This window comes from Charadrius vociferus, unplaced genomic scaffold (assembly GCF_000708025.1).
Source record: "Charadrius vociferus isolate BGI_N301 unplaced genomic scaffold, ASM70802v2 scaffold88, whole genome shotgun sequence".
NCBI classification, from domain to species: Eukaryota; Metazoa; Chordata; class Aves; order Charadriiformes; family Charadriidae; genus Charadrius; species Charadrius vociferus.
Genome location: NW_009649619.1, coordinates 105728 through 169460, shown reverse-complemented (window position 1 = coordinate 169460; position 63733 = coordinate 105728). Strand labels below are relative to the sequence as shown.

General features: G+C 38.1%; 1 protein-coding gene across 1 annotated transcript; it reads right to left on the bottom strand.

Annotated features, from left to right (window-relative positions):
* Positions 1–3746: 3746 nt before the first annotated feature.
* On the bottom strand, positions 3747–53222 carry CFAP99 (cilia and flagella associated protein 99; the record flags this gene model as incomplete). The annotated part of the gene is made up of 13 exons (XM_009890541.1): positions 3747–4140; positions 6429–6591; positions 14985–15190; positions 20056–20207; positions 21400–21541; positions 23288–23492; positions 25866–25954; positions 33093–33158; positions 35334–35414; positions 40029–40203; positions 42376–42488; positions 50105–50199; positions 53078–53222. Coding segments are annotated over 13 exons (1800 nt in total), but the record flags the coding sequence as incomplete, so codon positions are not given.
* Positions 53223–63733: the final 10511 nt, after the last annotated feature.

Here is a 63733-nt window from a genome sequence, read left to right as displayed (position 1 = left end):
GCCCGGAGGCGCGGCGGGGGACTGCGAGCCCCTTTGACGGTTTGCCTCGGCCCCAGGGTTAGTTCGGCTCTGACAGACCCTGAAAGGGACGGCCGAGGCAGGATTGTGCTTTTGCTGTCCTCTGCAGTGGTGGTGTACCAGGGTGTGTGTGTGAGGTCTGGGGGTGGGTCTGTCTGTCTGTCTGTCCGTCCTCCCCCCTCCCCCGGCAGCCTTCTGGAAATGTGTCCAACGCACTAAGCAAAATTCATCAGAGCCATCCACGTGGGAAATCATTACCTGCTGCCTCGGACATAGTCCAGATCCCCTATGTAGCTGGTTACAAACGTGTGCCAAGGTGTTGCGATGCCCTCACCTCACTGCCAAAAAGGGCTTTTCCCAGCTGCTTTGCCTTAACACAAGGATCATCTGGCCTTTCCTGGGTCTCACTGCTCTGCTCGCCTGTTTGTAGATAAACTCGTAGCTTTTCCTGGTGAGTTTTCTTGCCTTCTCTTCCCCTGGGTGAGCAGCACTCGAGATTTGTTCTAGGTATTTGGTTTTGCTTGCCATTCCAACCTATCCATCTCTGTGTCTTAGGTTTCATTTAAATAATAAAATTCCTGTGCTGTCTAGGGCTGGTCAGATTACCCGGGCACGCAGTCACCATGCGTGGGCTTTGCCTTGTCACCAGCAGCGACTGCGTTACACGAGGGGTGAACACCCCGTGTCTGACCGCAGGGCTGAAAACCCTCCCTCTTGTCTTCCTCAGCTCATCTGGGCCTCCTTACACCTTAGTTGCTGTCATGGTTTAGGCCAAACCAGCCATTGCACAAGCAACAGATGCTCCTCACTACCTCTCCTCAAAGAGAGACGCAGAGGAGGGAAAAGGAGACTTACGAGTTTAGAGGAAACTAAATTACTTTAAGAAAATATTAATAATGAAAAGGAAATAATGAAATATATACAAAACCATATCAAGCTCCCAGGATGACAATCACGTCACTGGTTAGCACTGGCGAAGTCCCAGACTGGACTCAGTCATGGATGGAAACTGGTTTCTGGATTGGGATCAAAGGCAGACAAACAGACAGAGTCCTTCTCAGACACTGGCCACTGAAGAAAGAGAGCTGACCCTTCCATCCCTCAGCTTTTATATTGAGCATGAGGCAGATGGGATGGAATACCCTCGTTGGTCAGTTTTGGGTCACCTGTCCTGTTTGCTCCTCCCCACAGGTGGGACCCCTCTACGCTTTTCCTCTTCTGACCCCCCAACGGAGCAAGGAACAAAGCGAGCTGACCTTTGTTGTTGTAGCAATAAGTATAAGCAAGAGCCTTTCTGCATACCATTCCTTGGCATCACCTATAAACACAGGTCTTATCACTCTGAGAATGAACAGTGTCTGTACAATATACTGTTAATTTCAGTAGTTAGAAGAGGCCCAGCTAAAAAGTAAAGTTACTGAACAAAACTGGTCCTGTTTTACCTCAAACCAGGACAGTTGCACGTGAAGGCTTTTGTGGTCTCACCATTCACACTGAAATAAGAGACCTCTGGAATGTGCAACTTTAAGTACTAAAAGGGTTTCTTAATGAGTCTATCCCTAAGATCAGACAGGTGAAACCTCTGATTTTATAAGTCTGGTTTGTTAGATAATTTAAGAGTCAGCCTTGTTCACTTACCCTTGTCTTCTTGGCTGCAAATGCTGTAACAAATGTCTAAATGAATGAATCATAAATTATTCATCCACCTGTGTTTCCACAGAGCGTGGAGTGCAGAGGCATCGCTGACTCAATTATCTGTGTGTGGATTAACCAGGCTGTGGATGGTATGTGCCACAGACGCTAGCTAAGGCAGCAGTGTGAATGCAGCTGTATCGCTTCAAAGCTCACCTGGATCCAATTGCATTACAGCTGCCTTGGTAATAGAACACTAACGAGTCCTACCAGATCTTTGCTGCTTCTGCATCGGATCACCTCAGGTTTCTATGCACCGCATTGGTGGAACAGGAATACTACAGAAAGGGGCAGAGTGGTTCCAAAGAGGATTTGCTGCCTCCAATGTGAAGTTACCTACGTTTGTCAGAAGGAATGAAGTATTTTTAGTGTTATTCTCTGTATTCTGTTGCAAGACCTGCCATTACTGAAAAATTAATAGGCTATACTGATATGAAAATATCCATATAGGAATACTTTGATATTTCTCCTGAGAGCCTTACATTCTTTTACATTTCTCAAAATGTTGTTTCTGAAGATGAGTTCATTGGTCAGATCCTAAAGTAGCAATAGGGCTATTTGTGACTTCTGAAGGTAAAAATTCCATGGCTGGATTATTGAAATTGCTCTATTCCTCAGTCCTTTCATTTGAGACCAGGGAAAATACAGAGAAGGAAATAGTTATGAATCAGCTTGATTGCAATTTAGTAAGAATTCTGAAAACTGGGTGCAACATCACAGGAGAACAAGCATGCAGTGTGATAGGTTTTTGAAATTTCCATATTACTTACGTAAAAACTCCTGTCTAGCTATTTACTTAATGATGATTTTTTTTAATGGTTGTTGTTTTTTTTAATTTTCAAAATGCCAGATACATCAAAAAGGTTAAGAGGTACTATTCAGCCATGCAATATCCCAGACCATGACTGTCAGCTCTGTTAATTGTGGGCTTCTGGAAAGCCCAGGTGTTACAGTCACCACCTGGCTTTGTTGTTCTGGAATACAATGCAACAGAATGCTGAACAACCACAAAGGCAGATAAAACTCCCAGCCACCACGGGTCTGTCATTTTAAGCTATTACAATCCCCTACTAGACCTAGTGTCATAGTTCCCTCTTTTTAGTTCTGCTATCGTTCCTTGTTTTCACTCTCCTATGTTCCTTAACTCTTCCTACTGAGCGTGAGCCCTACATTACTTTCGTGGACTACCGTAGCATTTGCTTTGAATGAAAAATAAAGCGCGTTTTATCAGCTTGTGGAAGTGATCTTCACAGCTAGGTGGCAACAAAAGAATTCCATTAGGCTTCCTTCAGTAAAAAGTGAGAAATGTAATGCGAGAGCAGTAAAAACAGCTGCCTGACTCTAATGTCAGCGACAGTCTCCTTCAATTTAAATATTTGCAATAGCCATAATTAAACACTTAGTAACTGGCATGGAGTTAAAATAGAAATACATTACATAGCCTTAGTGCTGTGCAGATTTTAATTCAGATTTATATCCTCCTTGGCTTTGTGCCTAGAATAAGTCTTGTGATTTAAAGGCTGTTTTACACAGTATAGAAATTGTCATACAGGACAAATTATCTTCTACGTGAGTAACAGAATTTTGACTTTTTCTGGAAGCAGCTCCCTAAAGAGATCAAACAATTTTATGTTCTGCTTCCACTGTTTAAAGACTTAAGAGATTCACATCTGCGAATAGAGGGATCATCTGTGTGGGTCACTGAATCTAGTTTCTGGCTCCTGAAGTCTATCACATCATCTAAACCTCCTAAACATGTTTTTTTCCTTTATCCTCTAAAACTGGTGTTGAAACTGGTGATCCTCTTACACACAGTTACTATCATGTAAGATGACGTGTTAGGAACTTGGGCTGACCATGCCTTCTGAAAAGATGCATATGTAAACAAATGTTGTGTGGTTTTTGCCCTCATTTTTATTCTTTTGGACGATGAGCATAGCAAACCATGGCATAGTATACAATGAGAACAGAAATACAGATCTCAACATTCTTACCCAGATATTTGCCATTCTGCTGTAGGAGCTTCGATGGTAAGTTTTCAGTTTCTTAAAGATTTGATTCCAACAGAAAAAAAAAAGTATCAGTATAGCATAAAAATGAAATTCTATTACAAAAAATTAACACATTTTTATTCTATATGCCTGTATTATCCAAATTTTTCTAATCACACTGTAAAGGTGAAATAAAGGTTAAAATTCAACCTTGTAGTAAATAGGCACACTGGGAGATTTCCAGCAGGCCTGAATTTGTTCCAAGTGTATTTTATTGTACTTCAGAGCGCAGTATACAGACTGTGGCTCCACTTCTTGCTGCCTCATAGGCAGCCATCTTCTGAGCTGTTTCTCTCGCCATGAAGCCATGCTGAAGGATCTTGAACTGTCGTTCCCGACTCTCTTCCAGTTCTTTCCAATGGTTCCACTGCAAAGAATCCTGCAGAAAAGACACACAGATGATCAGACTCCAAAGACTAGAGTGGTTCTCTTCAGAGGATACACTGAACTTCTATTTGATAATCTGGCTGGCTGGCAACACAGTTTATTTCCTAATATGATTGGGAAACTTGTCAACATCAAACTGGGTGTGATGAATAGAGGTAACTTGAGCGAGTTGCCCAGTTTAAGATGAATTAAACACAGCTGCAACACTGCACAAAATGTTACAGCAAGATAAAACTACATCTGGATGGTTTGCTCCAATGCTTCTACCTTATGTTGTTTCTTTGCCAACAGTTTATTCTTGAAGCCATAAATGAAGACTTGCACAAATCCTATCAGATTCTACTGGTTTGCTCATTCACAAGTGAGCATGCCCAAAAAAGCTCAGAACAAACAGAAAACTGCTACTTTTTAACCTGATTCTTTGCTTAAAATGGTAGAATTTTTTTTTTTTTTTCATTAATGGTAGTTTTTCTTATGGTTAGTTTTCCAAAATGCAATATAAATTCTGTTTTATTAAGAATGTAATAGTAATTTATAAACAAATGTTACCTTGACTTACATTAGCACAAACCCATTGGGCCTGAAGGACCATCTCAAATGTAACTGAAGCCACAATCTGGGCTTAGAACTTTAGCACAAGGGGTTAGTGTCACATTTTTTTGAGGAACCTAAAAGGTAGCAGTACAAACTGAATGCCAGACACCTATTGCATTATAACTAAGGGAGGAATTTTCTCCTTCAGTCACACTTAACACCATTTTCAGCAATATGCAGTTCAGCTAGAATAAAGATGCTGCTGCACATATCTGACTGGAATTGAGCCACTTCCCTGTGGTAGCATTTGGATAGGGTCATGCAGAACTCAACAGCACTGGTGGAAGATATACCAAAACAGCTAAATAATTTATAGTAACCTTGATTTTTTTCCATTGCTTTTTTCTATTTTTGTTTACAGATGTCTTAACATTTGAGCAGAACATAAAAAAAGCACTGTGACATCTTAAGAGCCTTACTGTGTAAAGCTAAGCTCAAGAGAAAGACAAAATCTAACATCAAAGCAACTTTCAAGCCCTGGCTTTTTTGCTCATTCATATGACACCAGAGGACTCGTACAGACTCACATCAGGTAGTCAAAAGTTCCAGCTGTGAATTTGTAATTTCTTTTTGTTTATTTTAAAAATATCTCACGTTTGTAATTATATGGCTGCTTTCCTTTGAAGTCTGTATTTATTGCTTCTACTTTACTCTGGACGCCATTCAGCAAAGTGTTTCAGCACGTGTTCAAAACTTTAGTTCAGAAAGCCATCCTGATTTAGGAAATGCTTTCTTCAAATAGGTCTTCAATGGTTTATTTGCTAAAAGGGATGGGCCTAGTTGTCTATATAAGCACCTGCATGTTTTGCTTGGCTGAAATGGGGATCCTGAAGGCAGCAAACATTGATACTCTGAAAAAATGCAGTATTTTGGTTTTTAAACTATACACACTTGAAGAATACAGTTTTCTCCTTCATTGAATTCAGCTTCATCTAACTCTCTCACAAAATAGGTAGAGAGTTATTATTTTAACAGATTGAGAGATCTAGTTCTAATTTTACATTGGGCTAGTACAGCTTTTAAAAAGTGATCCCATCATGACTGTTCACTGCAGCGTTCCGTATGCTGTGGTACATGTACTGTTACTGGTATATGAACCACTTCTAAATGTTAGGCATGCATGAGGCAGTGGCAGAGGCGGCAGCAGCAGCAGGAGCAGCAGTTCCTCACCGCTTGTCTTTAGACACTTGCCAAGGAAACACAACCAGTGTGAACCAGCATAAAGTGTACAGGACTACTGCTGCTTCCATCTGATGTGGGACTGGGCTGAGGAGAAGTGAGGTAAAAACCATAGGAATGATAAACTGGAACATGTCTTGGGTGAGAGAGGATGTAAGCATCCCAGTTTGACATAATGGGATGTGTGTGATAGGAAGCTGAGAAAGACAAGAGTTAGGGACAGGGGATAAGATGCCGTTTCGATGGGATGAGAATGTGTGGTAATAAAATTGGGAAGTGTGTCATATGGATGAGCCCTGCTCTGAGGTAGCGGAATGTGTGACAAGAAGGGGAGGTCAAGGCCAGGGTTTGGAGAAATTGTGCCTGTGCAGGAAGCAGGGAGTTGCTATTGCCAGCCATGTATGGCACCATCTGCCTCTGCCCCCCACCAGTGCTGGCAGTTGAGCAAAGGTCTGTGAACAGCAGGTCTATTGCAGAGCTTTTCTCCTTTTGTAACGACTCCCAGACCTTCCTTGATGCGATGCTGGTTTTCTGGGGGATGATCTTTAAGAGTCCTGCTTGCTTTTTACGCTCCATTGCTTTTTCTACAATCTTTTTCTGCAGGTTTAAAATGCGTTCATCTTTCATAGGCCTTTCACCAGACTGGGACTTTCTTTTCTTTTCTTCTTGCCTGCAAAATCAAAAAGAAGCAAGGAGAAGGTAAAATATTATCAATCCACAGAATAAATCAATCTGAGCATATATTACTTTGATAATAATGAATTTTCTCTTGCTTCTGGGAACCAGCTAGACTCAAAAAAGGTTTAAATCATATAGCTCAATGAATGTGGTATTAACAACTTGCTTCTTGGTGTTTACAGAAGAGCATTACTAAACAATATCGAAAAATTTCTTCCTACAGGCTGCCTTGATGACAATATCTGAAGTATTTCAAGCCTGACATGACATTCTTCAGAGATAACACATGCAAAACCTGTGATAATATTGCAGCTTTTTGCTTGTGAGAACTATGGAGTTTTCCTCATAGGATCATTAGTATTCCTCTCGATTGCTGTATACCTTGGCAAATAGAAGATATTCTTTTATGTGTAATCTTAATGCCCAGATTCAGATAGTATGAAATGGTGATGTATTAATTAAGGTTAGTGGGTCTAGGTGAGCATAAATTGATAGCGTCATGGGCAGCATAAAAGTAAGGCATAAGAGAGAGGTTATTGGATGATCTTCCTTTTTTTCCCTTCTATTGTAGCTACTTTTCTGTCCTCTGGACAGAGAACGTTTTATCTGGTTTTGCTTACTTTCACCCAACTGGCACAATTTACAACTTCTTCGTGTAGGTTACACCGCCTTGCATAGTGGTTCACTTAACATCCAACTTTCTCTTTTATTCAACGTTGCCCTTGAATTTGGCTCAGTATGATCAAGCTGTAGTGTTAATATTATGTCATGAGCAGCTGTGATTCTCCAGCCAAATTCAGAGCTAAAGTAAGTGTCAGATATACCCAAGAATATACATAATTCTGTAATATATTACCAGGTTAGATCTGATGCCTTCTGTCTGCGGGAAGGATAGCTTTGTAAAGGTCCTTCTATATTGCGGTAGTACGACATGACAATTGCTTTTATTGGAAACCAGATTAAGACTCCAAATGACAAAGAGCAGAGTGCACAGGGGCATTGTTCAGCCGGAACTGTAACTGTTATTCTGTCAGTGGCAGCACTAATTTCACAAGCAGGTTGCCCCTTGGAAATGGTTTATGACAGAATTCTTCCCTTATCTCTTGGGTCTTATACCACAGTGTTTTCCGTGTAAGGCACAGTCTACTCACGGAGCTGGAGTAAGGGGAAGAAGGAAGAAGTTCCTTCTGATGCTAAAGCCACCAATTTGCCTTAAAGAGTGTCAAGATTCCAGGGATCCAAACACTTCTTTTGTCTTGGGAGAGATGGCTTTTGTCTGCCTTGTTAACTTCATCTTTGCTAATAGGAAACTCCGTAACAGTAGGTATTCTTCAGAGCAGCCATTCCGGACTAGAGTCCCCAAAATCTTCAGGAACTGGTTGAAAGGGAGATTTGACCTGTGTCACATTCTGAAATGTGACTGTGAACTCCAAATAAGGGGCACAGTTTAGCTTGGCTTCTCATTTCCAGTTGCTTTCCTGAGATACTTCCCGAACCTCTCTGCTGCTTGTGTCATGCTATCTGGTTAGGATAACACTTCCTTATCCTCCTTAATACTGTGACATACTCTGCTACTCTGAGATTAATTTTGAACACTATTCTGTAAATCTAAAAATTATGTACTATCATTTAGTCTAATTGAGAACATGGATTATTTCTATTTGCATTGTAACAAGGCATTGCATTCCAAGGGATATAGGAGAATATAACAATAAGGTTTTATGTAAACACTTGATGATTAAATATTGTCAGTGGGAATAAGCAACAAAACCTTTCATTACATGCAAATCCAGTTTCTTGTAAATACAATTGCATGAAATATAGCAAGAGGTTTAACATCGTGAAGCAGCAGCAGCTGCTTCTGAATTAACATTGTAAATAGTTGCTTATCCTCAGACTAATATTCACTCCTCTTCTACATGAAGTCATGTGCCAGTCATCTACACTATGCCAAAAAGCTGCCAGTCCCATGGATGTTCAGATGCCACACCACATCATAACTGAAACTCAAAGAGGGGAAGGCATGAAAAAAGAAATTTTATAATTCTGTTTTTCTGTGATGGTCAGTTGAAAACTTTCAGGACTCAAGACACAAAAATCTCCTACAATCTCTGTCAGCCCATATCATGTATTTTCTAAGGAAGTAAGATAATAGCCAGTCAGAATGGTGTAGTACACAGTTAGAAAAATCCTCTCCAGATTCAATAGAAAATTATGTGATAATTTATGAAAAAAAATATGCAGAAACCATTTTCATTTTACTTTTAAGTTTACTTACCAACTACTGGTATTGAACAAGGACCTTGAATGAAAACCAACCTTTAAGAATCGTACTAGTTCCTAAAATGTAAGGTCAAATCTTTGGTCCAAAGAGAATTTGTTATTTTTCTTTTCTTTTGGTCTCAGAGAAGAGTCTTCCATCCCTTTGTGAGTCTGCCATAATTAAAAAAATATTGCCTGACCAAAGACTTTGAAAAAATTTGTAATATTTTTGAAGTCCATGTGTATTTGAAATAGTTTAACAAACTCTAGTTTTTGCTTAGTGACCTTGTCAGAAAGTACCTTTTACTGCTGAGGAATGAGATGAGATTCTTGAATGCGCTTATGGAAGTTTTTAGTAGTGTGGGGTGTATGAATAAACTACTTGAAGAAGGAAAAGTAAGGGATTTATGAAAGATTCAACAGGATATGGATATAAAAGCAAACAGTGAAAATTTCTTTATCTACCACTGCTCTCATTCTCTATTCACTTTCTGTGTAAGCTATGTGTACCGTTAACAGCAGAAAGATTTTGGCTCACTATGATGAAGCACACAACAATTCCATCAGTGATGGGTAAAATGTAAGTGTCTTTCTGTTTAAAATAATATTCCAGGCATTGTAAACTGCAGTTGACATCCCATATTTGTTGTCTCAATGATTTCCTTAGTAAAGATAATGAATTTTAAAAATACCTAAGTACTTTTTTACTTCACATTTTACAGATTTGTCATGGAGTCTGGCAGTCCTGCTTCTTCTTACTTACATATCCCTTGTAACTATTTTAATATCTGCCCTGCAATTTTAGCATCTGGCCAAATGGACTCTAGGTCCAGTAGGTCATCCAGTCTATAACTGAAGAAGCAGCAATTCAGTATTAAAGGTTTTCCTGTAGGAAATGAAAACACTTGGAACAGTTGGGTTAGGTCTTCTCAGCTGTGTTTAAAAAATGGGGAATCTGAAGATTTGCACAGAGGATTCCTTCTGAAAACTACATTTTAGTCTTCATTTACATTTTCAAGCTCCAGCTGTACATCAAAAGTATAAGGAGACAGATGTATGACAGCTCTTAACTGACTCAATACTTGCAGGAGATGAAGTAAAATGGCTACTTGACCATTCTAGGCACCAAAATATCAACTTAAACAGCTAGGACTGTATTTATAAGCTCACCTTACAAAACGGAGTCTTGTGCAATAAACACAATTACATTTTTAAAAGCAGAAGTAGGATTGCCTTATAGTGCAATAAACAATTTTTTTTATTTCCTCATACCCTCAGTCTCAGTGATGAGGGCTGTCTGTACTTCACAGTACCTTGCCTTTTTTCTGTCCTGTACTATATAATTCTTAGTTATTGCAGTGAGGAAAATGAATGTATCTAACTGTTAACAGTTTACTGTTAAGGGAGTCATTATTTTGACATTTGAGAACAATACACTATTAGATTGATTACTATTTTGTACTGATGCGAGGGATTTAAGCACTCAAAATCTGACTCCATTCCAAAACAATTAATTTATTAAGCACCTAATCTTAGGAGGGGGAGTGATTGGTATTCATAATAGTGTTTTCTTCATTTGAAATAAAGATTATGAAGCTGTATAATCAAGGTTTATTCACAGAATGGTTGAGGTTGGAAGGGACCTCTAGAGGTCTTCTTGTCCACCTCTACGCTCAAGCAGAGCCACCTAGAGCTGGTTGCTCAGGACCGTGTCCAGATGACTTTTGAATATCTCCAAGGATAGAGACTCCACAACCCTCCTGGGCAACCTATGCCAGTGCTTAGTCACCCTCACAGTAAAAAAAAAAAAGTGTTTCCTGATGTTCAGAAGGAACCTCCCATGTTTCCCCTTGTACCTCTTGTCCTCTCATTGATCACCACTGAGAAAAGCCTGGCTCTATCTTCTTTACAGCCGCTCTTCACATATTTATATTTCTGATCCATCACTGGTGGTAAATTTCCTCCTTCTGTTTCAATGCTAGTGAAGAACGGGTTACCAGCACTAAGAACTGGGAAACAATCTTACTTCCTTATTGCCAAGACATACAGAACCCTAAGTATTTATGAAATTTGTGAAGTTAATGAAATCACAAATATTATGAAGTAATAAACCGATATTGCTAATTGTTCAGCTTTTTTCATTATTCTAGGCTATGTTTTTGAAGACCTGAAGTAACAGCCACACATAGGGATGGCATTGCACGTGTTCCCGTTACATCGTTCCACCTCCATGTGCTGTATGTCCCTTCCCTCAGTTGTGTGCTGCATCACAGAGTTGTGCTGGCAAGGTGTCTTACAGATTCTGGAGGATGCGGCTCCATTCTTCCCTCCTCACCAGAAAGCCTTTGACCTCCTAAGTCAGACCTGGACACTCCAGGGAATGCCTGCTTTAAGGAGCTTGCTCTACTTTGGAAGGACCGTCACAGTCATCCATCCATAACCCTCCCTTCTCCTTGTTCTCTTCTGCCTCCGCATAACCAGCCTTCCCCCTTGTCCTGCCATGACTGTCTTCACACTATTTCCACCTCTCCCCAGTTCGGGCCAAGAGAGAGGTGTTACACTGGTGTGTGGCCAATGTGCCTTGTCAGGGAGGGGTTTGAGCACTGGCAAGTGGCAGGGAGAGAAAGGAGTGCTTTGCCATCTTGGCAAACACACCATCGTTTGTAATCCAGTGCTGGGAGCCCAGCATGGTACACCATTGCCACAGTGTGACATGAGGATGTGGTAAACTTTTGTGTTGGTGGGAACCTCTGCATCTTGTTCCTCATAACAATTTTCTGATTCTTCTTCCTCATCTACAAGGTAGTCAAGGAGGCTTACTGTCAGTTCAGAGTGTTGCCCTGGAACAGCAGCTGCTGCCTTCATGTGGATGTTGCCCTGACTTGGAGAGGGGACGAGGCCTGGGCAGCAGGCACTGTCATGTCACTTGAAAATGAGCAGGAAAACAAACAAGGCAGGAACATGAGAGAGAACAGAAGTAAGGCTGGCTTCTGTGTACCTTACATAGGTGCCAGTGGTTGGTGGGAGCATGGATGTGCTACTGTCATCTATGTGAGACAAACAAAAGGATAGTGTGGTGTTCCTTAGACGGGCCTGTAGAGAAGCCAGGAATTGAGAATGCGAAGTTTTGTGAGATAACTTTCCTCTGGACAGCTTTAAAACAAATGAATGATGAGAGCATGCAATCCCAAGACCACATTAAATCCAACCCAAAGTTACTCCCCCCAAACCACAGATAATGTGGATGGAGGGAGCCTCAGCACCAGCTGTTTTGATCCATTGCTTGGTTTCTAGTGCATTAAATCACTTGCAGTAATAGATGTAGCCCCACTGGAATGAAAGGGAATTGTACCTGAGGTATACAGACAGATAACTTTAGTACCTTATCCTGTATTCAAACACTTATAAATCTTTTGGTGCTAATATTCAAAAGCTGAGAACTCAAATGTATGTCCACTTCATATGCCAGTGATGATTTTCAAACTGTGTGAAATTCTAGCAATTAAAGGGATGTCCTGTGTACACACTTAATTGATTCTTAAGTGTTCTGTGAGCACTCACAAAGCCACTGCTGTGATGGATGTCATGGCTTGCAGTCTAATAAAGGCTGATGTCTCTGTAATTTTTTATGTTCTGCTTCCTATTTTGTTTAATATAGCTCATTATATGCTTGCTCAATGTGCTTCTTTTGTGTTGATGTATGTCTGTTTGTAAATGATATTGAAAGGAACCTGCTTGGTAGGGACCCAATTAAACTCCTGCTGACACTAACTAAAGCACATTTGTTCAGCAAAGCTTAGCCACCATACTTTAGCTAATTAGCAGTAGCCTTCAACGTAATGCAATTTAAGATACAACATGTAATTTTATATTGATGCATAAGGCTATCTTATGAAGACTATTGGTAACATATGCTATTCTATGTCTATAATTATGAATTCATTCTGTAAACATAACATTTGCCTTTTACATCTCCTGTGCAGTGTATCAATAATACAACCCAAGTGATTAATGATTCACATTGACTTGATAGATATTTCAGGATTCAAGATCTGTAAATCAGGTTTAACACACAAAGCCTATAGTTTGTTTAGAGAGAAATAAAAGCTGCAGCAAAGTGTCTAGCATTTATAAGTAGGACGTACTTCTATATTAACAGAAATAACACCATAGATTTGCATTCTAGATGAAAATGCATTAAATACACTCCCAAAGAACAACATTTCTGGTACACTTTGATGATGCCTCTTTATAGTAGATGCTCCCAAGTTACGTACATAGATTGCCTGGGAGACATGAATGGAAATGTCTTATAACATCTATAATGAAACTTTATATTTTCTTTATTTGGAGAACAAACAGGGCTTCATTAAAATTACAGTATTACTTATCATGAATCTGACTAGAAGCTTGCAAATGAAGTGTTTAATTTCGTTTGGATTCTACCATCTTTGGCATGTTGGTCTGGTCTAAAAAACATTTCAGAAGTCAGGACAAAAAGCAAATCAAAGTTAGCTTCTCATTCAAGCATAGCTTTTTTCAGGATCAGAACAGTTCTAGATCTGTATTAAGCCAAAGAGTCTATTTTAAAGAAACCCAGCACTATGCAAAACTCACAGACTGCACATCTAGCATAACAAACAATTCTTTAAGTAGTTACTAGTGAAATAGGCTTTCTATAGTATACAAGTTCTTAATGTCTAGTTTGCATCTCTAGTGGAAACGAGTGGCTTGAGTTGCTCCCACAGGCTTTCACAACACTGAATTTTTAGCAATGAATATATTTCCAGCTCCAACTCCATTTCAGGTTCTTTAGTCTTAAAATCTTTTGTCAATATATGCCATAGAAGGGAGGGTCACTGATCTATGCAGTCAGTCCACTGCAGCTGCAGTTATTGATTCATTAAACTCATTAAACTATTTTCTTCAGTACTAACATAGAAAAACCCCAGGTTTTGGACATTAACTGTCATCAACAAGCCAAATTAGAACTGGGACTAATGAAAACTAGTTGAATGAATACATCAATACTATGTATTGTACTATGTACTGCCTTCTATAATTGAGATTTAGTCCCGGAAGATAAATCAGTAACATCAGTTTAACTCCAAGAAGCCACCTTCGGTATCACAGCAATAAACACGCATCTAAGACATGTCTTAAGACGTGTGCTTTTAACCTGGTAGAATATGTCTTCAGAATGTTAGCCTGAACATCTGTTTGCAAAATAAATATGACAAGACAGGGACTAAACTCTCAAACTCAGAAAAGGGAAAAGGTTGAAAGACAACTTGCAAGAAAACAATGGCAAATCGTCAAGATGCAGTAAAAATGGCATAAGATCAAGAGGTGTGCCATATTTTACACTTTTACACAGGCTTTCTTCCTGCTCAGCTTTATTTCTAAATAGCTTTAAATTAGTTTTTAAACTCTTTGTGGAAGGCACCTGTCTTCTGCATATGTGAAGCATCTATGATGGTTATGGATCCTTTATGACAATGAATAATAAATATGGTAATGAATAATAAATATGAATAATGAATACAAAATTTGATCAGAGAGCCTGTAAGCAAAGATTTTTCTCTTTGATCTACTGCTATAATATATTTAATTTATAACTGATTATTGTTATCAGAAAATCTCCTTCCTAAAATACTTTTAACTTCTAAAATAGGGCCACATAACGAATGAAGTTCAGGGAAGAAAACTATAGCCCTAATGTATTCATTTAGATGAAAATGAGAAACCACTTTAAGTAGCAAGCTGTAATGATTCTAATAGCATCAAATTAGTTCTGATTAGCTGAAAAGGAACAGAAGAAAGGCAGAACTTCTTTCTCAATATATAATATTGGCTCTGAATCCTGGGGCAATACTGTCAACACTAGCCTACAGAGTGTCTTCAACAATAAATTCAAAATGATGAAAAAGATTTGTTAAATCTGATGCAAATTATTTTCAAGAATAAAAAGGAAATTCTGGCCCCAGTGTAATCCTTGACAGAAGTCATATTGATTTATAAAAGGACAGTATTTTGCTCTCTACTTGTTTTTCTGCTCAAAGGGCTAGCAAAATATTAACAAAGTTGCAATGTCTTAAATGTCACATGCTGTTTTATACTGACTTTAAAGCAGCTGCTCGTCCAAGTTCTGCTCTGAACAGGGAAATCTGGTCCAGTTTGTCTAGAAGAAGTTGTTCCTTAGCTTGTTTTTCATGAATTATCTGGTCTCTCTTCTCTTCCTCTGCTGCCTTCTGTGCTTCTCTGAGTAGAGCGAGGCGTTCACGTAGTTCCACTATTGACATTTCACAAATTAAACCATGTCCACCAGTCTAGAGAACATGAAATATAGGTTTAAATAACACTGTAAATACCAAGGGGACAGTACATGAGTAAAACTAGAATATTTTGATTGTGTGCCAAATCATGCTGAATATATTTCGACTTCAAAAAAGATAGGGATGGCCCTAACCTGTTATTTACAAGCTGTTTTTAGAGTGTAGAGTATATCTTTTGTATGTGTAAAAACACAAAGATCATAAAACATTTCATGAAAAAGTATTGAAATACACAGTAGATTAATCACAAACACAAAGTATTTGCTATCAAAAAAAAATCTAGTTGACTTATCTTTTAATTTTATTAGACTTTTGAAGTTTTAAAATGTGTAAAACTGCATTTTTTTTAATTTGTAAAACCAGAACAGACTTTACACTAAAAAATATATGCATGTTTTCCATGTACCTATTTCTAAGGTATGGATTTGACCTATGATGGCATCTACCATTTTTATCTGAAAAGACTAGGACTAAACAATGCTTTGTACCCAGGAAATTCAGATCTGAACGCCCAAAGTTAAAATTTACAAACCTGGATGTTTAATGCAGGCTTTTTAAAATCCACTTTGCAATGACAGTGATAATGATCCTGATTCTGAGATGTAATGAGAGACTTCTGCACCTTAGTTTGCATACAAAGACAGATAATTTCTAAACAGATTTGTGAACACTTGAAGTTTTTGGCTCTTGCTCTTACAGATACTCTTCCTTTCCCTATGTCTACACATATATACATATGTGTATATGGAAAATGTGCATAAACCCACACAAATACTGAGCTTCTGTGTAGCTTTCTTTGCAAAATTTTATCCATTTCATACCAACTAATATTCTTTTGTTTATCTTGACATAGTTTTGGTACCCGTCTTTGGTATGTTACAATGGAATATATGGGTGCAGGAAGTCAAGATGCTAACCTGGCTCTTGCTATACAGTTGTATAACATTAAGAGTGAAACACTGGTTAGAATTTAGTTCCATAGAACTAGTGACAGAAAATTAATAACAAAGTTAGGAAATAAAGGGTGGGGGTGGGGTGTGGGGGGTGTGGGGGGTGGAATCCAAAAGAACAACCACTCCTCCAAATTGTAGTTCTCAGACTGAAACTAAGTGGTAATTATAAACATATGTAAGTAAAACTCATCACAATGCTTTTAATGGAAAGAAATTATGCAGTTAAAGAGCCTTCGACTTTTCAAGCAATCCTTTTCAGTAGGAAAAAAAAGCCCTTGTACTGAATACTGATTGAGTTGTCGACAGAATAGTAGTCGCCTTTCTGCATTTAAGCTTTTCACTAAACAAAACATGAAGGGGAAGGAAAAAAAACCACAAGTAAAGAGAAGGATGCTCTGTCATAGATAGGTGTTCAGACTGTCAGTTTGGCTGCAAGAATTGACCTGGGTCCAGTCCCTCTCCTCTGGTCTGGGATGCCATCTAAGCAGTCTAATCATGTACTCATCCTCCAGTGATCATTCTCTGGCTCTTCAGAGCAGTGGGTCCATGAAATAGGGGGAAAGCCAAGAGAGATGAAGAAAACAGTAAGGTAGGTTGGGGGGGCAAGGGCAATAAAACCACAAAATAAGAGTACAGCAAATAACCAGGCTTGGCTCTCTGCTGCTACAACATTGGTGCTTAAGAGGGACTATTATGGAGTCAGTCTAGAGAATCTAATGATACAAGCTTGTCAGTGAAGGAGAACGTGTCTTGTATGCCCAGCCCTGGGGACTCCCCCAAGAGACTCTCCTGCAGTTTTGGTCCCCATAGCTTCTCTTTCTGAAGCTTCAAAAGCTGAGTCAGTAAGAAGCGATCATCACTGTTTTTTCACCTAAAGTCTGACTCTTCAGTTTTGGCTCAGTGGTTTCTGCTTCCACATGTGCACCAAACACAACCTAAACAATGGTCACCAGTAGCATCAGTAGAAGACTGATAAAAGACTTCAATATTAAGCAGTATTTATTTTTGCATCTCTGAAAAGTGTGTACTACCATAGGTTACTGAAACGGTAAATGATTATTTATTTCCTTCTCAGATTTCAATTTAGAGTGAATTTGCAAATAGCAAGTGCTATAATACCTTGCCTCTAATTTAAACTAGTCAATGATGTCAAGTTGTATTCAAAGGAAGTGAAAGGAGAATGTTTTCCAACGGGTCATATATACCAGTCATAGTGCTTCACCATGGCAAGCAGACACCGACAAGGTCTAGGAAAGACAATTTCATAGAAACACAGAATGGTAGAGGCTGAATATTTTGAGTGTCTGCATTTCAAAAATATTCAGTGAAGACAATGAAGTGGTTCCTAAAATATGAAAAGTCCTATACTTGTGCAGTAGATAATGATGGTGTTCAAACAACTTAAGTGCCATCAAGAGAAGAACTGGAGTACTTTAAAAATTATGCGAATGAATGAGAATTTTACGGACACATACTTAATTTTACTAAGCCTGAAAAAGCTTTTTGTAGAAAGAAAAAAACAGGGCAAGCTATCACTAAAAGGGTGGTAATTCACTCCGAGTGCTATTGTAATAGTGATTATAAGGGAGCTGTGAAGTTGAGATATATAATAACAAACAGTATTCAGTGGAAGCTCTATGTGAGGATTGATAGCCACTGTAAGTGGTAGTCCTGGTTTGAGCGACACAGGATTAATTTCTCTTTCAGTAATTTTACTTTGCAGTAAGGTCTCTTCTAATGCCTGGGAAAACTGCATTTTTTAGAAGACTCTAGTATCTGAATTTGTGAAAATATTTACTTTATAGCTAGCTATTGTATGTGGGTTTCAAGGTCTTAGTGTTTTGAGCTAGCCAGGTGTGGGGATGAGGAGGAGCGAGACTCAAGCACTTGACCCAAGCTGGCCAACAGGGTTATTTCATACCATGAATGTCACATTCAATATAAATTTGAAACTGAGTTCTCTCTTTTCCTTGATGGCTGCGATCCTGAGAACGTCTTGCCCCGGTGCCGGACCCCTGAGGCCTTCCCTTCCTCCCAAAGCCATAGCGCTCGCAGTGTCTGACATTTGCTGTCCGCTGCTGGGAGTGCACAGCTTCTTACCAATATAATTGGCTGAGTATAATCCCTGTATATCAATATTTGTCCCTTAGTATTATGAACGTTAATTATTTAGTCTTATTCCAATAAATTTGTTTATATTTCAACCCTTGGGTTTTCTTGCTTTTTCCTGATTCCTCTTCCTGGGTGGGGAGGGGTCATCAGGTGATAGAATAATTGTCTAAATGATAATAAATTGTTGTGGATTTCTGAAACCATAACAGTGGCAATGGAATGAACTAGGTTCAAAAATAAGAAAGTACTGACATTCCCGTCATTTTCCTGAATGAGAGTCTGCACCATTGTACATAAGTTGTTGTGATTGAAGAAGTAATGACATTTCCACATCCGACTACATCATACCCTTGTGTCTTTGCAGCCTATATCTTGTGACTGAATCATCTGGGAAACAAATGTGCAGTGAGACCAGCTAAGGGCTCTGTTTAGGGTTGACACCATGAGCAACTCTATGCGAAGCAGTAAAAGACTTAAAGATTGGAGTACCTCTTGGCATTTCCACGCAGACAGTTTACATTATCTGTGGTGTACAATAATTCTTTGTATTCCTTACTTTTCCCCCTGCTTTTTCCTTTGTTGTTCAGTAGTATTTCTCCACAAATGGGTGGAGTGAGTCTGGGTTTGAAAAAGGAGAATTGCTGCCTTTGGCTGGAACAGAAGTGGAGAAGTGATGGCAGCAGCCATAAAAGCAAGCAAAGAGAGTAAAGGACGATGGGACATCTGGGGAGCTGAATTTATTCTTGTTCACTTGCTTCACACTTTGAGATTAAATGTGCTCTAAAATCTGAGAAATGAGATGAGGGATTTGTCTGGTGGTTGCAAAGATAGTAGGTAGCTTTGGAATCAATGAATGGCTCAGTTCTGTTCAGAGGAGCAGGAGATAAAACCAAAGCATTGTACTAAGTGTTCCAACAGCCCTTTGGAAGGAAAACCTGTTCCTTCTGTATGGTTTCTGCAGACTAGCCATGAGTATTTTTTAATGTGTGATCTTCACTTGAATACTCATGAAAGGAAAGAAAAACACCAAAAGGATTATATTTAAAATTGATAGTGGAATTTTATATTATTCTATGGTATTATTCTTTCAATGTGGATAAGACAAGTAGAAGAAGTATTACTCTGCTTCTGACTTAGTTGTAAGATAAGAGATTTCTGGATGTCTGGAAATTCTGCAAAAGTGGGCATTGCAAAGCCCAATCTCAAGCAATCTCAGTTGTTATGTTGCAATAGTAAGTCCAAGAAGTTTGAGATACATTTACTGTAGACTTAACCACACACACACAAGTTATTTCCACAGTACATGCATAACAGCTCAGCAGGTTTTGGGTTGACAATCTCTTTCATACACCTGAATGTTAACAGTTTTGACAGCAGAGGAAATTAATTTTGCTAATTACTATGGCAATCACCGCTGCAGTACGAACAACTGTACATCAGTCCAAATTTCACGTTCATTCAGTCCTTACCCAAGACTGACAAATCTGTGCATTTGTGAAGATATCTTTTTGAAAGATATTGGGAAACCCAAATCCTATTGGCAAAATTCAAAGAAAGTTCAAGGGGACTAAGATTTCACGTACCATCAGAATATTCTTCCTGGTAACATTTTCATTTTATGAACTTTGTGAAAGTTCCAGTTCAGATCTAACCTTTGTGTCATGGGGTCACTGTACTTAATGCTATGCATCCAGACTGTGATATATCTACATACAGTACACAATTCCTCTGAATGCATGAAACATATACAATATACCTTTATGTAAAGACAGTAGGTTTTCCTTTTAAGCTTACCTCAGTTAAATCAACAAACTTGTGTCTGAGGCTTGGTAAAGACTCAATAGCTCGTATTTGTTGAATTAGTTCATATCTTTTCCTAAGCTTCTCCTCCTCTTCTTCTAAAGCTTGTCGAAGAAGTTCTCGATTTTCTTCACAAACTTCCTGAACTGAAAGAAAAGAACTAATCTCTGTTAGCTGGCTGCATATTTTAACAAGTACTCCATCTGGAGGAAAATTCATAAGCATTTGTGAATAATGATAACAATACTGATCTAAAGGTACTTGAGGGAACAGTCTGGCATTGGTAGGAGGAATGATTAGAGAAATAAATGAGTACTTCCCACCTCCACTATCTATTATTCTATTCAACACATAAACATACTGTATACATACATAAAGTAGACACTTTGAATTACTGCTTTGTAATTTCTGTTCTAATTAGTGCACAGTTTCATTATTTAATAGAAGGATATTATACAATAGCAAATATCCATAGTTTTTCAAGCTATATATATATATCTCTATATGATAGAAATCATTCAACTGCAAAGGCTGGTAGGCTTTGCTGGGCCATTCCAGAGTTGCTAACACCCTCTGCCCCTCTCAACCCTTACTGATACAAGTATGGAGATACACAAGCAGAGAAAAGGCTGCTCACCAAAATATGCACAACTAGAGGTAGCCTGTTTATACAGTAGATGTTAACATGGCGTTGCATTGGAATATGCACAGCCATGCCCATCAGAACAGCCTTCATTAGCTAATTCATTAACTGAAGAATTTTCTTCAAGAATAATGGAGGACGAGTAACATTATTTCCCTTCATCCTAATGACTGGTCTGTCTTGGAGGTGGTACATCCTTCTCCTTTGTGATACTGTCCTTCTAGGAGATGACTTTTCTGTCCTTAGCTAGTCGTCTTCTCTGCACTATCTTCTCTGGAGAAGGCTCTTCTCTGGAGCCATGATTCTTTCACAGTGGTTGCTAGGCAAATCCTCTCTTAATGATATGAATCACAAGAATCTGAGCTTCATAACTTGATTTGATAAAAAGTACAGTCATTCACATATGCTACTTTTAGATGGAAGGGAAACTAGTTGCAGAACATTAATGCTGTATTTCTCCCTTTTAAACAAAGAGTAATTCCCATGAACAGTAGCTTAGAATTTCTGATCTACCCATTACCAACTTATTCCTGGAATTCATATTCATGCATTCATGGAAACATATAGCCTGGATCTTTCCCTCAATTTCCCTTTCCTTACTGTAAAAATTGTAATTGGCCCACTAAAATAAAGTAATTTCGTGACATTTGGCATGATATCTCCTTTTTTTTTTTTTTCTGGCAATATATAAATACCTATCTGCTGTTTGTATTTCTGGAGCTTTATTTTTGCTTGCTTTGCATTCTTGTGTCCTTCCACGACCTGCTCCACCAGCTCTCTCATTTCTTTCTGTTCCTGTAGACGTTTCTCTGCATACTGGTGCATCAGTTCTGCTTTCTAAATCCCAAACAAACAGGTAATAAGATTCCTGATAACTGGTGATCTGAGAGCCTCAATTCATTGAAATAATGCAAGGACAAATGGATTCAAAGTATTAGATCATCCACAAAAGTAGCAAAAGACATTGGCGGGGGACAACACAGAGACACAGATTTAAGCTCCCCTCTCTATGTTTTATTTACCTACAACAGCCCTCCATAACATTTGCACTGCTATTTTCCAGGATTCCCTCCCACATGTTTCTAAAAGCCGACAAAAAAAGCCATCTCTGGATCTGGTTGTGAGATACCGAGCAGCCTGCCAATTTAATACACAGCTGATTATTTGTCTGCAGGATCTTCTTGGGCCTAAGTCATATCTCTGTAACATACAAAAGTCCACTTTTGGCTATCATGTTTCTTTCTTTGTCAGAGGAAATGAACAGGAAGCAGGAAACTGGATTTTCCCAGACTACCTTCCTTACTGTATTTTCTGCTTTAGATGGAAGACTAGCATTTTAAAAGAAGGAGCAGGGTCGGCATGACAGCTGTTGGTGAATGAGGAATTGGTGCTCAGTATTCTGGAGATCTCCATATGGATGAAGTTCCCTGCTGGCATCTGTTGGCAAGCCAAGGGAGCTGCCTGGAATTGGTCAGGTTAGAGCAAGTCTGATGTGCACATCCCCAAATCTATACATACTGGAACATTTCTGTTAACAAAACACTTATGCTCTGGAAGTGAGGTGAATATAATAATTACAAAAATTTTGGAGTGAGTGTGAGCCATCACACTATGCTCAGTTGTACGTAGTAGGGTTCACTTTAAGTTCTTGCTACAGCTTGTCTAAACAGACATGAAGATTCAATGCCAAAAAAGTTGAAAGATTTTTTTAAAGGACAGAGAAGAAACTCATTAAGCAAATTTCCCTTTTGCAGTGTGGCCTTTATGAAAATCTTGTACATTCATGGTTCCATCTTATGTTGCTGAGACACTGCAGAGACATCTGTGAGAGGTGGCCAAGAGAAACGTACTGGCTGGCCTACAGGACATAGCAGCAAACTGGGCTAATAGAAAAGCCTGTGATAGTGACCATGAAAAATTTAAAATCTATATTATTATTTATTTCTTGATCACTTGTTTAGTTTCTAGGAAAAGCACTTGAAAAATTTAATGTGAGTTTGGGAAAAAAATGAAAAGATCTAGCAATGTTTTTGGGACACTGTGATTTGCCAGATTGGAAACTGTTTGAAAATACTTCTTGGCAGAAATATTAATTTTTCCATATATATAGATCCAGAGAGGGTTCTCTGCCTGACTCTTCCCATAAGAGAGATCTAGGCATGTCAGACAATATGAAGTAAATTGAATTATCTCAGTTTAAGAAAACAATTTATTTCGTATTTGTGGCTCTCATTTTAACAAGACAATGAAATTAGTCATATATTGGTGATTTCATTGCAAATGGTGCTTAGTATATCAGTATATGTTCAAAAAGGATATGCACAATGCCATGAATATAGGGGAGAATGCTTTAACCTTCTGTTTTATTCAATTTACTTCGTAAGTGTTATCACTCAAATCAAACACTTGTAGAACTACTTTAATGTATCAGCATTGTCTGGAAGTTATAGCACTATTTTTCCATTGTTTGTAGATTCCAGTGAGTAAAGACACTGTATGGAACACCTTATAGTAGGTATCACCTGTGGTATGCTTTGCACTGATTGAACGTAAGCAAAATTTGAGCTACATTGTATGTAGTACCTTTTCTCTCATTAGATCAGCTTTCTTCTTATTTTCTTGAATTACATTCTGATGGGCTAGAACTGCCTCTTCATGACTTAGTTTCCCTTGAAGCCTCCTACACTCTATTTCAGCCAGCTGCTCTTTCAAATCTTTTCCACGCATCTGTTTTTGCCATTCCAAGAATTCAGATGGGTCTCCAGCCCCTCGTAGCAAATTTTCAATTCTGCAAGACAGAAAAAAAGAGTATACTATTCTAGGGACCTGGCTCTGCAGCCCGGCCTTGGTTTGTAAAACATTTATTGTAGTTTGTTGTGATATAAGGTATTTGATCTCTGCAGAGAAAAAGGGCAGTCATCACAAAGTTATTTCACAGGTATATTTTAACTCCAGTCTAAGAGGTGTTCCTGCTATGTGAAAAGCTTGGGAAAACGAGGCTGGAAGAAAGTGTATGAGGGCATGGAACTGAAAGTTTTCAGTAAAACAAAGCCCCAAGAGAGGGCAAACTTTAGCTATGTATGGATTCTCCTAAGGAGCAAGGAGAATCAGGCTGAAGGTGTACACATTTTCTCAGAGGATTACTTTGCTCAGAGGTAGAAAGAACAAATACCTTTTCTCTTTGGCAATCTTCTCGGCCACTTTAACACAGAGAACTAAAAAAAAAATTATTCTTAGTTCTATTTCTGTTTTGTATTTTGTCAATTAAATAATATTGCTGTAATGAGGCAAAGAAATATTCAGCTATTAAGCAAAACCACATTCTTATTTTTTGTGCTCAACTGAGAGAGAAAAGCATAGCAAAGCCCTGGGGCAGGCCCATCAAAGTCCTGCAGCAGAGGATTGAATGAGCCAAGAATTAGGGCAGAGAGACAAAAATGCAGTGAATTGTGCCTTACTGCTGCTCCCCAATGCATATATATATATGTATCTGTTGTGTGTTAAATGCAGCTGAAGACTAAAACTCTATATAAAATAGTGTAAAGTTATGGGGAAAATCTGTTCCTTTGCTGAGTGGAACAGAACTCTCTCAGACAGAGTGAACAGTATCAAATTTAATATAAAAGAACCTCAATACATACATACATAGCTGATAACAGAAGCTGAATGGTGCATAATATCTTACTGCTAAAATCCTGATCCATGTAGAAAAATTTGCTAGGTCCAAAGACCAAATCCAACCTTAGACACTCATTCTGGGATTTAAAATGCTACCAGTGTTTAGTGCTTAGCCTGCTAAGTCAGGTGGATTAGAAATAATACTAAATCAAGATGACATGATATAGATTTTATTTTTGTTAAATTATTCGTGAAAATGTTCTGTAATTCCAGTTAGAATACAACCTGCAGTGGCCTTCCAGGAGTCACCCTCTCCCTAGTTATGTCTACTGAAAACCTCTGCTACTGAATAAGGATTCTTTATGTCAGAGGAATCCTTATGTCAGGATTCCTTAGAGCCCTAAGTGCACCAAAGGACCTGCAACCTCTTATTCCCCACCCCTGCCTAGCATTCAGTTTCTTGTGTTCAAAGACAGCTTTGTTGCAGTGCAACCGAATAACATTGGATCAGACTGGAGTGAAAAGAACTCTGTGAGGAAGGGCTATGAAAAGTCCTGTTTTGTGTGCAGAGTTTCTTCCTGGGAGCCACATTTAAGCTGATTTGAACAGCCTTTGTCCTTGCGTAAGCTACGCTGCAGGTATGCCTGCACCTAGGCTTGTACCTTGTTGACCCTGCCTTGTTTACTTGGCTTCCTGGGTTGACCTCAGCCCTGACTTGTCACTACGGACTCATCTAGCAATCACTGGACTGTTCTCTGACCCTGCTGTCACTGGATCCGCTCTGCTGCCTTGCCAGGGTACTGTGGAACTGAGCTGCTGTCAATGAGGACATTGTCCCTACATGCCTTGCTGTCACCCTCAGCTCCTGGCTTATCTTGCCAGGAGAGCAGCACACACTCTTAGTCCTCCATATCTTACTGTGACAGAAATGGATAGGTACTTTTATAGACATATAAACAAGTTCAAGTATCAAATTTGGCATGTAGTTGACCACAAACCATCGAAGAAAATGAAATGATTTGGCTTAATATACATGCATCTTTGGCTTAATATTTGGCTTAATATACACGCATCTTTTATAATGGACACAGAAATAGATGTGTATTTGTGTCATTATTTATTTTTGAGAATTGGAATAAATATAAAAAGTGATCCTTATTGGACTTTGCAGGTGCACACTAGCCAAAGTGCTCAGTCGGCACACAGTCACACCATATAGCATCTACAGTAAAACAATGACGTTACTGTAAACTTTCATTTCAGTCTACTTTTCTCTTTATTTGTCAACCGTCTTTATAGAATATCTTCCTAATGCCTTAAAACAGATCCATTATTTTAGTTTACCTGGAGTCTCCTGTGCAACCTGTTGTAGGTGACCCTGCTCTGGCAGGGGGGTTGGACTAGAGATCTCCAGAGGTCCCTTCCAACCCTGACCATTCTGCGATTCTGTGATTCTGTGAGTTTACTTAATTATTTTAAGTGTGGTTAATTATTGCATATCCAGGGATGCGAAAAGTAATCTGAGAAAAAAACGTGATTATACCTCTCGAGCTCCTGTTCCATTTTCCGCTGATAGAGGGCACCCTCTCTTAAAATAGCCGCAGCATTTAATTTAATAGGTATATTGTCAATCTGTCAGGAAAGGGAATGTATAAACTGTAGTTAGCAATGTAAACCATAAAACAGAGTATAAAAAAATTTCAATGGGTTAAATAAATCGACCTAAGACAGCATAAATTTTGCTTAAAGCATTCATCTAGCATTAATCTGACATTCACAATGAAATTGCATGCTGTTCATAAACCACTCAAGCTGCTTAAGAAATCAGCAAAGTCCCCCAAGTGGATTATAAATTTGTAATCACTCTTGGACCATGTAAAATCCCACAGAATGTGTTCACTTCCTTTCCTTTTTTTCAGTGCTCATATACATAGCGTGCAGGGATTCCGTCTGCTTTGGATGAAGAAAATAAACTGTTTCTCTAAAAGATGATAAGTTAGCCAAAACCATCAAAGTAAAACATAAGCAGTACCTCTCATAGGAATGTCTCAGAAGTGTTTTACAAATGATCACTATTATAACTTCAAAATGTTTCTAAGACAACTGGCATCACCAATTGCTATATCTATTTTCTAGATAGTAGAAGTGAAGTACAGCTCTCGGTGACTTTCAGGCCTCATGGTGTAACTTGGACTAGATCCTGTGGCTGCTTTGCAGTTCTTCAAAGTATTGCCTTAGGACTAACTCCCAGACAACCTCTAAATACTGAGGGAGGAAAGGAACAACCTCTCTGCCAGTTAAAAACGTTCCCTGCACAAGTAGGCTATTCAGAATAAAATTATCACCTTTGCAGACACATAGAATAGACCTGATCTGAACCGAAGCAAAGCAGTGCTGGTCGGATAACAACTGGGATCATTCCTGCAGAAAACAAAGCTTATTTATCAGACATTTGACCTCAATCCAGACAAGTTCTGTGTTCAGAATCCAAACATGTATTTAAATTCCAAATTAACAGCTTAATGAGTAGCTGAGAAACAGATGCACAGAATCACTCAAGCTATACACTGCAAATATTGTACGCACAAATAGGTACTGCAGTCACCTGGAATACATAAGCTACCTGGGAAAAGGATGTTTTATAATTGATATTAATTAGGTATGTTGAGTATAACAACCACATACTATCACCTAGAAAGTCACTAAGTAGAATTACTGTGTTTTCCACATAGATGCACATTTAAATGGACAAAAATTAATTACCTGTTTCTCGACAAAGTGATGATAACTTGAAGAATTTAGGAAAAGAACCCAAACCAATGTATTTTATTTCTTTTGTTTGACTCACTATACTTACTCTTCTTAATGGCTAATTATGTCCTTCCTTACTTTTGGTCTACTTCTCAATTGCTCTCAAAGTCTTCTGCATTATATGAACATTCCTTCCCCAGCCTGTAGATTACACACTATACTGTGTATAAAATGTCTACTTAGAGTAGACATTTTCTCTAGCACGTGTAGAAATTTTCATATTTTTGGCAATTGCCTGTGTATACAGATTTCTTGTTCTGTATTTACTAACTATAATTTGGATAGAAAACTCAACCAAGAATGATTATGCAAATACCTTTAACTTCAATTTCCCAGTTTATTAACAGAAATATGACTGTATGATGATGAAACAGAAATATGACAGCCCATAGAGTCAAAATAACTAGGACTCCCAAGATATGCAGACAGGTATAAGTAAAATAACTGAATAGATTCTTCTATGTCATGTGGCATCAAGGAAGTTTTGAATTTTACTCATTCTCTTCCTGTCCTGAAATATCTTCCCTTTTTTCAGGAAGGCACACAGCGAGTTCACTACCCTGGGCTTCAGGAGAGCAGACTTTGGCCTCTTGAGGGATCTGCTTGGCAGAGTACAGTGGGATAAAGCTCTGGAGGGAAGAGGGGCCCAAGGAAGCTGGTTAATATTCAAGGATCACCTCCTCCAAGCTCAGGAGCAATGCATCCCAACAAAGTGGAAGTCAGGCAAAAATGCTAGGAGGCCTGCATGGATGAGCAAGGAGCTCCTGGAGAAACTCATACTCAAAAAGGAGGCCTACAGAAGGTGGAAGCAAGGACAGCTATCCTGGAAGGAATACAGAGAAATTGTCTGAGCAGCCAGGGATCAGGTTAGGAAAGCTAAAGCCCACGTAGAATTAAATCTGGCCAGGGATGTGAAAGGCAACAAGAAAAGCTTCTATAGGTATGTCAGTCACAAAAGGAAGACTAGGGAAAATGTGGGCCCTCTCCATAAGGAAGCAGGAGACCTGGTCACCATGAGGAAGCAGGATACCTGGTCACCTGGGATATGGACAGGTCTGAGGTACTCAACAACTTTTTTGCCTCGCTTCACCAGCAAGTGAAGAAGCCACACCACCCAAGTCACGGAAGGCAAAGGCAGGGACCAGGAGAATAAGGAACTGCCCACTGTAGGAGAAGACCAGTTTTGAGACCACCTGAGGAACCTGAAAGTGAACAAGTCCATGGGACCTGATGAAATGCATCCGTGAGTCCTGAGAGAACTGGCGGATGAAGTTGCCAAGCCACTATCCATCATATTTGAGAAGTCGTGGCAGTCCAGTGAAGTTCCCACTGACTGGAAAAGGGGAAACGTAACCCCCATTTTTAAAAAGGAAAAAAAGGAAGACCTGGGGAACTACAGGCCAGTCAGTGTCCTCTGTGCCCGGCAAGATCATGGAGCTGATCCTCCTGGAAACTCTGTTAAGGCACATGGAAAATAAGAAGGTGATTGGTGACAGTCAACATGGCTTCACTAAGGGCAAATCATGCCTGACAGATTTGGTGGCCTGCTACGATGATGTTACAGCATTGGTGGATAAGGGAAGAGAAACTGACATCATCTACCTGGACTTGTGCAAAGCATTTGACTCTGCCCCACCCAACATCCTCATCTCTAAATTGAAGAGACATGGATTTGACAGATGGACCACTCAGTGGATAAGGAATTGGCTGAATGGCCACACTCAAAAGAGTTGCGGTCAACAGCTCAATGTCCAAGTAGTGACCAGTGATGAGTGGTGTTCCTCAGGCGTCGGTACTGGGACTGGTACTGATTAACGTCTTTGTTGGCAACATGGACAGTGGGACTGAGTGCACCCTCAGCAAGTTTGCTGATGACAACAAGTTGTGTAGTGTGGTCGACACACCGGAGGGGAGGGATGCCATCCAGAGGGACCTTCACAGGCTTGAGAGGTGGCCCTGTGTGAACTTCGTGAAATTCAACAAAGCCAAGTGCAAGGTCCTGCACCTGGGTCAGGGAAATCCCAAGCACAAATACAGGCTTGGTGGAGAATGGATTGAGAGCAGCCCTGAGGAGAAGGACTTGGAGATATTGGTTGATGAGAAGCTCATCATGAACCAGCAACCCAGGAAGCCAACAACATCCTGGGCTTCATCAAAGGAAGCATGGCTGGCAGGTTGAGGGAGGTGATTCTGCCCCTCTACTCTGCTCTGTTGAGACCCCACCTAGAGTACTGTGTCCAGCTCTGGAGCCTCGAACATAAGAAGGACAGGAACCTGTTGGAGAGCATCCAGAGGAGAGCCATGAAAATGATCAGAGGGCTGGAGCACCTCTCCTATGCAGACAGGCTGAGGGAGTTGGGGTTATTCAGCCTGGAGAAGAGAAGGCTCCAGGGAGACCTTATTGCAGCCTTTCAGTATATAAAGGGTTCCTACAAGTAAGATGGGGAGGAACTCTTTATCAGGGAGTGTAGTGATAGGACAAGGGGTAATGGTTTTAAATTGAAAGAGGGTAGATTTAGATTAGATTTAGAAATTCTTTACTGGGAGGGCAGCAAGACACTGGAACAGGTTGCCCAGAGAAGTTGTGGATGCCTCATCCCTGGAAGTGTTCAAGGCCAGGTTGGATGGGGCTTTGAACAATCTGGTCTAGGATTCTGTAAGTCAAGATGAGAAAATGGGAATAATCAGGAAAATCACAGAACACACTAACTGTTGTGGAAAAAATGGTATTTACTATTTCCACCAAATGAACACACAATAGCTTACAAAAACCAATAAATATGTAAAGAGCAAGGCCTTCTATGAGCAAGAGGCAGATGGAGACAGAGTGATAATGCATTTGTACTGTCTCATTCTTCCAGTAAAAAGGATGAATAGATATTTTGTAACAGCAATGAGAAATAATTGCTGCTGCACATAATAAATGTGTCTGAAATGAAAAAAATGTATTTAATATAGTGTGGGTATATTAAAAAAAGAGGAAAGGAACATACTAGTTGGTTAAAACATTATATAATTTCATTAATTTGAGGACAGATTATAATCTTATTTATACATTTTGGATAAACCTTCCTCTTAAGATGTGTCTACTCCCAGAGTTGCGCAGGCAGGAAGGCAACAGGAATAGAACGCATTTTAAAAGCAATAACAATATGCCTATCTCAGCTTAAAAGTTGTAGTAGCATCTTGAATATCATCTAACCAACCTTTAAGGCAAATGTGTTTAGATGAGATAAAACTGAGTGTGCTACTAGAGGAGATTCTAGGAGGTGTTAGAAGTGGTCCTGATCAATGCTGTAAGATGCCAGATCTGTATTTTTCTTTATGCAATTTAGGGAGATGGTTTGACTCTCATTAGTCTGCACTAAGGTTTCAGTATTTTAAATTATCAGAAAAGGAAGTGGAATATACATAGTCTTGAACTAATTCCACATAATTAAAGGTCATGCGTGTTTGGGTTAATGATGTAAATGTTTCCTGTTTTGTTTGTTTTCCCTTTTGAGAACAGAAGGAACAGGGATCTTACTGCTTTCCTGTAATTTAAATGCTGCTGGATTGTAAGCAAGCAGACTGAGTAGGTGATACTGTTATTAAAGATAACTTCAGTATGTGGTAAATGCCAGATATGCTTTAGCAATGGTTGCCAGATGCCCAGTTCCCCGAGCAGGGCATCAGTCTTTTCAAAGTGTGTATAAGCTGTACCTAAATACAGTTTTAAAGAGTAGGTAGACCTGCTGTCAAGGTATTTGAGGTCACAATACAAGCACAGCTTCCACATTAAATTATTCTGCATATAAACTTGAAGCAAGTGAAAGGTGACAGATTGAATGATGTAGGACTGAAGATTATCTGTAGTACAGCTATTGCAGAAATAGCAATTTAAGTTTTCATGTGTAATACTGTTAAGGCTGAACAGCCCATTTTCCATGTTTACAATTCTCTGACCCTTGGAAGTCCTGGCAGAGAAGCAATCAGTATGGTGGATTTTATGACCTCAATATGCATCTAAAGGAAACAAGACAAACATCCAGACTGATTGTATATTGTGTATCAGACAGTCATTAGCTGGAATGATTGCTCAGCATTCTTTAGGATCTCATTATGAAACAGTGATTTACAGATGCAAGATTCTTCTGTCCGATGTTGAATTCTTAAACCATGGGTTCACAATTCTTTTTTTCCCTTTGGACTATTCTCAGTCCTTATCATTTTACATAAAAACTTTTCCCTTTGGAATTGAAAACACTGTTAAGGCAACATGGCTACATTGTGCAATTACACACAACTTACCTGTCAGGTCACTCAGGGAACCAACAAGTCTTAATTGCCCTGACCAGCCTCATCTAGGACCTCCACTCACACCCTCTGCTTATTGGTCCAGGAGGCATACTTAAGCTCAGGTCGCAGCTTCAGTACTTTCTTGTTTTGCTGGAGGTAATTCTGCTCCTGGTTGTCTCTCTAGTGCTGTCTCCTGTTCTCATGGACCTGGGTTGCTATTGTAGCCTTGTCTCCTGACTGGACTTCTGGGTAGACCCCAGACCTGACTTGTTACCTTGCTTTGTCTAAGGATGACTGACTGTCAGCAGAACCTGTCACTACCACCAACCTTGTCACATTCAGATACTGTTGCCCGGTGGTAAGGGCGCTGCCTGTGCTTTCAATACCTTTGGCTTCTTGTTTCTCTGGAGTAGCCACACTCTTGTTGCTCCCTGACCATTCATTTGTGGATCGTTAATGGTGCATAGGCCAAAATTTATGAGCCATAGACCCAATCCATGCCATTCTCCTGGCCACAGCACTTGGTGTAAAAACATGAATTCCAGTAGAGTTTGCATCACCACAGAATTTCCACGTACGTTCTTCACTCCAAAGTTTTCAAGTACATCTGACAACAACACCTTAAAGGTTACTCACCCTGCTTTGGATCTTTTGAGCCTGGAATGCTGGTTTATTCTTCATATTGCTGTGTGTGTTCTGCAGTTCAAACCAAAAATATGTTATTTGATTTCAGAAACAGATTTTCAAGTACTCAGCAAAAAATATGAGATATTTACCAAAAATCACTCTTGAATAGTCATCTAGAGTAATAAATATGATCATAGGGGATATATTTTGGAATTGTTAATCCACAAAATCTTCCTATGTACACCCAACTTAGTAGGAATATTTCATATCAAATAACCATACAAAGGTATGTCCAAATATTGACTAAAATTTATGGACTAAAATAACGCTAAAAAGGTAGGAGTGATGTTTTGTTTGACTATGAAATATCACCTATATATATGAATATATTCAGCTCTTAACTGAAATAGATATTGGGAAGACAAACAGGGTGTCAAAGCACACCATGAAATTATTAAATAGTGGTAGAATTCTACTGATGGTTATTAATTTCATTCTATGGTTTTAGCTATAGATACTGATGTGAAATTGTCTGATATCATGGGGATGAACACAGTGAACAGAATATGCAGATGTGATGCTGAAATGAATATATTACATACATAGTTTGGTGACATAGTTGTAAACTGGGAATCAACCAAAGCAAGAATTCTGTATGAATGGGACCGTTATTCCCTCAGCTTGGCTGCTCTGTGGCATAAAAGTTAATGGGAAAATAATATGAGGGTTTAGAGAAGTATTGCCAGTTTGGAAACTTGTTGGAGTAGTATCACAAGAAGGCTGTTTGTCTCAAAATTAGCAAAATAATAAAGCAGCACCGGAAGTATAAGAAAAGGGGGTTGTGCATTATGCATCCAAAGACGCAAATGTTAGTATATTACATCTGAAAATAACATGGATATGAAGTGACAGGACAGATATAAATGATAGCACATAATTCCTAACCCCAAATAAACAAAAATTTTCAAATACTTTGAGATATCTTTAAATACTCTAGTCATTTTTCATCTTCATACTGGGGGATTTTTAAGTAATAAAGTATTTTGTAGCATACCTCTCCCTTTTCAGACTTCATGGTTGCACACCTGAACTGGTTAGCATTTGCTTTCAGGAGCAGATCCTAAAATTAAAGCAATTAGCTTAAAGAGTATGGTACATTTAAATTTTCTAATAAGAATTTTCTGTCTGTAAAAGCCTTGCAGCCCAGACCAGTATATTAATTTGTTTCCAATGAACGAAAGCTTGACTTAGTATTTATATGAATTTTCATTCCTGATTAAAGACTTGAAGTGGGCAAGTCTTGATTTTGTACATAGTTCTGCCTGGTTGTATGCTTTGCACAGGGCATCAGGCCTTTGATAGGTCTGCCCACATGAAACATGTTGCTTATCCAGAATTCAACTTAAAAGCCTCATAATTATCTGTGGCACATCAGTACCAGAGTTAGTAACTGTTTCCACATAGCTAACAAGCAATGGCTTTTTGTTAAACTGGAAGATTATGATCAGGGGATCTGAGCACCAAGGGTTGCTCCAATAGGCACAGACCTAACAGTAATTCCACCTGTCATTTTAAAGGGGGAAGTACATGCAGACTTGTTTCTAGCTTTTGGATATTTCTTTCGGTTGTAATCAGTAATCTCTAATCAAAGCTGTGAAACACAGACTAGATTTTCTAATGGCTTTCTGGACAGCAGCTGTCCGTAATATCAGCACTTCCATAACTGTCTAGAGTTTGGCATCCAGTGTTCTCATTCATTCTTACAGATGCTCAGACATGGTAGTTAATAATGACAACTATAGCTTCTGCAAAAATGCTATGAAACAAATGTCATTTTTAATGCATATTTCTTTCAGGACCCAACATTTCAGCTTGTTTAGCAAACAGTCTAGGGAACTGACCTTTGTGAATGCTTTGGATGCCTTTGATAACATTCCAGAGGCGACAAAAACTGCTGTTATTGCAGCTATAATTTCTGTGATGGTTTTCCTTTGTTCTTTGTATTCATGTATTTTCTCCACTGAAGAATGTGGCTAGTAGTTAAGTGATTTTATAGTTGTCATAGATTTTTGACAATATAGGCACTGTGATATCTTGCTTTTCCTCCCCAGTTTTTCTAGGAAGTTTGCACGTACAAATAAGCACACAGACAAATAGGCGTGTGCTTTCTCCACAATATGGAAATAATAAAATAATAAAAAATAATGTTGTATTGTTTTATAATGAAATACCAAGCATAGGTAATATGATGGGCCAGCAAAAGGAATGAAAAGTTTATCTCTCTAGAATCTATCACACATTAAAGGATTTACTATAGTTAAGGAAAAGAATCCAATGTCCCTTTCACAAGGACATGAGGAGAGCCCAGAACAGTGATAAATGGACTTGTACTGCCTAGTGAAAACTAGAGTAAGCCATTTTCAGAATGGGGGTGGGAGAGTACAGATAAAAAGGAGTTAAATAGCATGCTTTTTATTGAGTTTATACCATTATTCGATTTGGTATGGTGATTGCAGCATGGGGAGGAAGAAAGAAAGTGGGAACTGACATCTAATTAATTCCCTTCCAAGGTAAAGACAACAACAATCTGCTTTAACCGTGATAGGAGCTAACTCATTGAACAGGATTCATATCAAGATCGGATCAAATAACTAGGTCTGTTTCTTTGGTCTTCCAGGCCCTCCCTTCTCCTGCTCTCTTAACACACAGACCATGTACTCTGCTTCTTTACAAATCATGATCACTTCCCACTCTCTCAGCCTGCTGAAGTAAAGAGTATGGATTCTGCACAAAAAAGAAGTCAGAATCTGCTGATATTTTAAAATAGTGGGTGATGGCATGTGGTTATTTATCAGTTACTGTAGAAAACAAACAAAAATATTGAACACGTTTTGTATTTTGAAGCCTTAATTATTAAGTGAATATCTTAAATATCCACATGTCCTGTGGGAGTAAAAGAGCCATCAAACTATTTGAAGCTTGTGAAGGGAAGAAAGTAATCATGTTTCTGCTACCTTACATGGCTACTTGCATAATTTCTCACATAGTACTTGTACAGTGAATAAAAGGTGGACCTTGTCTCAAACAATTATTAATAAAATAGGAAGATTGAAAAGGGGGTGATAGAACAGAATGGAGGATAAAAACTCCATGACTCTAGAGAAAGAGCCAGGCGCTATTAGGTGCAAAACTAAATATGTTTCAGATAAAGTTCTAAGACTTGTGAAAATGGAACATTATGGAAGAAACAGTTTAGAAGAAAGGAAAGACTAAAACAAGAACATAATACACTTACTTCAGCTTTTCTCCAGTTTTTTGTTTTCATTTCCTCTAGTTGCTTTTTTTCCTTTGGAGGTTTATAGGTGCTTGGAGGAACCTATATTAAAAGGCAAAAATCACCACGATATGGTGTATAAAACATTCTTGCAGGAAAAAAACACATTCACTTTTACTGTAGAACAGCTGCAGTTATATTTTATATATTGATTCTTTTCTATTAATGCCAGTGTAGAAGACGTACAAATTCCAATTAGCTGGGACTACCCAGGCTTTTCAGTCCTGTTCAATATAGCATAACCCCTGGACAAAGACCAGAAAGAAAAATCTGAAACTAGTACAAGAAAGGCTAAAGAAAAAATACATTTCTATAGGCCCTATCAAGGGAAAAAGAAGTTGCCAGAGAGGGAAAAGTTCTGTTTGGTATCTCATAAACTTCAGCTTCACAGCACTGACAACCAGATAGGGCAGCTGAATAAAGTTAAGCTGTGGAGCTCTTTGGCACAGTGTGTGGTAGTAGTAACAAGTTACAGAGACTCCAAAGAAGTTTAGGGAAGAGAAATCCTTTAAAGTTTATTAAATACCCAGGAACGTCATTGTAACTGAGGAAGTCTTTGAGCTGGAATGATGGGAGACTGAGAAGGCAGCTGGAGAAAGCAGCAGCTATGCTTGTCCTATCCCTGTAGTCTTCCTAGACATCTGTGTTTGGCCACTGCTGGAGAAAATACACTGGGCAAAATGGGCCTTTGCTGTGGTCTACCATGGCTGCCCTAACGCCCTTGTTAGGAGATACCATTGGAGATGCGGCTTAAACGTTTGGAGGAAGAGGACTTAGAGGGCTCTCCTAGCATCAGTCGAAGATTTGAGAAAACATTCACATGGCAGAAAGTATTACAGATAAAATGGCCAGGAAAGAGTTGTTGTCTGGCTGTCATATGGATCAACGGGAGACTAGGGACTGTATGGTTTTGAGTTAGGCTGAAACTTCCGGGAGATTTCAATATTTGCTTGAGCAATAAATTTTGCCCAGAAGCAAACTCTGAAAAAAGACTGGATGTCTCCTTCCTACGTGGGTGAAATAGTCTGTCAGTTTACTGGACATCTGCTTAAATATTTACCTTGCTAAAAATGTTCTAGCTCAATTAGAAGTTACAGAATTAATTCAAGAATTAATGGGAAAAAATCTATAATCTGTATTGTACTGGAGGTCAGTTTAGGGAACACGGGGATCCCATCTACTTTTAGTGGACTATATAAAGATCTATGCTTTGAAAAACTCATGCATCTGATGTACTTTCCACTGCCTTTGCTATTTGACATCATTATCTACAGGCAAAACAAATGCACAAACAGAAGCAGCTAGCAATTAAATGCACTAGTGAGACTGCCCAAGTATTTTTGTGAGCTTTTTAAGTGAAGTAGAACTGAAAGTATTTCCCAGCAGTATCTAAGAATTTTTATTATGCTTTTATGGATGGAGAAATTTAAGCCCAGGGGATTTGCAAAGGGTTGCACAGGCAGTGAGTATCAGTTTATTTCACTATTCTACCTAATCATGTGCTTCACCTGCAAAACTATACTCATCTGCCAGTGTAAGCTGAAAATCTCTCCTCAGAAACTGCTATGCTTATTCCAAGTAATTTAAGGAGGAGACTTTTCAATCAGCTCTGTTTCAAAAATGATCTTAGCCTTGTAATTTAGCCCTCAGATACCATGGTGATGAGTACCAATCAGACAGACAGATAGACAATACAGCACTTACCCAGTTGCCAGAAGAGGATGAATAAATCACTACAAGCAAATTGTAAATTCCAGCAATAGAGAGATCAAAAAGGCCAAACTGTACCTACTTAATCCTAATGTGAAAAAAAGGGGGCTGGGAGCAAGAGACACCAACCTTGCTTTTCCTCTCCAGCTTTCTGGATATCCTTTTACCAGAGTTTATTTAGGGATTAGGTATCACATGAATAATCACTTTGAACTTTGGTAGTCATCACTCTTCTATTTTTTTAAAGTTACTGTCATAAGATGGACAAGGGCAAGCTAATGCAATGCGATTTTCTTAAGAGCTTCTATTTGCATGCACAACAAGATCATAAAGATAAATGTATTGTTGGGTCTATATATTTGCAAAAAAAATTCCTCTGTATTGGCCAAATGAATTCACCCATTTCATTATTTTAAACAATGAAGCAAAGCTCCACTCATAAAGCACAGCTGAAATAATAAAGAAAATATCTAAAAAATACACAAAATTTGGCTGAATGGTGTTACAATAACATCTCAGTGTGGCCTTTTTATTTTTTTTAACTACATTATTGGTTTACAGAAAATCTAAAAATCAAATAATTGCATAATCTTATTATTCTAGTACAGTTGTGATTTCAAAAGAATGGATTTTATTTGCAAATCAAGGCGAAGATATCCAAGGAAGTTAAATGTGTCCAAATCATTTTGCATGTTATCAGGTTTAAGCACCTGTCTCCATTTGTTTCATTTGCAAACCTTAAGCTAAAGCACTTCTTTTTCTTTGTAGAATTGTGTTTATGAATGTGTGTACGCATATGTGCATGCTTGTGTGTGCATCCACATGCTTGTGTGCAAAGGACAGTGGAGAGAAGAATTTATAAACTTTAGACCAAATATTAAGAGTGAAATGTTTCCTTATTAAATTTCAAAATTAAAGTGTTTTTCCTTTTTACTTAGTGTCTCCCATTTCTGATGAATGTTTATGATGATGAATGATTACTCTAATCTTCTAGGCTTATGTTACTCCAATGAAACTTTCCAAGGTCAGTATAGATCACTAAGTAAGACAACTACCCTACCTTCTGCAATAAGCCACATCTCCAGTCCTTTCCTGTGAAGGAAACATTGGTTCAGTGTACAGGACAACAGTACCATCCCAGCTCCTGAACTCAATGTATGGGATACATGTCATCTTACTTTGTATTTTATCTCTACTATAGAATATAATGCAACCTAGCAGAAAGCAATACCAAAAATAATAATCCTATAATCAGAATGACATAATTTCACCATAGAAATTGCTCAAAATCCAGATGCCTCTATATGAATTCATGCAGTTGTTTCAAAGTCAAGCAGTAATTATGCCTGTAGTTATTGTGAGCACAGTAGTCCCTGCTAATATGCCACATGATAAGTTCTTTGACAGATGCATGAGAACCACAAGAAAAAATTGATATCTCATAAAACAAGCAACTTTGTGAGATAATGGATGAGAATATTTCTGCAGCAGATGTAATCTATAAAAGCTGTACTTGTGTGTGTTCCTCTCAATTATATACAACTCTCCACCATACAGTAGCCAAAACTATGGCCTGCTCTCACTTTACTCTTTTTTGCCATCTGGGCTCTCTTTTCAGTCTCTGTTCATTTCGGGATCTAAAATGGTGATACCGGCAACAATATGGCAAATTAAAGAGAAGCTTAATTTGCTGAGATAGGTACAGAAATGAGCACAACATATGTCACTACTACGCTAATGGTTTTAGATTCACTCAAGCTTTTGTATTTGCAGACTTGGCCAGAATGTAAACCAAATTTAGTATAATCCTAACAACACAAATGAACTTCAGTAAATGCATCCGCATTAAAGCAAATTTATTCTAAGAGGGGCTGCACACCATAAAGGTACTAAAATGACAGCAATATGACTCATTCCTATACTGATTAAGTAGTTAGTAAATGCAATTTTTCAGAGCCTGGTATTAAGCTGTTTCAATGTAAAATCCCATTAACTGTATAACACACTACCATTACATTGCTCTGCCATCCTAAGATGTAAATGGTTTCTAAGAGCATTCAACACATGTATTATTTAAAACATGAAGTGCTAATACAAGGTGGCAGATAATGCCCAAAACTATGACTTTCAAGCTCACTTCCCACTGCATTTAAATATAGATGATTTTAGAGCCTTTATTAAGTTAGTCATAGCAGCTTGATCCCAAATCCTGTTTGCCTTACCCCAGTAAGGTAACTTAAAACCAATCGTGTGTCTCCGATTTGTACCAGTGTAACTGAGTCACAATCTTAGACAATGAGTAAAATAAAAGCATAGCATTTCAAAGATAAATCTAGTCTCATTTATACATAAGCAATAAATTTAAACTGAAAAACCTTAATTTTGGAGATTCACCATTAATACAAATAGAAAGGAATAAAATTCCACCCTCAAGGAGGATCTGCAAACCTAGAGTCCATCTCACCTCCAGTGAAATTGCTTTGCCATTTATTTTAAGGAGTGTTCATCTACAAAAAATCTAAGTTTGTAAAAAATTTTCATTTAAATGTTTTTTTCTTACCTGCTTCAGTGCATTATCCAAAGCAAACATCTTACAAATCCAAGGACTACCAGAAACACTTGTATCAATGCTGTCATCAATTTGTACCCATTGTATAGTTCTACCTCCAAAAGTCACAAAACAACTACAGGAAGCAACTTTTTCCCTTTCCTTTGTTTGGCTTACAATTTGCTTACACAACATGCACTGAAATGAAAAGAATTAGTTTGCGGTTGTTTTTTAGAAATCTGACCTTCAGTAACATAGAATATTACAAAAATCGTTGATCTGTCAAAGGTAGTAGATTTTCTACAATTATTTTGAAAGAGACTATTAACTCCCCTACCATGAATTTTTGCACAAGCATGCATAAAACTTAGAACCTTTGAAAGCATAAAAAAACTCACAGGTGGCCTTTTTTCCAGTACTGGTATTGGCAGAGGTATAGGAATGGCACGTGGTTTGGGTACAGTCAAATTAAATTCCTTTGGCTGAGTGACTGTCGAAGTCTTCACAGTGGTAGTACGATTACTTAATTTATCTGCGAGCTGTTCAATCAGTTGCTGTACTTTTGGCTGCCATCTTCAAATAAAAACAGGTTTCCAATTTTATTTCATTTTTTTCTTTCATACAAACTTACACACAGTATATGAGGTTGGCATTGATGCAAATTCTGTAATGCTTTCAGCCATTCAATTTTAATAAAATTGACCTGTGTATTTGTACTCATGATTTAGTTGGACTGGGTACTTCACCTCTTGATAGACTCAAGTCCATTCCGACTACTAGTGGTGAAATAGCCACAGTTTTTACTGAATAAGCAACTATGTATCCAGTTTGTTTCCCAGCAGCATCAGACTAGGACTCAAAAAAGCAGCTGTCATAAGCTAAGTACACACTTAACATACTTAGATGAAGAGACTGAACAAACAGTGGTCTCAGTATTCCCACTTTTACCAACTGACAGAGCACACATAAATCAATCTCATAATCAATCTTTTCTAATAAGAAAATAGAAGTAAGGAGTTTGGTGAATTAGCAAGTGAACCCTTAATGAACCCTGTGGGGCAGTCAAGATGATTTTGATTTCTCTGTGTTTGGATTTTGGCTTGTATGAAGGTTCAGACTTCTTCCAAGGAATGACAGGAAGGTGCAGAGTTCAAGGTAAGACAAAAACAAGTTATCACAGGGCTAATTATGGTGACAGCTTCATGTCAGTTATTCCTCCTCTAGATGTGTTCTATCCTTAAGTATCACACATGCAATGGAGCATTCCCAGAACTTAAAAAGCAGCTCACAATGCAAATTTACAGTAACTTGTTTATATGACTGTTATCTTAGCTAGTACTGTCATCATGGGATGAGGCTTGCAAGTAACTTCTGCAAGTAATGCAGCTCCATTAAAATAAATAGGACTCTTTATATTAACCTCATTGACTTTAGAAAGAGGAATACTAAGATGTATTTAAAAGAATTGAAGCATCTGAACTGATTAAACCGATCAATGCACCCTCAGCTTCTTGAAGGAAGTTTCAAACCCAGTAACAAAATATGGTCTCCAACAGTCTTATATAACTTACATTTACTACTTCTAGGCAAAACACGTGTTTGTTACGTGGATAGTAATTGACTGTGAAGGACAGCTCCAATAAGCCAATAAGTTAATGAAACAAGCAATATATTAAGCATCTGCCTGCACGTATATGTACATATAAAAAGTGTGTGGATACGTGTATATATCTGTATCTATATGTCTCTATCTGTATCTTTATACTATTGTAAGCATATGTTATAATTAGAATTACTACAGTGGAATATAGCAAGTTAAATTCTGACTTCAAATATATCCCTGCAGTTCCTGTAGAACTGAGTGGAATTTGGAGTATTGCAAGCCAAATCTATACTATATATTTGCAAATTTAGCATAATTTACATAGTATGAAATAATATATTCTACTGACTTTGATATGACAGTTAGAACTAGACGCAAACTTTTTCAGCTGACATTGTTTGTAACATATTTTTGTCTAATAGTGTTTGCTGTCATCTGGGTTAATCTATACTGCAGTGAGGAGGATGTGTGATTGCAGCCACATAGGTGTACCAATGTTATCTGTCCTGGGTAAAAACGACAGTGAAAAAGTGACACAAAAGGCTGCAGAGCTACTGTTTCTCCACATGAAATTGTTCCAGTTTGGCAAGGGTAGTCATGTAGCTACTGTATCAGCACCTAACAAAGGAGTGGACACACCTGGCACCTCAGAGCATTTAAACTGTTAAATGATGCTGCAATTGTGTAAATAAATAATAATTTTAAAAGACTTGTTTACATGCTTATCTGATTTGCATTGACCATTGACCATTGACATAACAAGTCTGCACATAAAGCCAAACTCAGGGAAGTCAAACATCTTTTTTCATATGCTTAATGTCATAGAGATGTTGAATTGACTTATGAGGCATGAATCTAATGCTATAAGACAATTTTAACCTAATTTTTCTTTTAGGAGTATGATGTTTGATCTATTCAGAGGCACTGAGAAACAAATGTACAACAGCTGTGAAAGGACTTTTCTATCAGAGAACCTTGCCTCTGGGTAAGTAAAAGGGATTCCTATAGTCTCACAAAAGAGAAGAAGGGTTCTGAGCGACTTCAATAGGAGAAACACTTGAACAGCAAATTGAACTTTCAGGGGAAGCTTTCCCCAGCTTTTAAACTTCGAGGTGGCAACAGGCTACTTAACTACTGCTTACCTTAGCAGTGGATCAATCCAGTTCTCTTTTACATACAGTGAATCGTAAAACTGACTCCATTCATCTTTTATCCATGTGTTCAAATACAAGGCATTGAAGAAGAATCTAAGAAACTAATGATAAGTGATTTCTTTTAAATATGAATACTGAAGGTATGATGTATATAAGACTACAAAAAGAGAGTTACTTTTACTACAAACACAGCTGAAGAATTGGCTTGTATTTTATCCTGTAATTATAATCATAGGTGCTTGATATTTGTAAGTTCTTCTTAGTTCTGTTAGGACAGCCCCATGTCTTTTAGACCTATTTTGTGAAACGCTAATAGATACTAAAATATTTTTAGTGGTCTAAAAAAAAATATAGGGGCTGAACATGGGGATGTGTCGATGCATCTTTAATTTGCTTCTAACATTGTGAAACAAATGTTTTTATTCAAAATTAAAGTACTATTGCAATACACTGATTTTCGTATAATTATATAACAGAATTTCAGAGTCTAATATACCCACAATCAGCTCCTGGTTATCTATAGCTAGGTAATTCATGGTGCCCAGAAACATCTCAGGCCTGACACTGCACCTGAATTACTGAAGTTCCTTTCAGCTCCCTGGGAACTGGGCAGGGAGAACTGCTGAGAACTGTAGTAACTGCTATACAATATGATTTCTTCTTTTACTGAAATATAATTAATTGGCATATTCCCAATTAACTAGAAGGCTGAAACTTGGCACACTTACACATTGTAGGGCTCTACATGCTGGAGAAATAGCAACTAACATTTGAACTTTTTTTTCCCTCTGGAGTTCACCAGAAGGTCAAGAACCTTTCTTTAAAACTTGAACTGCTCAAATGGCCTTTTGAAAAAGACTCTTGAAAAATGGCACTCAGATTCAGCATGTATCATTTACAGCAATATAAATTCCAAACTTGAACCTGAACCTTTTCATTAAAATTCTTGGAAATGAAAGTACAAGCAAGTATCATGCTGAAATAATCCCAATAATAGAAAAAAGCGCACTAAATAAAATAGACATTATGAAACATACTGGCAAGCAGTGTGCAGTCACTTGAGAAGCTTCGTATGGAGACTGCAGAGCTTATTAGTTCAGACTTGGCATTAGCCCTGTCTTGGGTTGGTTTCCACAGAGCCATATAGGTCTTTGTACTGAGTTTTTAGTTCTGGAGGACTACCAAGGAGCTTCTTAATTCACATGTAGCACCAGGCCCAAGGTGTCTCAGAATAATTCAGCTATAAACAATTCAGATTTGACTTAAGATGTTTGCTGCAGATGTTTAACAGGTGTAGAAGTCTGCTACTTGAAATCTATACTCTTGATGTGACCATTTCCAAGGAATTAACCTGTAAATTTAGTCTTATTTTCAACTATTGTGCTTTTGGTACAGTCAAAAGACTGATCAACAACTGAACGACTAAATGAATATAACCCTCTTGGATTCCCATTCTTTTATAGAAACCACTGCTCTTCCACAAAATTGCAGATGCTGGCATATCAACACACCATCCAAAAGAAGATATTTCATCCCCAAAAGCATGACTATAAACTAAGTATTGAATTGTGAAGAATATGTTTTTTTGGTGCTTCCAGATTCAGTGGAGTTTGCTAACTATAATAAGGGATGCATTTCATCCCATTGGTCTAGAAACTCATTCATTCTCCTTATGGAGAATCTTTCTCTGTAGTACCTGCATGTTGGATTACATTTTTCACCTAACATAGCAATTTGTGCTGATGCGATGTATAAATGAAATACTAGAAGTCTAGGCAGAGTTCATACTCTCCACCAGAACTGATGCACTCTATATACACTACTACCAGTTATTGCAACGAAATTTTACATTCAGGTATCCCAGCTGTATATATGATTACAGACCCAGAGAACACGTTCCCTGCCAAACTAGTCTTCTTACCTTCTTGAAGGCCCTGACTATACTCGAACTTTATACAAAATGTGTTTTTAAACCCATGTAAGCAAGTATGTATACAGGGGTGGAATGAACATGAACTGATATACTTAAAATGAGGCAGACCTTGAGGGGTGAAGCTAGTTTCAAATTTCTGGGTATTCAGAGAACTCACAGAAGTTGATGTAGAAATACCACAGGTGGTGATTTGTAAATTCTCCAATTTTCTTTCATGAGCTTTCATTAAGCTGAACTCCTCCTCCCTCTCTGTGTCCTCAGTATTCCTTTTTTATAGCCTAGTCCATCCTCACAGGCCTCAATTAGTTGCCTACTGCATTGCCACATGAAACTAAGCCTCTGAACTGTTGTTTCAGCTCTCCCTGACTGATGTTCTCCATCCAGGTCTTCTAAATATTTGCTGTAACTATCTTTTATAAAGTACTTGCAACTCAACTACCTCTTCAAGGCAGATGAAACTATAATAAAGACACACAGTTAGTGATTTCTAGCTGTTATATTTAACAGCTGTCTATTATCCCTTGAGGCCTCCTTCTACAACACCAGTTACGTACTGGTTATTAACATTTCACACTTTATTAAGACAAAAAGGTAATTAATCTCATTGATAAATGCTATGAGGTACTCCTATGAGGTACAGAGAACGGTTACCTGTGTAACCAGATATCAGTACAGGTATCGCTATCAGTTTATGGCCTTTGGAAGAAAGGGCAGGCCACTCATGAGGACTACAAAGATGTTGTGAGGCTATGTAGGGAGAAAATTAGAAGGGCCAAAGCCCAACTAGAACTTAATCTGGCTTCTGCTGCTAAGGACAATGAAAAATGTTTCTATAAATACATTAGCAATAAAAGGAGGACTAAGGATAATCTCCATCCTTTATCAGATGGGGGCTGAAACACAGTGACCAAGGATGAGGAAAAGGCTGAGATACTTAATGTCTTCTTTGCCTCGGTCTTTAGTAGTAGGACCCATTGTTCCCTGAGTACCCAGCTCCCTGAGCTGAAAGACAGGGACCGAGAGCAGAATGAAGCCCACATAATCCATGGGGAAATGGTTAGCAACCTGTTACACCACTTGGACATACACAAGTCTATGGGACTGGATGGGATCCACCCAAGGGTACTGAGGGAGCTGGCAGAAGTGCTCACCAAGACACTTTCCATCATCTGTCAGCAGTCCTGGTTAACTGGGGAGGTCCCAGTTGACTGGAGGTTAGCAAATGTGACGTCCATCTACAAGAAGGGTCAGAAGGAGGATCTGGGGAACTACAGGCCTGTCAGTCTGACCTTGGTGCTTGGCAAGGTTATGGAACAGATCATCTTGAGTGCCATTACGTGGCACATACAGAACAACCAAGTGATCAGACCTCATCAGCATGGGTTCGTGAAAGGCAAGTCCTGCTTGACAAACCTGATCTCCTTGTATGACACAATGACATGCTTAGTGGATGAAGGAAAGGCTGTGGATGTTGTTTACCTGGACTTTAGTAAAGCCTTCGACACTGTTTTCCACAGCATTCTCCTAGAGAAACTGGCTGGCAGGGTCCAAAGAGTTGTGGTGAAAGGAGTTAAATCCAGTTGGTGGCTGGTCACAAGTGGTGTCCCCCAGGGCTCAGTACTCGGGCTGGTTTTCTTTAATATCTATCAATGACCTGGATGGAGGGATTGAGTGCACCCTCAGTAAGTTTGCAGATGACACTAAGTTGGGCAGGAGTGTTGATCTGCTTGAGGGCAGGATGTCTCTACAGCGGGATCTGGACAGGCTGAATCAATGGGCCAAGGCCAAAGGCATGAGGTTCAACAAGGCCAAGTGCCAGGTCCTGCACTTGGGTCACAACAATCCCGTGCAGTGCTACAGGCTTGGGGAAGAGTGGCTGGAAAGCTGCCTGGTGGAAAAGGACCTGGGGGTGTTGGTCAACAGCCAGCTGAATATAAGCCAGCACTGTGCCGAGGTGGCCAAAAAGGCCAGTAGCATCCTGGCCTGTATCAGGAATAGTGTGGTGATCGGGACTAGGGAAGTGATTGTCCCCCTGTACTTGACACTGGTGAGGCCCCACTTTGAATACTGTGTTCACTTTTGGGCCCCTCACTACAACCAAGACATTGAGGTGCTGAAACGTGTCCAGAGAAGGGCAATGAAGCTGGTGAGGGGTCTAGAGCACAAGGAGGGCCTGAGGGAACTGGGGGCCTGGAGAAAAGGAGGCTGAGGGGAGGCCTTATTGCTCTCTACAACTACCTGAAAGGAGGTTGTAGCAAAGTGGGGCTTGTTCTCTTTTCCCAAGTAACAAGTGACAGAACAAGAGGAAATGGCCTCAAGTTGCACCAGGGGAGGTTTAGGATGGATATTAGGAAAAATTTCTCCATTGAAAGGGTTGTCAAGCATTGGAACAGGCTGTCCAGGGAAGTGGTTGAGTCACCATCCCTGGAAGTATTTAAAAGACAGGTAGACGTGGTGCTGAGGTAGTGGTTTTGGCAGTGTTAGGTTAATGGTTGGACTCGATGATCTTAAAGGTTCCTTCCAACCTAGATGATTCTATGGTTCTATGATTCTAATACTGTGATATATATATTAGTACTGGTTTAGTTGTCACAGTCCCCAGAGAAATGCTATGATAAAGTTATGGCCCAATATGCATCATGCTAGATAAGGCTTTGAATGCTGCCCTGGAACGGTTATCCAAGCAATGCAGAGATTGCAAATGGCAATGAAGAATTACCAGACATCATTTCTGACCACAATCTTGGTTTTGATAATCCATATCACAGATGGTGAATGTAGGTAGAATATGACCCATGAAGCCCTAGAACATTTCATTTCTTAACAATAGAAACCTTTGCATTTTGTGAACAGAATTGCTAGAAGAAATCCCTTATATTTCTGCTTTGGTTTTGGCCACATGTGGCACAGGTGGCAATCCCACTATCAGCAGTCTTTGCTTTTATAGCAGCAAAATGCAGTTTGAAGTTCTCACAGATTTCTGTTTGGATGTTACCAGTATCTATCTTCTTAGAGAAGTTACTGGGCAGTCATTTTGGTAACAGCATTATTCTGCTTACTCTTCTGCCTTGAATGTTCCAAGAGTTTCACTACTCACAGAGCAGAATAACTGAGATTCATTTCCCTTCTAGAAGTGGTGGAATTACACCAGAAATGGATTGTACCCATTTTTACTATTTTAATGTACTCTGGCTGTAGTTGGACAAATGTGTACAATTAAAGACTGTTCTGTAATGCATTTTTACAGGTGGGCTGAATTAGTGCCTTGCTTTTGAGAATTTGAACATGCCCTGCTAATATTCTTAATGGATTTTTACACAGTGGGATTGTACAGATTTCTAAAAAGCAAATAAGAAATGGGAAGTTTCCTCATCTGGTATCATCTTTACATCCATGTAGTCATTTGCAGAGCTGAAATTCTTATATTCACAACATCAGCTTTTGACTCTTGAGTTAAGGAAGTAACTGCAGGGAACAGCAGGTTCTGTTTCTCCACACAGATCAGCCACTACCTGAGAATGCTGTTATTTTGGCTATACACACCCACAGCTATTTGCTGTAGTAGCAAAGGCAATCAAGGAGGTTCCTGTCCACTCCTCTCTTCATCTGCTGATTCTTTCCCTCTTATTGCAGGTTAGTTCTTCAGCTATGCAAGCTCAATCACCTGTGGGATTTTACCTTTCAAGTGCAACAGATAAATGAAGAGGAAGGCAAGAATCTCTTAAGAAGGCTTTCCTATGAAGAAATTGTAATGGGCAACTCTATTTTGAGGATCCTGAGGTAAAGGTGTAGAGAAAAGTGTCCTAGCATGGTCTCAGGTCCTCCTGCCATTGCATGACCCAACTTGGAGTTTTTTGCCCCCATGTCTACCATGAGACTGATCTTGTCCTACTATTCCTATCTCATCATAATACCAATTACAATACTCAGGGTTTTTTTTTTTTCACAATATATGTGAAAAAATTTTCTGTGTCTCGTCTGAACTCAGACACAATAGTCATCGGGCAAAATCTACAAGTCAGCATCCTGAAGGAGAATCCCAAATTTCTGACAACTTCTGTTGCTAAGGCTGCAGATCTGCCTTCTGCTGTTTTTGTCTCTGTTGCTGGGGGGACCAAATGCTGCTTCTAAATCCTCTGCTGCAGGTGCATTAATATAATCTAGCATCACTTTGGAGACAAAGAACCTCTTCTAATGCAAGAGAAGAAACCCTAGGTACCATGGTGATGAGGATCTGATAAGATACTTTAGCAAACAAAGTTACATCTACAGCGAAAAAGTAGCAGGTGCAGACCATTGCATAATGCAGCACTTTGGTATCAGGAAAGAGTTATTCCAGACAAGGAAGGAGAAATTATCTGAAACAGAACATCAGGGCACTGACATTTAAGCCATGTAAAGCTAGGTGAATGGAATCAACAAGAGATAACTGGCATGAAGAGGGAAAATTGTGTTGCTAGCTGAATGAGCTCAAGATGCATCCAATCCAGTGGCTTGTGTCTAAGATGTTTACCAAAGAAGGGGCTGGGAGAGCATTTTAGATAGAGTGATTTGTCTGTCTACCAGATTATGATAATTCTTCAAGCCACTTCTCTGTTTTTTCTAACAGTTAATGAAATATATAATTTTTGTCTCTGAATGGAATTAATAAAATCCATTCCATAGTAAGCCCACCAAAACAAAGTGAAAAGAGTGTTTCTAAAAACATTATGCAGACAACCTAACCTACTCTCTCCCTACATATTACAAAGCAAGTGTACTCATTAAAGAGACACTGGCATCCACATGAACATTAAAAGTAATCAGTATAAGGATAAACCTTAGCCTTTTGAGTATTAATTGCTAAAATTTGCCTATCATCTCTTAAATTCCACATTTGTTATTCAAACACTGTGTTTGGACTGTACTTTGAAACATCTGAATAATCAAAGTTGACATATGCTGTGTCACCAGTAATGTAATTTTTAGCCTATTTACCTAAGAAAACAGAGCTTATGAGAAAGCATTGCCACTCAGTTTATCCCTCTCCGCCTCTTTACAACATACCTTTTAAGATAATCACCACTTTCAACCATTTTGAAAGAGAAGCAGAAGATATTTTGATTTCTACAAATTTCATGAAAATTAGCAAACAAGTAGTGGAGTAAACCACAAATCTGTGACTCCATTGAGGAAAAGGCAGGCTGAACTTTGTTGTCGTGCCTTCTATTTGGCAGCAATGGTTTGGTCAGTTGCATGTATGTTGTTGTAACAAGGCAATTGGTATATGCATAGCTCCAAATGAGCAATTTTTTGGGGAAAGGAGAAAAAACAATGGAAGGACAAAAGGCTTGATAATCAAAGTGGTAGTGGGTTGTTCAGGTAAAAAAAAAAGATGACTAACCAGCAGTAACTGCAAGCTTCAATAGATTCATTGCTTATGAATCTATGAATCTGCCTAAAGCCAAAGAAGGAATGTGAGCCGGGCCAAAAATGAGTATGCAAGTTAGAGGGACAACTGTAAATCACATAAACGGTAAATCATGTGATTATTCTACCTTCTCAGATTATATAAAATACATTTTAACTTGATCTTTGATTGACTATGAGATAGTTGCTGAGAAAGTATTGAAATTTAAGATTTTTGTGATAACAAAATACAAATTTAATTTCTGAATTTAAACAGAAAGTAACACTAATTCTCAATTTAAATTATCCTGAAAGTTGAGAAATATAATCTGATTAAGCAAACACAATGAAGAGATCATTGATTATTTTTTTAAATATATTTTGTACTTTCATTACCTTTTGCATTTTTGCAGTGTCGAGAGATTTCACAATTCTGCTGAAGCGCTGAAGACCGAGCTCTTCTAGTTGAAAAGTAGCCAGATAACAAATAACTATCAAACGATACATACATTTAAAATGCAGCAGGAAATTCTAATAAATGCATATCCTATACTCTGGGATTTAGACTGTAAACTTTAACTTTAAATAGTCTTCAATATTGTTTATCTACCTGGGCAATATAAGGCTTGACAATGACAAACTGTAATATGAAGTTATAATATAATGTTAACCCTATATTCATTATTAGCATTGTGATTCTATGCTATGGTTCATATAAACCAGTTATCTTTTTTGTGAGTCAGATCCAAGCTAGCGCAAATCTACACAATTTTATGGAAATTCTAACAGCTGAGGATCTGGCCACTTACACAAAAAATGTAAAACAATTGTAGCTATCTGAAGTCATTCACAGAGGTCCTTTTGATGCCTGCAAATATCTATTTGCAAAGCTGGGAGATCTACTGTAATGGCATTTGGAATCCTGTAAGGCCGAAGGTAAGATCTTGCCACGATTTCACAGTCATTTCATTATGCCAACATCACCACTGAAACAAGAAGATCTATCAACCGCTAATTGCTTGTTCCCATTCCCTCTTTTTTACTTACTGGTGTTTCTTCTCTTGGGCAAGTACAGTCACCCACACAGCCAAGTTAAAACAGATTGTGAATTTTAACCTGAAGCACTTTCTTGATCAATTCACTGGAGAGCTGCTAAACATAAGCTCTAACTCAAGAGAAGATATGACACAGGGGTGAGAATAAGTGGCCAGTGATGAGAAAAAGGGCGGCCTGTTTCTTTGGGTAGTAGTACCAGTTTATACCTGCATATTCCATCTGTGAAATTCTGTGTTAATCTGGCAACAAGGCAGGGAGAATAGGAGTCAGATGGCTCCTGAGAGACATGACTGAAAAGCTTCTGACAGTATTACATTGTTGGAAACGGCTCTCTTTTAGTGTAACCAAAATTTTCAGTGTAAGCCAGCTTATTCTGACAAAACTTAATGTGAACAACAGACATAAATGAAAGTTTTGATAGTGAACTTTTCAACATACCGTTTTTAATATTTTCAGAGAGGATAGCTCTTATTCTTTTGTTCAAAAATCATAGTTTATTATACATGACAAAAATTGTAAACATAAAATATCATATTTCTAGTATTTTTTCCTTTTTTTTCCTTTTTTTTTTTTGCAACTGACCATTTTGCAGAAAGTGTTGTAATCTTTGTTTTTATTCTGAATTAGAATAAAACCAAGTTTTTGAATTGTGAAATTGTCTGGGAAATCTGGGAAATCTGATTCTTGCATCCCCCTCTGGCAAGTATGCAGTTTGATACAGGAAGAGGCACAGTCAGCGCCATGAGATTTTTGCAGACCTGTGAAGTTCATGAGCTCCTGTATCAGCTTTCATTTGGCCATATTCACTTTGATCAATTAGGCTTCACTTGCACTGCAGTATTTTAGCCGCCACCAAACAGTAATGATAAAATCAGTAAATTCTAACCAATGTGCTGCAGCCAACTCCGTGTACTGTTAGGCTTCAATCTTGTGCTTTAGCATAGCAACATATTTAAGCAGTCTTAGTAGAATATACATTTATCTCCTACAAGCTTTATTAAATTCAAATCTGCTCACACATAGCAACAGCCTTTATAAGCAGCTTTGATCATTTAAGTGTCAATGCAGCTTGGCAAAGGGAATCACAAGCAGCTTAAAAAAATGTAAGCCAATGACCTTAGACTCTCAACTTGTTGATAAAGGAAAATTTCCCAGGGCCTACCCTCTGCCTATGATTAATGGAGGCTTTTGAGTGGACCAGTCCTGACAATCCAATTATAGCAACACTCAGCTTAAAGGTATAATTTATGTGCTCCAGACACTGAAAAACATGGCTTTGGAGAAATGGAAACAATGAAGCATTACCATTTAGAATAAATTCAATATACTATTAATTTCATCCCTGACAGTCTAGGTTCCCTTTCAGTTGTTGATTTCAATTTCTATACCTTTCCATATTGTGACGGAAGCAACCAGAATTGCCATAAAAATTTAATAGCTTTTAAAACATAAAATGTAGATATGGGTTTTGTATTTTTCAACCACTTTGAATTAAATTGACCCACAAAGCTTCAGAACATATCTGACTTAGAGAACCAATGCCAGTGCGATTTGTGATTCCAACCTATTCAGGGACTTCATAAATCAACCTCAGTATATGTGTATTAAATGCATAGCATAAAAATATTTTTCAAATTGCTTTTTAATGTACTTCTCAATGCCTGAACTAACTAACTTTGGAAGTAGTAACTACTCTGATTAACTAGCTCACACTATCAGATATAGTTGTATCATAACTGATTCTAACCAAGTAACTAATAAAAGAAAAATAATTGACCTCAGTCATGGAGACAGACAGAAGTCTATTTATGTCATTGTGATGGCAAGTAACAAAAAACCTATGTATGGGTAGAGACAATCATATCTTCATACTGTGAGACATGCTGTGTTCCTCAGCAGACAAAGCTTTGTTACACTGTTTCATACCTGAATGGGAGAGGTACTAGATTGCATAGAAGAGAATAAAGGGAAATCACCAAAGAACATTTTTTCAAGTGATGGTTAAACTTCCAAGATACTTCTTCCAGTCACCGGTGCTATTTTCCATCTGCGTGTTACCTAATCTACAGGCATATTCTGCAGAATTTTCTTAAGGTAAAATTCCAGTTAACACCTGTAAGAGTCCAGACTGAATAACAGTTTCAGGATTTACGCTTCACATTATAAGGCCATTGGAAAAGGTCCTGTGTTTCATACTGCACTGCACACAATGACAATGCTTCAAATGTAATGTAATATTAAGACTTACATTAGTAACATAATATCTTATAAAGCTTTGTGGTAAACATATTTGGTGATTTAGAGAAAACTTACCTATATAGAGATTCCGCTCAGAAGTCAGGCAGTATCTCCCATCCCGAACAAAAAAGGCATTGACTACTACATCCAATAGGGATTTATATTCTATGCATCCAGCTAGTGTATCCAACACAAATTTTTCTTCTGTCACATTGAGAGTCTATAGAGATACAAAATTAATAACGATTCATATACTCTGGAATGTGAATGTTAGTTGTGTACAAAAGAAGTACAATCATTTTGAAGTAATTGAAAAACATGAATAATGAACAGCAGCACCCTTGGTAGGGCTGACACACTTCTAATACTATCAAATATGGGCAGTCCTAGCAAATTAATGACCCTTGTTAAGTAAAATGTAACCTTCCCCAATCTTAAACTTTCAGTTTATCTGTTGACATACACATTTAGTTATGAGGCCTTGATGTGTGAATGTCAACAGTTAATGCAAAGAAAATTTGAAGTCTCTGAGCTATAAGCAATGATTAACTTAGTCAACAGTATGAGCAAGTTTCAGTAAGAGTTTGCTTTTCCAGTAGGAAACCTGTTCTTTGTACATGTGCTACTTCAGGAGACTAAATCAAGAGGAGAAGCTGGACAGGGACTACGGAAAAGACTCTTAATTGCTACTGTAACCTATTATTGGAGAATATGACTATTTTAAACTAAACCTGTGGGTGCCAGGATTCTTGTTAATGCAGACTGTGTGTTTCTTATCCAGCTGTGCTCTCAGTCACTCATAATGTTCATGCAGTATCACAAGAGAACAGAAAGAGGAGGGTCAGCTGCCCACTGCAAGCCATTGGGATCCTAGCTCATAATTCCTTTAAAAAGTTTGAATGCTCCTGACCTTTACAGAAAGTTTCACTCATAATAAATTACTAATGGAATATCTGTTATTACATGAGACAAACTTCTAGTGCCGACCATCTTTAAAACATTGCAATAAAATCTAAGGCCCAGAACAGTTTGTTATTACATGAACTGAAAAAGGACAGCCACACTATGACAAAATGACAAACAATAAGGATTCTTTGACTTAAGGAGGTTAGCCAAGAAGCCAAGACAAAAGCTAAGTTTATCCTATGAAAACATGTAGTCCACATCTGACACATGATCTCCCCCACAGCTCTGAGGTGTGGGAACAATTGAATTGCAATAATATATCAGATCAGAGGTTCACCTTACCTAGTAGGCTATCTGCTAGCATCTTGATCGCTTTATTTCTCTAATGTGATTAATTTCTAGTTCAAAAGTATTATTAAAGGCTGCTGGAAAGAACTATGTGAGCCCTCTGATGTATGACACTATATAGGGCTTTGAGATTGAGCAAATACAAGGCAAAACTTTAAAATTACAGTTCTAATTTTTAAATGTAAAAAATGATGCAGAAGTATTCCAAGTGTATTTTCTCTTTTTTACTTACTCCTGCTCAAAAGCCAGGTTTCATTTCTTCCAAATTGTGCATCATCACTAGAAAAAAATAGTGCCTCCACATAATTATCTCCCTATACATATATATTTATAAATGCATACACACACACACATCTATGCAGGCAAAATTACACCTACATACATCCTTGTAATTTCTTTACTGCCATTGGGATTACACTAACACATCTGACTTCTTCTCTAGCAGAACTGTAATAGACAATATTAGTAATGATGCACATACAGAAACAGAATCAAGCTCAGTTTGTGGGTTTTAGGTCCTCAAGATTAATAATAATTAAAATGATAGAAAAGCTTTATTTGTGTAACTGAAATAATTAGATATGACTATGATTATATTCTGTGACACAGATATGTTTGGTAAGAAAAAAGAGTGTAACCAAACTAATCATTAGATGGAAGTTTCACAAAGTCTGCTGGGCAGCAGTAAATACCGAGTGTGAATAAGCAGGATATCACCTACATTCTTAATCAGGGCTCTAGAGAAAGAAGAACCAATGGTTTGTGTTTGAGATGGAAGAAAGATAAAAGGGAACGCATTTAGGAAAATGGAGCCAACTAGAGTGAGGTGGCAAAGAAGGAGCACAGAGAAAGGAGTAAAAAAGAAGGTAAGGGAAAACAGGAGATACAGAAGGGCTTAGACAGAGGATGGATACAAATGGAAGAACAGAGGAAAGAGACTGAACACAACTGAAAATATGCAAAAAAATTAATTTGATAGGAAGCAAGGACTTCCTCTTGCTAAGCACTGAGAATTCTTGTAAGGTACACAGTCTATTCCAAATATACCTTTTCTGGATGAAGATTTATGGGAGTTCTTTCATAAAATGGACAAAGAAAATCCAGAAATCTAACCTCCCACTAAACATTCAAATATATATCCCCTATTTAGTATGAGGTATCTGAGAATTCACCACAAAAGGCAAAAGCAAATGTAAGTACCTGAATGGCAAAGTGAGACAGGATGATGTAGTTCCAGTAAAAGTAGGATTGTGACATTTTGAATCTAAAACAATTGGTACCCTTGAACAAATACTGCTGTTCATGAACAAATCAATATCTGCAGACAACAGTAGCTCTGATGATAAACAGAAAGTCCATAATAAAACTGGACAAGCCCACTGGAAACCAGCCCAACAAAAACTCTTACAACTATCTCCACTAGAAAGTTAGAATATAAATTGTTTCCAGGATCCTTATTTGATTAGAATCTTTCCATTCACCTTCCAAGTACTTTGCTATATATCATACATGTATAAATTGCTACAACAAATCAGTGATTTTCAAATGTACTTTGGAGAGATGACCAAAAGCAGATAAGCAGATAACAAGAAGAAGACAACAGTGCCCAAATCATATCTCCTATGCAGTTCAGACTACAGCATAAAAATGCAATTCCGTATTTATATTTACTCTACTTCTTTTACTGCTCTGAGTTAACAAGTCAGTCAGAAGTTAGTTGTTAGAACAAACACAGAAATAAGTGCTTACTCTTGCTTACTTCCTGAGCAAGAAAGTACATAACCACTACACGGCCTCGAGCTAAGCAACAAGGGGACACAAGGTGCAGCTTGGGGACTGCAGTACTGATTGGTAATTCTGTGGACCACAGGCCAAATAATCTTCTCATGAAATATTATCAATTGAACCTGCTTTCAACTACAAATGGTACTAAGTGTTCTGTTTCTACATATAAAAATTAAATAGTTAAGCAGCCTGCAGCTGTGTCATCTAAGGAAGTGATCTCATCAGAACTCATAATAAACTGAACAAGACTGGGCAGGATCAGTACTTGGATAAGAAATCTCAAAGGTGAGCCAGTTGTTGGTTAAGCCCTACTGATAATCTAGTGAATCAAAAACCAAGCCAATGCTTTAAAACAATTAGGATACTCTCTGCATAGAAAGTACATTGTGTCCCGAACAAATTTCATCAAGGATATTTACAGTTTATCTGTATATCTGAAATCATAATTGCTTTGGGAACATAATGTGTTGGGTAGGCTTCTAGCACTAATTCCTGGGTGCATTCTTTCCGTGTGGCTTTATGTTGCACTTTATGTCAGTGGGAAGTATTTCAGAGGTGGGTCAAATGGTCCTGAAACAGTACAATATGATGACAGGTTGTACGTTTTGAGCACCTTTTGCATGAGGTTCTCAAAACACTTTACTAACATTAATTGTGTTTAATGAGATTCCTTTTGGCTAATACTATTTTGCAAATGCACAAACTAAAGCATGGAGCAGATAAGAGATTTGCCCCAGGTGACACACTAAGTCATTGGTGGCAACAAGAAAAGAATTAATAAATGCTAATTTGTGAGCCTTTGTTCTGTCCATCAGACCATCTTCCTACTTTTTCAAGTATACTTTACCTCATGTCTTTCTCTGAAACAACTAGCAGTTAGCTATGTTCACAGTACGTGAGCCAGCCAAGTTTCTTCAAGAAGAGAATAGACTGTGGAAGAAAGCTTAAGCATAGGACTTTGTACACAAACAACTTTCAACGTGTGTTAGTACAAGAAATGGCATGAATTAAATGGAGAAGTGTCTGCAAAAAGCAAGCTTTGCCACCATGGGTGTATGGTAATAAGGATGGTTACAATAGGACCTGTTTAAGGGCCAGAGAAATCAGAAAAGGATGGGTAAGGAAAGAAAGAAAAGCTCTTGCTTCTGGAGAGAAGGAAGGAAAGGAACATTAGCCATGCCTTGTTTGAGGCTTCTCAGGGTAAGGATTTAGCTTAAGGTGAAATAAACAATTTAGAAAGAAGATAATATTTGATGAAAAGATAAAATGGCTTTCACCTCCTGAGAGAACTGAGTAATAGTATGTACTGAACTTGTCTACTACTAGGAAGAATATGCACATTTTGCAGATGCAGTCTGATTAATTTATAGTGCTTCAGATATCAGTGCTAGTCCTCTCCAAGGGTCTAATCAAAATGCTGTGGAAATGAAAGAAAATATTCTTATTGACTTCACCAGGTTTTCAATCAGTCACCAGAACCCTGTATGCTTCCGGTAATTTAAATGGGGAAAAAACCTTGGGATCTTAGGATGTAAGCAGGAAAAAGTGCTGCTTCTACTATTTATAGTCTATGTTGCAGTCACAAGCTTGTATTTTCATCTACACGTGATAATGCTGACCATCTTGAAGAAGTACAGTTAATGTTATTTTCCATTGTACTTAATATTAAATCCCAGGAGCAAGACATTGCAGAAAAATCAGGTTCCATCCTTTCCTTAGAAAAATCCTAATCTACATTTTTGTCAGTAAATAATAATACATATTAGACTTGTATAATTTAATAGGATTTTTTTTACCGCATATCAAAATAATCTTGCATTAAGTTATTTTCATATTTAAAACCAAATCTATGACTTTTGACATTTGGGGATTTTACTCACAGTTGAGTGGGCATATGTGAGACACACAGCTGAACCAACACAAATGAGAACTATTAAGAATTATGCCAAATTACACCATGTTCTTGTGAAATGGAAAGCTCATAAACAGGTTCATCTTGCTATCAACATGAAAGGGATAAAGGAGTAAAACAGTGAATCTGGGGTGGCCGTTATGATTTTATGGAAGTAAGCTTTTCCATAGATGGGATTTATAAAGGTCAATATGATGGGTCTGACCCTGCAACTCTAATTGAAGCAAACAATTCCACTGAAAATAAAGTGAGTTATTTGCATATAGAAAGGCACAAACACTGCATGGTAGCTTCTGTGTTAAAATCTGTCATAGCAAAAGCTTGATTCTAACAGTCACAAGGAAGAAAAAATGCCTGGGATGCTTCAGTTAGGTACAAAACTTAATCTTTTTTTCAAAATGAACAGATGCAGTCCATTTCTATAAATGGCTTGACGAAACGATATCTTTATGTACAATACACACTAGATGAAGGATCACTCTGGATACGGATCATTTTTGGTAGATTTAATTGAAGAATACTTAATAAAAAGAAGGGGGTTTAGTACACAAGAATGAAGATATTATCTGGAGGGCATCAGTCTGATGAAAGGAGTATTAAAAAGCATTTAGGAAGATAAACAAGGAGAAGTAGTCCGAGCATTCAAATGAAGAACAATAGAAACAGAGATGTAAATTTGAATGTGAATACTAATAATTTAAAGAACTGAGACAGACATAATTATTTTAAGTGAATGTGTTATTCAGGATAATTCAAATTGCATTCTGTTTTAATAGCAACAAAGTCACCACACTGAAGCAAAGGCTTTTATTTGCACTTATTATTTGTTTTTAGGAGGTTGGAGGGGCATAGCATGATTCTTCATGATTGAAAGTGAAGGCTTGTTTGTTGTAACTAGGAATCACCTATCATATTACTAATGAACCTATATTCTTATTGAAAATATTTGCATTGAAAAACAAGTCCAATATTATGTTATAAACACCATAACTTACAATACAATAAACATGAAGATCGAAAATAAATGAATTGCAAGTCAAAGTGTAGTTTTCTTCCTGGAAGAAAATCAAGTCTGATCATTTACTGAGAACAACAAATAGAAATTCTTTTTATGGTGCAAAATTCACATGTTGCAGAAATAAAATGTATGGAGTTTAACACAGAATCACATCTAGACTAATTTTGATTATAACATTCTAATTAGAGGAAAACATGTTAATTATCCTCCGCTAGTCAAGAATTAAAAATGCTTACCCTATTTCATTTGTATTTCTTTAAAAACAGGAGGCTAATAAACAGTGACTTTCCCTAACTCCACTTGTACACAGAAGCATGAACTAGGAGCTGGAAGACAGGAACCAAAACTGGAATGTGTCTTTCTGTCTTGCTTCCTGAGTGGCCTTGTAGAGATTATGTTCGCTCTTGACACCTTGGTTTTAAACGCTATTGGCTACCTGACACTCTGGCAATTTATTTACACATTTCCATCACACCAAAAAAAAGAGTCTATTTCTATACATACAGTGGTTCAGATGGACCTGAACTACTGTCAAAGTAATGGTTTACCTCTGCTCTTGAAATTCACTTTCTATTCCTTTAGTACTAATTCTCTGATTCTCTATTTGTATCTTGAAATACTGAGTGGTTGCAAAGTACAATAAGCGAAAAAGAAAAATGTATCCCAAGGTTTATTGGATATGTTATCTGCTTGATCTACCTCAATTACAAAAATGCAGGGAAAGATGGGTGCTTTTTCAAAGCAGTACACAGGGATTAGATGGGTGGCCACTGTTACTGTAAATGGACTGTGTAAAGCTAAATCCCACATATAGCTAGAAAAACGTAACTCTTGATAGCAGTATCTAATGCCATCCTTTCTCTATAAATAAAGATGGCCAACTACTTATCTCATTTACACTGATATATGTACAGAGTAAAAGACTTTGGGCAGTCACTCTGGAATACACTTGGAAGCAGACTGTACACACAGATGTTTTCCAGATTTCTATCTTGAACCTTGAGACAAGATTTCCTACAATGAGAGAATATGTTCAGATGGGAACACTGATATTTAAATAAAATTATAAAGATGCATTAAGAAATAAAAATAATAATAATCAAGAGGTTGCTTCTGCTCTTGTTGAAATTAATGGATACCCTTCCATGCTATTCAAGAGGAACAAGATGAGAGTGGCTCACGTAGTCTGATGCAAGGAACTGATATTTGCTAGAAAGTTGTCAATTTTTCAGTTTTTTAACTAGCTATTTGGAAATAGTAAGTAGTTCCAAATCAAATGCAGGGAAACAGCTAGGAATGTATTTTCAAAGTAGCAAACAGGGGTCAAGCAGTACCTTACAGATTTGGCCTTTTAGTTTTCTTATGAAAATCCATGCACAATTTGCCAAGTGAAAAATATCCATCTGCATGTGTTTTGTGAGAATTTATACTGTAGTGGTAAGCTTCCCTGGAAATTCTGTGTGCCCTTATTATACCCAGCCCAGGGCAAGCAAAGCTTTTGCTACGATACAGGATGAGACTAGGACAAGCCATGCTGGGTCAGTCTGAGAGCTCAAACTGATAGAAGAGAGTCTGTCTCGCCTATCTTCTCTGTGGCACCTGCTTCTTTGGGCTTCAGTTTGAAGTGAGAGAGATGTCTGATTTGATTTAGGTACAGTGGAGAATGGAACCGAACATGCAAGAACTTTGAGGTGAGCAGGAAAAAAACAGAGAGGCAAGCAGAACTTGCTGGACCTCAGAATCAACAACTTGAAGAGATGGAACACGGACAGGTTAAATGAAGAGACCTGGGCAAGTAAGTTTGAAGGTAAGTAAGAGAAAGGATAGGGATAGAAAGAGGATGGAGCTTAGAACAGAACCCAGTTTATCTTTCTCTTCCATCTGCCCAATATTTGGCTAGCGGAGTATTCCAAACCTCTACACTACAGCTATTTTCCAACCACTGTGAACTGCCAACAACGTAAAAATTTCTACACAGTATTTATGAAAGAGCAAAATAGACTGTTATCATTTCACACAATCACGTACTTTAGGTTTTGTTTTAATTATTTCTCTAACCTTATGTGTAAGTAAATTAAGAGCATAGAGATTAAGAAGAAAATCTTGCTGAAGAGTTGTTGCGCAAACCTCTGGATTGTGTCACCTTCGCAGCAGCACAGTGAAAACAATGGAAATGTTGTGTTGGATTTTGAGCAGAATATCAACAAAGACCGATTCCATACTTAGTAAAAGATCTAATATGGAAATCTACGATTATTTTTTTGCTACCATTTGCAAAGCAAGTTATTCACAGTGGCTGATATATTTTCACCCTACAGCTTTGACCCTTCGGATTTTATGCCTCTTTCTTTTTTATATATATTCATATTGTAAAGTCCTTCATTTTAACATGCATTTGCCTGCTCACTTTCACTTCTTTTCCTGTGTCTCACTTCACCAGCCATTTTTACTGCTTTAATTTGCAAGGATTCCCACAAGAAGGGTCTTATGCCCCTGGTTGACAAGGATATTTTGATGAAGACAGATTGTGCCTTCCAGACTCACTCCCCTAGGACCAAATCCAACTTCCTTTCATAACATATTCACATTTATCATGTACACAAATAAGAACCCTAAACTACAGTCTGAATTGCTGGCCTCTGTCTGTGACATTTCCTTCTTGTTGTCAGCTCAATTTCAACAATGCTAAAACAAAACTTCAGCACTCTCTTGCTACTTCTTTCCTCAATTATTGGTACTCTCACCACCCTGCCTGTCAGTCAAGCCCATAACTTCAGAGGTCATTTTTCACGTAGACTACTCTCCAGGATATCATAACCAGTCTATGTGCACTTCGTCTTCACTCTTTGAACAGTAGGTTTCAAGTTGTATTTACCTATCGCTTTATAGCTAAAAATCGAAGGTAGTGTCTCAACTTTTTCTATTTTATTGTAATAAACATCTATCTCTTGGGTTTAACTAATCCAATATTTCTCTAGCAAATCAACTATCTGAAATGCTATCATGAAGATCATTCTGTTAGTCCATTGTTTTGACCCACTTACTCCATCTAGCATCTCACAGTTGATTCTAGCACATAAAACGAGACCTACCTGACTTTGCTATCAAGATGTTTCACAATTCAGTTCCATTCTACCTGTTATCTCTTATATTTCACTGATGTCATTCCCCATTTCTGATCAGCCGAGGATGCCCATCTCCTTGTTTCATTTATTAGATTTCCAAACAAGTAATTTTATTTACTTTTGATCAGCTCCTACAAGCATTTATACTGCTCTTTGAAATCTACTTCATTCTGACAGACATTTTTGCTCTGCAAAATGTCCTCTGCTATCTGCTCCTTGCAGTTCAGGTGAGAATGTGTGGCTGTCAGAAGTACTTATCTCTAGGATCTGGCACTTGACAATACTGGCAGCCGTGGTTGATCCCGCAGCCTGGCAGAGGCTCTACTAGGGTACTAAACTACCTTGAACATATTCTGGAATGACCTATGCATGCTGTCTTTTTATTTTCTTTTTATTTTGAGAGAAATAATCTAGCCCAAAATTGTTGGTTTCACCAGGAACAACCACAAACAGCTGGACAATAGGCTAACAAGCATATTTTATGTAGGTCATCAACAGGTTATCAAAGAACTGAACAAGACACCTCAGGTATCATATTAGAAGGATATAATGATGAAAAAACATCCAAATGCAATGAAGATGTAGAATATGAATGAAACATACAGTGTTGATAATAACTGGAATCTGATTGTACTTTTAAGGGACGGAAAACTTAATTAACCAATTAGAAAAGGAGATAGTAACTTGTAGAAAAGTCTAGTCTGATGCACTGCATACCTAAGGAAGTAAATAAATAGAGCGAGCTGTATCTTGCAGTTATCTACGTTTGTGGTCTTGGAATCTGACCCTTCTGATTTTTGGCTGGTCGGTATCGCACAACACTAGGTTTGCTATTTGTCACGCTGCTAGCGTGAGACACAGAGGCCTGAATCTAGTTTGTGATTTAAAGTGCTCACATTAATCAGGATACAAACTGGAGGAAGTTTCTGCATGGGTTAGTTAAAATTCACTAATGGGTTAGTGGCCAAGGCTGGAAATCATGTATACAAAAATGCTACAATATTTTTAGGATCATATGCCGATTATGAAATAGAAAAGAAAGAAGTGAAGTGAAGTGAATTTTCCATGATGAATTGTAATCACCCATTTGGTACTGAAACAAAGCTGAATTTTATATAAACATAGATCTTACTTTTTACGTTCTTGGATAAATTCACAGAAAAAATATTATGTAGTAAGTGAAACGAAACTATCCCAGAGAAAGATTTCTGCCTTATCTTTTACTGTTCTTCCTCTTTTGAAAGAGTTTATTATGAAACTTAAGATTCATGTTTCTCTCATGGAGTTACTGTTTCTTTTGTCTTTGTATCACCTTTCCTGGGCTGAGAAGAACAACGATCTGAATATTAATTTTTACAAGTATTTATTTTGGCAGCAGTGGCAGCTGAATTTACCTGCTTTCTGCACAGTGAAAAATGACTATTTTGAAACTGGATCCATTCCTTCATGTAATTCAGCATATGAATGCACAGTTATGCCAGTACTACAAGGCAGGAGGGCAGTGGCAGTAACTATGGGCCTGAATGAAAACCGTTTAAGCAAGCAAGCACCCAAGTAATGTATATGGATACACTGCCTCAGTGTCTGATTTTCGTATCACACCTTTTATATTCTTGTAGTCATTTGTGTTTATGCAA